Source organism: Alligator mississippiensis, chromosome 1 (genome assembly GCF_030867095.1).
Source record: "Alligator mississippiensis isolate rAllMis1 chromosome 1, rAllMis1, whole genome shotgun sequence".
Taxonomy (NCBI): domain Eukaryota; kingdom Metazoa; phylum Chordata; order Crocodylia; family Alligatoridae; genus Alligator; species Alligator mississippiensis.
This window is the reverse complement of record NC_081824.1, coordinates 479,413,178-479,483,150: the sequence shown is the minus strand read 5'-3', so window position 1 is coordinate 479,483,150 and position 69,973 is coordinate 479,413,178. Positions and strand designations below refer to the sequence as shown.

Below are 69,973 nucleotides of genomic sequence, written 5' to 3'. Positions count from 1 at the left end.
TAGTTGATATAGTTTTGCTATGGTGTCTTTTTTTAAAGTGCTTTAGGTAAAGTTTTAAAAGCAAAAGTAATCTTGTCACTGAAGCCTGTAAAACAGGGTGAGAAGAAACCAGGACAGTAGCAAGCAGCAATCCAGACTGGTGAAGGGAAGAGGTAAAAACTCCTTTCTACCATAAACTGGAAGTTTCCCCGTGACATCGATTCTGTCTAACTTGACGCTTTCCCAGACCACAGAAAGGAACATTTTCAGTCTAGTTTTTGAATCTCAGTGAAACAAAAAACTTGAGACTGGCGCGTGCAGTGAAATATGAGAGTTTGCATATGGTACGAAATTATTCCGGGTGGTCGGTTCCCAAGCGGACGGCGAGCTGATGTCTGTGGTGTCTCGGCTCCAGCTCTCGCTGGTCCGGTCCCGTGCCCCAGGGCTCACGCTGAAGTCCCCATGGGGCGCATCTACCCACGCCACTTACTGCACATTAGCCTAATGACACTGCGCAGTAGCACATCACAGCACAAGCCGTGCTAATCACCTACTGCACCTGCTGCTGCGTTGTTAGGCTAATGTGCAGTAAGCGTCACTAAATAACCGTGCGCTGGCACTGCTGCGCAGTAACACTAGGTACCACGCATTCAGTCAGTACTTTATTAAGCAAGTACTACAAGAAACACACGGGATCTAAGACGTGTGCATGACCATATAGACATGCCTGCTGAGGACCAGGCGCTTGTGAGGACTCGGGATGCTGAGGCAGTCGGGTTCGTGCTGATCGACTCATATCATGTCAGTGCTGAGTGGGGGTGCCGAGTGTCACCAGGTTCAGGATAGCCCCTGTGTTTGGCCCCAGAGATGGAGCAGGCAGCCAGCACCGCCTCAGCCATTTGCAGGATTTCCATCTGCAGCCCTGGGGAGAACAGGGCTGCCCCATCCCGGCTCTGGGAGGTGGCTGAAGTAGACCCTGTCCCCCGACTCCAGCTGCCCCTGGCTTCGGTTGTGGGGTCGTGTCCATTTTCTGCAGGAATAGTACAGAGTGCACCCCTGTCCAAATGGACCTGAGGAGGCCTGTCCTGCAGCCGTGGGTGCTGAGCGGTGGTGGTGAGGGTGCTCAGGGCTGAGGGTTGCTGCGAGACTCAGTGGGGGCCTCGGGAGGGGCAGTGCCCGTCGCAGGGCCTGCAGCAACGGCACTCTTCTTCTGCAGACGAGACGGTGTTGTGAAAGCGGTGGGCCTGCTGGAAATCCCTGGCCATCTGCCTCCTGGGCCCCTTGCCCTCCCTCACCACAGCCTTCCCGGCACAGGGATCTGGTGCTGATCCCCAGGGCGATCCCGGTGAGCTGCGCCTGGTTTTCAGCGGGCAGCGGGGTCTGCAGACTTGTTCAGGAAATGCCACTGTTTCATCCTGGATGCTGCCAGTTTGCTTCCTTTTCCTTTCTGTTTTCCCTCCTGTGCATGTATGGAGAATTCAAGTAAGCGTCCTGTCTTTAATAATGTGCATTTGCATTTCTAATCCGTCAAATGCTATCTTTGTTTTAGAGAGTTCATAGCCAAGGATTTACCAGTGTTTACTTACGACGAGAAGGGAGACCTGATTACTGATTATCCATATATTCAAGTAAGTTTTGGGCTGCGTACCTTGTAGGGCATGACACTGAATAGAATTAAGCCATCACTTTTCAAACAGGCAATGTCAAAACGCTGGATTTTTGTTGCAAATTTTTGCATTTTTTGTGGCACAGTTTTGAGCAAACCAAGTCCTGTGCTGAAGGCTGCACAGTCTAGCCCTAGGTACGGTAAGTAATCCCGGGAGAACAAGCCTGAGGTGTAAAATACTGAATCGTAATCATAGGAATAGTCAGATTATGAATGGAGAAGGCCAACGTGGTGCCTATCTTCAAGAAAGGGAGGAAAGTGGATCCGGCTAACTATAGGCCCATCAGCCTGACTTCTATCCCGGGGAAGATCTTAGAAAAGTTTATTAAAGAGGCCATCCTTAATGGACTGGCCGACGCCAACATCTTAAGGGATAGCCAGCACGGGTGTGTTGCGGGTAGGTCTTGCTTGACCAATCTCATTTCCTTCTACGACCAGGTGACCTATCACCTGGACAAGGGAGATGAGATTGATGTCATATATCTTGACTTCAAAAAAGCCTTCAATCTGGTGTCCCATGATCACCTCTTGGAGAAACTGGCCAATTGTCGCCTTGGGTCCCCCACGATCCACTGGCTGGAAAATTGGCTCCGGGGTCGGACCCAGAGGGTAGTAATTAATGGAAGTCACTCATCGCGGTGTCCTGTGACCAGTGGGGTCCCCCAAGGCTCTGTCCTTGGACCCATACTGTTCAACATCTTCATTAATGATGTGGACACTGGAGTCAGAAGCGGACTGGCCAAGTTCGCCGATGACACCAAACTTTGGGGCAAAGCATCCACACCAGAAGACAGGCGGGTGATCCAGGCTGACCTGGACAGGCTCAGCAGGTGGGCGGATGAGAATCTGATGGTGTTCAATGCCGATAAATGCAAGGTTCTCCACCTTGGGAAAAAAAACCCGCAGCATCCTTATAGGCTCGGCAGTGCTATGTTGGCTAGCACTATGGAAGAAAGAGACTTGGGGGTCATCATTGACCACAAGATGAACATGAGCCTGCAATGCAATGCTGTGGCTAGTAAAGCGACCAAAACGCTGGCTTGCATCCATAGATGCTTCTCAAGCAAATCCCGGGACGTCATTCTCCCCTTGTACTCGGCCTTGGTGAGGCCGCAGCTGGAGTACTGCGTCCAGTTTTGGGCTCCACAATTCAAAAAGGATGTGGAGAAGCTTGAGAGAGTCCAGAGAAGAGCCACGCGCATGATCAGAGGTCAGGGAAGCAGACCCTACGATGACAGGCTGAGAGCCCTGGGGCTCTTTAGCCTGGAAAAGCGCAGGCTCAGGGGTGATCTGATGGCCACCTACAAGTTTATCAGGGGTGACCACCAGTATCTGGGGGAATGTTTGTTCACCAGAGCGCCCCAAGGGCTGACGAGGACAAATGGTCACAAACTACTACAAGATTGTTTCAGGCTGGACATAAGGAAGAATTTCTTTACTGTCCGAGCCCCCAAGGTCTGGAACAGCCTGCCACCGGAGGTGGTTCAAGCGCCTTCATTGAACACCTTCAAGAGGAAACTGGATGCTTATCTTGCTGGGATCCTATGACCCCAGCTGACGTCCTGCCCTTTGGGCGGGGGGCTGGACTCGATGATCTTCCGAGGTCCCTTCCAGCCCTAATGCCTATGAAGCCTATGAAGCCTATGAACAAACGTGGCCCAGTGTTAAGGGTGCTAACCAGGGGTTGAGAGCCTGTGGGTCGTGTTTCATTTCCACCACAGGTTTCCCCCATTATCTTGGCAAAAGCATGTAATCCTTTTTCAGACCTGGACCGGAGATGCTGCTCTGCTGAGCTGCAGAGTGCCTCCCTGTGGGCGCCCGGCCCGTGGAGGGGAAACCAGAACAGCGATCCATCTAGGCACCTAGGGCCAGAGTTTGCTTCCCCTGCTAGGTATCTATGTCCGTAACACACGGTTGTCTTTGCCTTAGGGCTAGTCAGGAAAAACAGAAACAGTGGGAAATGCTCAGCGACAAGTGGTATAGGGTGTAGGACAAACCACCTTCCTCTCCTGCCCCCGCTCCAAACCCCCATCCCCATGTCCGAGCCAGCCATTCATTGGGGCGGGGGTGGGGGGTTACAAAAAAAGGCTGAGATGATGGGTAGGCACAAAGGTACTTTTCAGCTGTTTTGGAAAGGATAAAGGCAGCAGCTGCTGAGGAGTGGGCACAGCCTGCAGTGGTGCGCACTGGCTGAACTGCCCTGACTCACACTGAACAATGCTGGGTTAGGGCTGTAGTGGTTCTGGTGTATTTGTGCAGAGGATCAGGCAGATGTAACAGTTTAGTTATTAATACATAAAGTTGCACTGCAAAAGTTTATACTGGGACCCTATACAATTGGTGCAGTTGTGCGTGGAATTCCCTCCCCAAGTCAGTGCAGAATTAAATTATAGCGTGCTTACATACAATATACCTGCTTAGGTAGAAATGAAGCCTGGGTAATTTCAACCCAGAAGACTTAGATTTCAGTAAGTGATCCAAAAAAAAAAAAGAAAGAAAAATGCATAGGCAATCTAACCTGATTAGTTCCCCAACTAAGGCTATTGATATTGGAGCCACTTCTCTCTTCCTGTAGTTCTTGCCTATCCTCTTTTCCCTTTGCATCAGTTTTGCGTTCATGTTTTTCTAAACTTGTATAAAACTACCAATCCTCTCCTCTTTGCCATCATCCTTCCATACAGAAAATCACCCCTAGTCTCTTCCTGTATTATTGTTTTTTCCTTTTATCGTCAAACAAGAGCGTAGTTCAAAAGAGTCCCTCACGCTATCAAATGAGTACAAGGAAGCTCTGAAAGCTGGGAGTCGCTGTCTCTCTCTCCAGGCAATTTTTTGGCGTTGTGTTGGGGTGATGGCTCGTGTGGTGGAGCTTTTCTCCACATGTTATGTGAGAGTCCACTGTATGAGACGTAATAACAGAAAAGAAAATCATTTCTGGCTCTTGCAGGCGGATTGTTACTACGAAGGGTTTGTGGAAGACGTCCCAGGATCTGTAGTTTCTCTCAGCACCTGCTCTGGACTCAGGTAAAGCAGACTGCTCTGTGCAGTGGGTAGTGCGCAGTTTGAACCACTTAGCTCTGGCATGATAGAATAAATGGTGAGTGGCTCTTTTTTCTTTCTTCACGGAGATTTTATTCCAGTTATTTTATTAGGTGTCCTTCTGTGTTGTATCTCAGTGACATATCACAAATGTATGAATGTAATCCAACGCACAAAATAAGCCATGATATTATAACGTTATAGCTCTTATCGAGGGCTGTGATACACATGTGAGGGACATAACTCCCAGTAGATTAGATTACAGCCTTGGTCAACATTAAGCATTTATATGGTCAAATGCTGTTTCTGTTACTTTTTGTATTGTGCTAAGGGAAAGGCAAATCTTGCTGGACAACAGGAAAGAATATAAGTGCCGTTCCTTGGAGCAATGGCAGACGCTCATAAGGGCTGGAGCAAGAACAGTGTCACAGCGGTTTAGCAGAAATCACACTGTCCTGAGTCAAGATCCTGTGCCCAAAACCACGTTGATTTTAACTACTGCATAAGTACAAATGACCGGTTTTCGTGGTGTCCACATAGGCAACAAGAAGTACCGTTGTGACTGCAGAGTTTTCCTGATGTCAGATTTCTTCACAACACCAAAGTTCATAACGCTGCTTAAAAATGGTCATTGCCCACACTTCTGTCTTTATTTTGTCTCTTCCTCCTTCTACCTTCTGTCTATAGTCTTTGAAAGGTTGAGAGAGGCCATAGATTTGTCCTAATGGGCTTGTGGATACACACAATTTTACTGTGCTAGTGCAATGAAAAGATTGGTAAATTGTAGGAATTTTAACTGCTTTTTTTTCCCCAGTCACTCTTATTCTCCTCTTTAAAAAAAGACTGCAGTTTAATTTATGTGAACATTACGTTTTCACTTCTATTTGACCCTTTGTAGTGGACTCCTGAAAGTTGAAGATAGAAACTATGATATTCAACCTATTGAGGACTCGTCATCCTTTCAACACCTCATTTTTCAAGTCGCAGCTGATGAGGACTCACCCGATCGCTGTGGAGTAACTGGTGATTTCCTGGAAAATCAAGCAGCTGAAGAGAGAGAACTTCCTACAAACGAGAGCCGGAAAGTACATACTATATCAATAAGAGTTACCTGAATTCATGCGTGTGTTTAGTAGGGAACTTGTGTATGGAAAGGCCATGTTTAGGCTGAGAGTGTCCTCGCTGGTGCTGGGCGTTTGTTTTGTATTCTGGGGACAGAGATGGTGCTGTTTCCCTGACACCCCGTGGTTCCCCCATGGTCTGGAGGCTAAGGACATTGTTCTCTGTTCAGACACCCTTTGTCTGTACCACGGACTCTCTGCTCCACGTCCGCGCTGTGGCAGAGCACAGGCTGCGCCTCCCCTGTAAGGGCTTGAGCAGGCTGCACCCAGTCTGCAGACCCAACCAGGCGGTCATAGGGTGATCAGGAGGAGCCTGGGGATAAGGATAGGCCCTGAGAGCAGAGCGGGCAGCTGCTGCAGGGAGCTGAAGAAGCCACATTGCCCAGCAGGAGATCTGCTGGTCCCAGAGCAGCCGGGAGGTCCAGGGTAGGAGCTATGGGATGGAGACGAGTTCTGGCTCTGGGGCATGACCTGAAACTACTCCCTGCTGGGGAGGATGGTGTGAGGCTGCCTGTGGCGGGACAGTCCCCAGGACATGCCACACCAGTACCTCCCCAGTGCAAGGTGAGCATGGGGCACTGGAAAGCCTCAGCCCCTACTGCCTTGTGGATGACCCTGTGGAGAGGAAAGGATAGGGGAGCACACCCCGACAGAAAAGCACAGGTCCCAGGCCCACTGAGTGGGGCTGAGCCAGGGTCCAGGCTGACAGAAGAGGGCCTGAAGCTGGGCCAAGGCTCGTTAAGCGAGGCCTGAGGCCCAAAGGGCATAAGGCCCAAGAGCCAATGGAGGGGCAGGGAAGAAGCCCCAGCAAGGGACCTGGGTAGAGGTCCCAGTGAAGGGGGCATGTGGCCTAGGTACCTGAGGCCTCATTTGGGCCAGAGGTTGTGTGTGGGCCAACAATGGGGCCAGGGGAGTTGGAAGTAATTTTGGATGCCATCTGCGAGGCATGGGACATAAGGGGAGGTTTGAAGCTGTGTTCTCCACCCTTAGCATCAGGGCAATTAAATGGGCAGCCTCCTGCCTCAGGACAACTTCAGTTACAACAAAGGCATGGCAGGAGAGTCAGGTAGGCAGACTTCCCTAGACAGGTGGGTGAGCCAACGCTTGGACTGGCCTCAGGACAGTGCCCTGTTACACATGCCCAAACTCTCTCTGGTCTGCCTCTGCTGGAGACAGAATACCACCACTTTCCTTTTGGGCGCTGCTTTGGGTTGTTGTTCTTCTTCTTGATATGTTTCTAGAGGATGTCCAGCCCTTGCTTCCCTTTCATTTGGGGTCAGATAAAGAACCAACTTTCATTATCATGCCCAGATTTCTTTCCCACTCTCTTCCCCCCACATTCATAGGACATTTATTATTCTGGAGGAGTCTGCTAGGTAAGGTGTGCCCAGTGCACTCAGAAATACCTCACTGCTGAGCAGCTTTGACACCCAGTTGCTGCCTATGCAAAGAAAGCCTGTAACCGGGGTCTAGTAATGTACCTCCACTTATGATAAGCAGCTCTTCTTTCTCTGCATGTTACATCTGGAGAAGACTTGATAATCCTTCACGTGGTCTTTTCTACCTTTCTCTCTTCTCTTCCTGACAAGTCCTGGTCCATAGTCTTTGGAGGAGAAGTGAGTGGGCTAGGAGCAGGCAGGTTCAGGTAGGCCTTTTCTTTGCTCGTTTGACCTCAAGTTACTGCAGACCAGCATTGAACCTTGGGATTGTCCCCTTGTATCCACGTGCAGCTAGGATGAAGTTTGACACTCTCAGAAAGTGATGCCATTTTGCTGGAGATGGGGATGCCTAGACCCTTGAAAAGCTGAAAAGTATGACAGAGTTGTAGACCAGGACCTCAGATTCTCTTCTCCGGGCTTTTCCTTTGAGGTATCAGATGATGTCATCCCATCCCTGACATCTACCGTCATCGGTTTAGAGATGCCAGAGGATATGATATATCCCTGACTGCTTTGTTTAATATTTACTAATTAAAGATAGCACAAAAATATTATCACTTCTTGGACGTTTCCTAGACCATCGTGACTACAACAACACTGCAGCCTTATTGCTTTATCAGTCTATCATCCATTAATTCGTCTAGTCCCTTTTTGACCCTGATTATGCTAGCTGCCTCTACAGCCTCCTGTGGCAATGAGTTCCACAGGTTAACTAACTACCCGCTGCATAAAAAAGTACTTTCTCTCGGTGCTAAACCTGTCTCCTGTCAAGGTCAGTGGGTGCCCTGAGTTCTCCTGTCCTGAGATCTGATGCAGAACAGTCCCCTGTTACTGTCAGCAGCTCTCACATTCCCTTTCTTCGTGACATCCCTGCCCTTTCTCTTCTACATGGAATCTGTTCTTTCTGTCTTATCCATAGCATCTGGGGAAGCCGGTTGCTGCTTATGAAAGCTCATGCTTCTCTGAGCCAGTGAGACTCCAACGTGCCATCCTGCCCTACCTTCTGCCTGACGTCGGGGGCAGTTAGTCTCAACGCAGATACCGGTCTTTGTTATAATACAATGTCTCTGTCATTTGTCTTCGGTGGGTGGCAAATGAAGGGAGTGTCTACATCTTGAATCTTTTCCCCAAGTCTGCGTACTACTCCTTTATTTGTTCCAGTGGGATTCTTGCAGTGGTAATGTTTTCCAGGAAAACAGCACCCCTGTCTCCTCCTCCCAACTGAGTTTAACATATAGGCCCCCTCAATGACTTCCTCAGTATTTCTCTCTCTCTTGGACCCGCCTCTCCCCGCTCCCCAAAAAAAAGGTAGCTAGGGGGGCATGCACACAGTTTCAGCATAGGCAGGGAAGGGAAAAGCACACGAAATGGGGCCAGGTAGCAGGGGGTTGTGAATCCCTGGTGTCGATGCACACAGAAGGAGGGGAGCTGGCGCAGCAGTTAGGGGTGGAGGAGTCATTGTGCCACTGCCATGGTATGGATGATGTGGGGAGCCTTGAATGGGAGGAGGAGAAGAGGCAGCACACAGAGCCCTGACAGAGCAGTGACAGTGGGGGGAACCGGGGGGCCTTGAAATAATGTGGGATGGGAGTGTGATGCCGAGGGAGCTCTTGAGGAGGAATGGAGGAATGCATTCCCTGAAAGCACTAAGATGCCTTTTCAACTCTCTGCTATTCATGCTCTGTGCAATTACAGTCAGAATTTCCCTCTTCTGTGTAAAGGCACTAAACCAAGTCATTTGCAGGGAACCGCGCTGGAGTCGTGTAAAGGAGAACTCTGGGTGTAAACTGCCCGTTCAGTAACCCATGGTAGCGTCTATGTTAAAATTAACAGTTGATTCTCTCCTTTCACGTTGCATGACGCTCCAGATCGGTAACCATGGCATACATAGGACTGGCTGCACCGGAGTACACAGGATGGCAGCGTAGGACTGTACTATCGTGCTGCTGTCTTTGCATGCCATGTCATTTCCTGGATTTGCTGTACATAATGCTAGTATGCTCCTTAATTTCCAGTATGATCCTCGTTACCACACCTTGTATGGACACACCAGATACCTAGAGTTCTTTCTTACTTCAGACAAACTGGTGGTAAGTCTCAGCACATTTTACTTACAGTACTTTTTGTTCTGGCTGTATTCTGATGCACTGAACATATTTTAGTGATGCTGTGTTTAAAACACTTGTACAAATGGACTAAACACTGAAACCCGTTATAGATTAAAATGGAAATTATCCCCCTTAGTCATTCATTGGAGAAATTAGGGAAGTTAGTGTCCTTCCTTTCCTAAGAGCTCACCTTACATCTACCTCATCTGCCTCAACTCCTGTGTCAAGGCAATGTGTTACCCAGTTGTAAAAGGCTATAAGGTTTGCCAGGCAAGATCTACCTGTGATGAACCCTGTGGCGGGCCAGTAGGGGGCGCTCCTGCGTTGAGCCGCCCACCACCCTGCGCCCGCCCACCTTCCAGGCTCCGAGTGCCCCCCTGGGGTGCCTCCCGTCCGGCCGGCCCCTTCCCTGGAGCACACCCGCTAGCCTGGGGTCCCGCTGCCACCATCCAAGGCTCTGGACTCACTTCTGGCTCTGCGCACCTTGGAGAACACAGGCCTGATCGTCCAATGGGTCCTAGACCCAAGACAGGCACTTGGGGCACTTCCCCAAGTCAGGGGCTATTTAGGAAAGTCTCCCTTAGTCCACAGACCTAAGGGGCCTCCTCGGCATAATTTAGACCCACCCCTCAGTAAGTCTCCCACACCGGTCACAAGGAGAACTTTATTGATTACAGGGGTAGGGTGAAAACAGGGTAAAAGGTAGAGCAGTATCATAGAAATCTTACAGGAATATCAAAGGAATCCCACAGAGCAAACCAGGGTGGCTGAGGTAGCCGTTTAAACGCATCTGAGTTACTGAAACTAAATATCTAATCGGATCTCTAGTAGCTTACTCACTCGCATCACCCAGAGGTGGTTGGAGTTTCCTCTGGAGGCAGGGCACTCTTAGAGCATGCGGTGATGAGGAGAGAGCCAGGCTCAGATTCACCTGGATGACCGCATGGCTAATGGCTGCCTTCCTTCTGGACCAGGCCCTTAAATAACCTCTCTGACCTCAGCAGCCCGGTCCAATTGAAACTGCCAATACTGGCCAAAAGCCGACCAATCTCCCAAGCATCCCTGGCTACCTGGGCCCACGCGCAGGGCCCGGCCTTTCCCCCCCCTGCCCAGGTGACCAGAGCCTTGCCTCCCAGGCCCCAGGCTTTTGTCATGTAGACAAGGTGGGGGATCCCCGCCCTGAGGGATTCAACAGCAGCCTCCCAGGCTGGTGGAGACAGATCTCTGGAGAGGGGCACCCACGGTGGCATTTCTGCCACAAACCCATGCTGGTTTCCCTTCGTCATCATCTCCCCTGCTGGGCCTTCACAAATGCACTCTATAATGATTTTTTCCAGTGTTTTTCCAAGGATAGAGGTGAGACTGACTGACCTAATGTTACCCGGCTCATCCCTTGACCCCTTCCTAGAGATGAGCACCACGTTGGCCCTTTTCCAGTCCCCAGGGACCTGGCCGGAGCACCATGAGTGTTCAAAGAGCCATGCCAGCACCTCAGCTATGACACTGGCCAATTCCCTCAGCGCCCGTGGATGGAGGTCGTCCAGGCCTGCTGACTTGTACCCACCCAGCCCTTCCAAGTGCTCCTTAACTAAGTCAGCACTAGCCATTGGCGGTCTAGTGCCTTCCGGACATCTATGTATGTTCAAGCTGGGCAAATTGTCTTCATCAGTCCTGAGCAATACTGAAGCAAAGAACTCACTGAAGAGCTCTGCCTGTTCCCTGTGTCAGCCCCCAACTGTCCTGACTTGTCCTGCGGGGGCCCTGTGTTACTCTGCGCCTTCCTTTTGCTCGCCAGGTCTCTGTAGAAGGGCTTTTTTATTGTCCTTTATTGTCGTAGCCCTCCTAAGCCCCAGTCCTGCCTTGGTGGGCCTGATTCCCTGCAATAGTGCGCCAGAGGGGTATATTCCTCCTTGGGGGCTGCCCCCTGCTTCCACTGCCTATACATCTCTTTCTTTGCCCTGAGTCTTTTCTGGGGTTCCCTGTTCAACCAAGGGGGCTTTTTAGTCCCCTTTCCCCCTTTCCAGCATAGCGGAATAGTCTCCTTTTGTGCCCCAAGGATCACTCCCTCGAGAAACTGCCAAGTCTCCTGGATGCCCATATGCTCGATGCTCTTGAGTTCAGCCACCTCGCCAACTAGCCTGGGCCCTAATTGTCCCTTCTGAAGTCTAACACTTCAGCTTTGCTGCTGATTTTTCCCACCCTTGGTTGGATTGTAAATTCAACCAAATGATGGTCGCTGTCTCCCAGGCTACTGTGCACTCTCAGGTTACCCACAAGATCATCCCCTGTTGCAAAGACCAAGCGTAGCAAGGTGTTATCCCTGGTGGGACTGGACACCTCCGGGTTAGGTGGAGGTCCTGCATGCAGGTTAAGGACCTACGTGAGTGGTTTGTTTTGGTCATCTGCTCCTCCCAGCAGATGTCCGGGTCATTTCGGTCCCCCATGAGCACTGCCTCTCTCGCCTGAAGCTGCCATTTCGGTGTGGCGTCAACAGCGCTTAGTCTTTCTTACTTCAAGGGTCACATTCAACTAGTTCTTCCCCACGTAGGGCCCCACGTAGGGTTGACTAATGGCCACTGAAAAGAGGTGTGTTAGAGGAGGAAGTAGCAGATGACGCTCCCCTTCTGCCATTTCTCAGCATAACTGTGCAGATGTCACCTCCAAATGCAGACAGCCTATGAGAGCATGAAGACAGGGGCACTGAATCGGTCAGCATAGTCTCTGCAAGCCCAGATCAACCAGGGAGAGTTGCCGGGCATTAGCCTTCTTGAGCATCAGTAGGGGAACACAGGTGATATCTTTGGAAAAAAAGTAATTGCCATCTCCTTTTAAGAACATCTTTTTTTCAATATTTCTGGAAGTGCTGTGTGTGTTTTCTCTCCCTGGACAGGCGTGGTGTCCCCTAGGACCCACTGCATAGACACAAGTCCTCCTTCCCTATGTGGCTGTGACCCATGTATCCAGATAAGGGCCAGCGTGGGCCTGGGCTCTGCACATGTTTTGTGATGTGAAACACTGGATTTTCTGTGGAAAATCACAGAGGCAGGTTCTGAAGAGTTTTTTCCTGCATAATAGAGATACAGAATAGATGCATAATAACACTATTACAAGAGGTAGTACTAAGAAGAAAATTGGTTCTTTGGTCAGCACTGTGTTTCCAGAGGTGTTTTGTGGGTTTTTTTCTTCTTTTTGCAGTATAAAAGGCTTGAGGAAAACGAAACCAAGGTGTTAAACTCAATGCTCCTTTTGACCAGCATACTGAACACGGTAAGTTATTTCCTAAATATATGCTGTAAGTGAAAAATGTTCTACTATTCTTTTCAACTGAATTACTAGTTTGGCAAATATTAGCACCAGAAGAGTTGCTGTTCTGTGCTAATCCAGTGGTCTGTCTAATCTGGTATGCTGGCTACGACCGGTCACAGTTATTGGGGAATAATTGACTGAAGGGTAACGTTGAGACGGGCGTCCAGTCTAGATATGAAAAGAGAAAGGGATCGAGACCCTACCACTTCTCCTTGTAATTAGGTTTACTGGTTAATCTACCTTGGTTTTTGGGGTTGTTTTAAAGTCTAGTTTTAACCTGCAAAATATTAGTTCTTGTTTTACCTGTCTCCCCTATATTTAAAAAAATAAACAAAATACTTAGCAAAAACTAAAAATCCTTTAGTCCCCTTTTTTCCATTATTTTGTCTGAGATTGCTTTTATATTAAATGACCTATAATTTTCTTCCTTGTTCTGACTGCTCTTCGTAAAAAACGGACTAAGACAAGCTTTCTTTCCATCTTATTTTAGTCGCATGTAAAATATTACCAATTAACAGCAGCAACAGGATGCAAATCTTTGTAGTCAGCTCTAATACCACAGGGTTCAGGGTATCCAGCCCTGCGCCTTTCAAAAGGGGTTTCTCCAGTAAGAGCTGTTTTGTGCTTTACTAGCCAATCTCCCGTTGTGAGTGATGGAGCATGTCCAGGAGAGCTGACATGCCCCCACCCCCCGCCACACACTCTTTGGGGCCGGTCATGTAAACCAGGGGTAATTATTTTGAGCGGAGGATGATGTCCTGAGTTTTGGAAAGCTGTTGAAAGCCGCATGGGTAGCTCCACCCCTTGGCAGGTGCCTTCCCCCCCCCGGTCAACATCTTGTGACCAGAAGTCCAGCCCCCTGACCTTTGACACCAGAAGTCTGTTCCCTTGCCCCCAAAGTACTCCTTCCAGAAAGCGGTTGTGCCGTCTTGGAACCAGCACAATACCAAACTCTATTTGAAAAAGAAAACATCTACAGCATTCATGAATTTGATTTCCAACAGTTTTTGTCCCAATTTAAACAAGTTTGTGTCGTGCACACACAGGGGATTACACAATGGCTTAAAATACAGTTTTGTGCTTGTATATTGTATGGGGGGGTGGTATGTGGGGTGAGGGAGCATGTGGGTGTGTGCGTGTGGATATGTGGGGTGTGGGTGGGTATGCAGTCTGTGGGGGGCTGTGTGTGGGGGGAGTGTGCCTGGGCTGTGTGATGGGGTGTGGAAGTGGGGGTTAGCATGTATGGCAGTACGAGGGGAATGTGGGTGCATGCGTATGGTGGGGAGTGCACGTGGACCTCCTCCTATGAGCACACACACAACCCCACACACTCTGCCCTGGCTACACATGCACACGCATGCGCGCACACACACACACTCTGCTCTTGGCTGCACACTCACCTACCCACCCACTCTGCCCCTGGCTACACACACCCACCCACCCACCCACCCTGCCCCTGGCTGCACGCCCACACCCACCCACTCAGCCCCTGGCTGCGAGCCCACACCCACCCACTCAGCCCCTGGCTGCACGTGCACACCAACCCATACACTCTGTCCTTGGGTCCACAACCAAACCCACTCACCAACTCTGACCCTGCCTGCACACCTACACCCACCCATGCTGCCCCTAGCTACACACCCATACATACCCACCCACTCTGTCCCTGGTTGCACACCCACACCACCCATTCTGCCCATGGCTTCACAACCACACCCACCCTTGCCTTGGCTGTACAGCCACTTTCCCACTATGTCCCCAGCCGCACACCCACCCACCCACTCTGCCCATGGCTCCCTCCACTTCCAGCTACCTGCCTGAGGGGGCAGGGCCTGTGCAGACATTGCCGCCCGCCCTCTCCGGGGTGCATGCGGAGCTGGCCCCCAGCATTAGGAATAGACAGGCGGAAGTACTAAGCCTTTTATTATACTAGAATACTTGTGTGGTATGAACGCATCCAGTTGCTTTGGTCCATATACAAAACAGAAATATTCATGGTTACTATTTGTGTAAAATTATTAACATTCATATAACGGGACGTCATTGTTCCTCTCTTTCCTTTTCCTTTGCGCATTAAAATCTCCTTATTGTTCCTTTGCCCTGCCACCTGTATCATCCCTTTCTCCTCTTAACCAAACCGAACTTTTAAGGAAAGTAATGGGGAAATGAGATTTTAGGACTTTATAGTAACCCTTTTTGAAAAAATCCCACCATTTTCCCACTTTTTCCTAACATAATTTTACTTCTTTCAGCATTGGGAATTGTTTGGATGCATTTTCCATTTCTCCAAAATGATGGTGTTCAGGTCATGGTGTGTAGCCAGCATGTTTCCAACAACCTCTTTCCAGCCATCATCACAATGTGGTCTAAAACCATGTTACTCTGTAATGGATGAGCTATCTTTTGTTTTAGAAAGTTATCTCCAATTCTCAGAACTAGTTTCCTTACTTGTCTCTGTATAGCCCGAGGGTAATGCATAGTTATTCCTTTTCTTCACTTTGCAGATAGGCACTTCAGGAACCACTCCTTCGGTTCTCTCCTTTGATCTGGGGGATCGTAACAGGTTCCTGCCAGTGTCCCGTCCTGTGTGACACACGTTCAAGGTCCTGCTGTTGGGAGCCATCACTTCTTGTAAACCGAGGCACTGTGCTCAGTGCCTCCCTTCCGCTCTGGTACCCACTTTGTCCTTCAACCAACTGGTCATTTTAAAAGTTTGGTCCAATGACGTGCCCCATAAATTTCAATAATACCGGCCCTTAATCTCCTTTTCTACAACCTAACCACACTCAGTTTTTTAACCTTTTCCCAGTGGCTTGCATTTCAACTTTTACAGTAGGTTGGGGCAGATGGTTGTCTGGCTCCATTGTGTCTCATTGCTTGAGACCTCCAAGCAAACTTCAGGATCCCATCCCATCTGGAAGTTACTACTGATGAGCGTATGCGAGGAATCAGCCTCTTCCAGGGGAAGCTCTTCCTTGGCACTCCCTGGAAACTTTTGTTTGGTCTCTGTCCTGAAGGACCCCTACGGCCAACCCTGGTATGGGTTCCAAGGGGCGTTGAGACCCTGCCTCCCTGTTGGCCTTGTTGTGTTAGATGGCCTGTCTACTCCCACGGCTGTGACTGTGACCCAGACTCCTAGAGACCAGGTATCCCCTGCTACCCTTTCTGAACCATTCTCATGCATACACAGATACCTGTAAGCCAATTCCCAAAAAGCAAACCTTTAAATGCCATTTTCTAAGCCAACAGGGAAAAGGTAGGAGTGCCATGTCCCAGCCAGCACAGCAGACTGCTTCACTTCAGTTTTTCTTGTGCCATTGCCATTCCCCTGTCCTCCCTGGGACTCGTGCTTTCCTCCTCCAGCTCCCTCCATGCCTCTTCAGTGACCTTCAGGTGCAGTGTGCCACATTGGCAACAAAATTATTACAAGACTGTCGTATCAACCCTGGGGACTCCCCCTGCTCTCCTAGGACTCCCCCTGCTCTCCTAAGTATCCCACTTATGAACCTATCTATAGCAAAGGGTGCTCACACTAAGCCCCTCAAGATCTCCCCCCCAGGATGCTAGATCCTTTCGAGGGAGCCTGGGGGTACCACACCTATCAGCACTGTTAGGTGGGCAAATATGATTCACAAGATGCACCCAGAGATTTCCAACAGAAATCCAGAGCTGTGGTCTTTTTGAGTCCTTCGCAACAGAAAACTGCCGTGTTGTTTTTCAGTAGTTAAAAAAGAGTGAAAATGAAGAGCTGGTGTTTTCTGAGGGGTTCCTCCAATCGATCCAGGCTGAGAACCACTGCACTAGATATATCCGGTTTAATTTGCCACCTCTATAGTGACCATTTCTGCCACTGCTGGAGCAGGGTCTGGGCTAGGTGGACCATGGGTCTGACCCAGTATGGCACATCTTTTGTTCTTATGCCCCTTTCAAGTGCCTGATTTGGGAGCTACTTAATTGCTTCCAGCATGATGATTTCTTGGTTGCTGATGGCAAGCCCCTTCCCCATTTTACATGCACACCTCAGCTCCCTACCCTTGCCTCCCAAACTTCCTCCCCTCTCAAGTACCGCATGCGTGTGCTGTCAATGTGTTCATGCATGAGGGAGTGTAATCATGAACTACCAGGGCAGAGGAAGATCTTAGGTGAGCAGGAATGGTATTAAAAAAAAAAAAGTGAACAAATGAAAATACATATTCTGCAGTCAATATTGTTCTTATAACTAACAATATAAATGAACAAACTGCAGAAAAATATTGGGTCAAGCAGAAGGTCTCTGAAACATCAACATGAGCACATGGAAATCATGTACTGTAAAACCCGGCAAGTAGATGACACCTTGTTTTCAACGCTTGGTCTCTTTGCAGATGTACACGTCACTTAATCTGCGCATTGTTCTGGTTGGAACTGAGATATGGACAGACGTGGACCAAATCACAGTCACTCATTTACTGGACCACGCTTTTCACTTTTTCGCTCCATGGGCTAGACGGTTCCTTAAACCCCGCATATACTTTGACCATGCTCAATTACTCCTGTAAGATACTCTTTCATTTTTGTATGACTATGTAGATACTGTTTCTGACGTGTCAGTATTAAATGCACGTTCCTCAGCTTTTATGAAAGATTTAACATGCATTTTCGTTTATGTAACCAAATTTGCTATTTCCAATATTGGGATGTTGTGGGGTTTTTGCATCTGAAACAAGAGGAGAGTTCAGACCTTCTGTGCCCACAGAGCTGGCTTTGTTTCTAGGAAAGAATATAAGAACTGCCCCACCACACTGTACAAGTCGTCTCTCTAATCCCGGGGTGTCAAAAACACAGCAGCATGGGTCCAGCCTGCGGAGCCGGGTCATCTGGCCTGCGGGTCTGGGTCCTGGGTGGTGGGGTGAGCCGTGGCAGCATTAATATCCACAGCTTCGGGAGCTGTGGCAGTTCACACTGCTGCCGCTCGTCCCGCTGCCAGATTTCCAGCCTCGTGGGCTGGATCCAGAGCGCAGCGCTGTGTCGTCTGCCTGCAGGGCTGCTCGTGGGCCAAGAGTGTGACTTCAGGACAAGCAGCGGCCAACGTGGCTCTAGGAACCACAGCAGTTAGTGCTGCTTGACCCACCACCACACTTCTGCCCTGCGAGCAGCCCCACAGGGCAGATGAGGTGTCTCCACACTGGATCCAACCTACTCCGGCACCCCTGGGGCAAGGTGAATACGATACCCCTGCTCTAATCCAGCAGTGATGATCACTAGACATTTCAGAGGGAAGGGCAGGACCTGTGCAGTTATGAGTGGCTTCTTCCTAAGGAAATGGTTACTTTTTAATCCCCACTTAGATGAGCTTGGGTTATACCCTAAAGTTTGATGGTTTTAAGAGCCTTTCCAGGTGTTTTTTAAACATTTATATTGGCACTTGCGATATTCTGAATAGCTGTATCTTGTACACACTATCCATAGTTTAATGATGCAGGGTGTGTCTACAGGTTCATTAATGTGCCCGAATTACTGTGCATTTAGTTTAGTATGTGTTCAATGAAGTACTAACTAACTGCGCAGTAACTACAGTTCCTGTGCAGTAGTGCTGGCACACGGGTATTTTGCAATGCTTTCTGCGCATTAGCCTAATAACACTGCACAGCAGGCTGTTAGCATGGTTTTTAACAGCCACACTACTGCACAGTGTTTTAGGCTAATGCGCCGTAAGCATCTTATGTAGATGTGCCTGCATTGTGCTAAAGTAGTACTTACAATTGATGCCAGAACATATAATGTCTTTCCATATTGAGTATCCTCTTATTCTTTCTGTCCACACACTGTTAAAAGCACATTCATGTTCAGAGGATAAATGTTAAAACAATTCAGAAACGGAAGAATTACCAATGCGGCTGCAAACATGATTTGGTAGCCTTGTGCGCTGTATTTACAGATTCATTTCAATGGCTACTTGACCCTGCTTGCAGCTGGAGCCTGAACTAGACCCGCCAGTTAAATGGCAGAAGGGATATGGCTTATTAAAATGAAAGGCAGGCTGCTTCGCCTTCTCTGCTGAAGATCTTTGTTTGAGGAAATTGCCAAGCCCCTTTTTTCAAATAAGAAATTTAGAATAACATTTTGGAAGTCGGAGTCCCCACCATATCCTAGGGCTGTGTTGAGCTTTTTGATGAGACTGCCCTTTGGCTTTGCATCCTATGCAGGCTCAGGGCTAGTGCCAGGCCAAGAAAATCCTGATACAAAACGTCTCCTGCTTAACGTCCTTGTTGCATGGTCGCTGGAATACAGAGCTTCTCTTCGGGCAGCATGCAGTTCCCCCATCACGTCCAGTCTGCATGCGGTTTTTTCCTTCCTTCCCCTGCACTTCCAGTGTAGGCAAGGAGGAAGGCAAGTGTTGTAGAAGTTGGCTGCAAGACCCAGCGACTCCCCCAGCTCTGCGCCTGACTGCGCACGTTCTGCTTCCTGTGGGAGTGCAGATGGAGGACACTAAATTATATAGATACTGCTTATCCCAGATTGTGAGAAGAGGCTTCCTGGCGATCCTTACAGCCACGGAAAGCTTTGCAGGTTAACACTTGGGGCTCTCGGTCTGAGCCTCTCCAGTGTGCAATTATCATACCTTAAAGTTTCAGCCCTTCTAAGTATGCCACAGGCTACCTCAAACTCTCTGTCCTCCTGTTTGCCCTTTATGACTTCTTCCGTGCCAGCAGTCACGATGTCCACTGAGACCTCCTCTCAGTTCCCTAAAACCACCTGCAGTCTCCCATACCAAGGACTCTGCACGTGTTTCGTGAGCAAGCCACATGCCCAGTGCTCGGACCCTGGGGAAGGTTTGCTTCCTCAACTCTGGGCAAGCTCTGGGAGGTGAAACCTTTCAGATATTTCACTAAACATTTCACATTTTCTCAGGTCTTCCCTTTGAGTTATAAAGGATTACTAGATAAAATCCAGAGATTTGAGGACATTTCTTGAACACTGACACATCTTTTTTTTTACCCATGAATCTGTATTTTGTGACTTGAGCCACTCATGTGTAGCAAGCATTAAAAGGCATAGCCTTGCTTGTGCATAGACTCTTCTTGCCTGTGCTCATCAGTCATTATAATCATGTTCTCTGCCTCGTCTCATATGGTATGACATCCTATATTTCTATTTATTCTTCATTTTATTCCTTGTCTATAACCATTTAAATTTAAAACAAATCAGCCGTGCACGCAGAAGGGTTACTGGAAGTCTTTACCCTTCCACCTTGCATTAAATGGCTTTCAGATGATGGGAAATGTTCAGCAAGAACTAGAAGGCTGAGGCTAGAATAAATAAACTGGCAAAGAAAATGAAAGTTTTCTTGCTTTTTTAGTAAAATTCTTTTAGATTTCAATGTGATTCCACATTGAGGGCTTAAAGATGTCCGGGGTGATGTTGAAGTGTTGCTGAATTTCATCCCAGTGAATGTCAACGTTGCACCTTGATACATGGACTCATGAATTTCTCTACACTGTCAGATTTAATTAACACGGCTTCCTCCATTATTTGTACAGCTACAGGCCACTTCTCCTCAACGGTGGGCAGCTTGCATGAGAAAATGGAACAATTTCATTCTGACCTGTACAGCTTATCTTTACATAATGTAAATGCCTAATTTGAAGAACTTCTCACTTTTAAAATGGTTTCAAAGTAATTTTAAAATATGAGGACCAGTCAGAAAGTGATGTCTCCTATTTTTCTTTCTCAGCAAATATTATTGGAAAAAAAAACCTTGCCTGTTAGTGCTAAACATGCAGCTATGGACTGAGGATGGGGCAGCGCAGTCCATTCAAATGATGCCGTTGTCTCTGCGGTGTGCAAACTGTAGTGTGGGTGAGCACTGCCACGCAGAAGCAGCGCCTCGGGCCTGTCTCCCTTGGGACACATTACAACGGGCTCGCGTGCAGTTTTCAGCTTCAAGTGGAGGCTCCTGTGCTTGGACAGAATTTTTTCTCCCTGGCTGCTACTGGTTTGCTTTGAAGGGAAAAATTAGGAAGCAATACTTTCTAACTGAACCTCATTTTTACCTTTTAAAACGTCCTTTGTTGACTCCTGCGGCCTTGCAGCTTCCAGTACTGTTACTGCACCCCTGAAGAAGTATGATTGCCCCTGACGGGGGGATCTTTAACCAGTAGGGACTCTAGATTTGAAGACCTTGGGTATGAGAAGACAAATTTTCAGGGAAGAAGAACAAGAAAAAGTTCTTTTTGTAGGTAAAACAAGTATTTTTCTTTACTGAGTTATGCTGTGAAATCCATGCCAACTGCAGATTGTAGTAGCATTCAATATTTTGTAATGCGTTTTCTCGACAGAGGCAGACACTATCGAGGCACGCTAGGACTGGCGACACAGGGAACCGTATGCAACACAGACGCCTCAACATCTATTATTAGGGTAAGAAAAGAGTATCTTGCAATACATCGTGTAATACCAGATAGTTTCAAATCGTTTCTGCAGTAAGGCTGCACCGGTGTGGTGCAATGTGGTGGGGCACTTGGGTTTTACTAATTTTTTAGTTGTATCAAATGCATGGCCAGTTGAGATGCTTTAACCTTATTCCTGATCTTGGGAACTTAACAGTTTTGGTTCCTCAGCTTTTTATTTAATCCACTGTGACAAGCCATAGGAGGAAAGGAAGGAAAATGGCAATGAAACCCTGCTTGCTGATGACGTGGCGCTGGAGGGGACCAGGCCACGGGTCAGATGCCCAGCTGGAAACACTGAAAAGGGCTAGCTGAATGAGATCAGGGAGGCAGAGGGAACTTGATGAGGCTGGAGAGCCTTGGTAGCCTGGAGGAAGGCACCGTCTGTGTTACAGCCTGGAGGGAGAAAGGCGAGTACTGTTTATTAGCCTGGAGAGGGAAGAGGGACGTTTTTCTGTTTGACTTCCTTTGCTGAGAAGGCTTCAAATAAAGGACCTGGCTTGCAAGTGAAAAAGAAGTGTGGCTGCTCAAGTGAGATGAGCTGATAGAAAGGACTACAGCTCCCAGCGTTGAGTGTCTTCATAACAGACTCAGTTGTGCAGGGAAAAACCCGGTTCTGGTTTCGGAGGTCTTGTAGAGGAAGTAGTAACACGTGAGTACGTCTCGGCCGTGTGGGACAAGGACATGAACGGTGGATAATGCCTCCGATTCCTGGCCTGGCTGTGAGGAAGATGATGGTGTTGTTGGCTCTGACAAATTAAGTTGAGGAGAGACTGAGGGAAAAAAAAGAAGTTCAGTTTTGGCTTCATTAACTGAGTTAAATAAAGTAGTCAAACTTATTATAAGTTGGCCCAAGTTGGGAGACTAGATTTGAAGGGTTGTTGACTGTAACCATGCTGATCTAAGGCCACAGGCAGACAAAGTTGTTTGGGTGGATGTCATATCTTTTATTAGACCAACTCAATTGATAGCTTAAGATATCACATCTATCCAAAGAAACTTGTCTGTCTAGATTTGAAGGCCCGTTCTGTTATAGGGGTAAAAACCTATCCCAGATTGTATGCTTCGTGTGTCCACAGCTGGCACTTGTAAGGCTATTGTTTCGAGTCCACACCTTGCAGGTCTCATGCTGGTGAGTCTACCTGACACGTACACCTCCTCCCAAATTTTCCTACAGTATACTAGTGTTCTCCATTGCAGATGTCAGATGATTGGAAATTTTCTGAGCCAAGAGTGTTCTCAAAAATGGTTGTTCATTAAACCCAAAGTTTCATTTTAAAACGTCAAGGATTTCTGTGATATCTTTTGTTGGACCACTGCATAGTTGACAGACCTGTTGGACAAGCCTTTGGTCATCGAGGCTAGGGACAGAAGTTACACATAAACCAGTATAAGTGATTGGAAACCAGTTCAAATCTTTAACATAACAGAAGTTCAGTGCATATAAACTGCTTTCAAAATGGCCAAAACCAGTTTAAGATCAACCTGGATGGATGTAATATCAGACTTATTTACGTTAAATTGGTTTATTGAACTTCTCTCCCAGTTCCCCCCAAAATTCAAGTTAACTTACATCCCCACCCCTGCACCCCCTACCCCCCAGGGTGAGGGGGCTAGCCTTGTGCAGGCTGTCTGCTCCAGCCAGGCAGGGAAACATGCTCTAGCTTCCCCCAGTTTCTGGCCTGAGCCACTGCAGACATACGGCTGCATTTCCAGAATCAAAAGTGAACGTCTGTTCACTTGCTTATTGGTTCAGTCCAGTCTGCGAAGGTTGAATTGATTCTGTCTTGGGGTTTTTGACCGTCTTCTCTTAGCCCAAGTGCCCGTCCTCAGGTCGCATTTTAAACCTGTCCAGTTTGGCACAGTCTGGATGAATGCATAGCAACCCTGTCTGGATTTCGCAGATGAGGCCTGACCAGCTCTGAGGAGAGAGGCACGAGCACCTCCAGGGTCTTGTCCCTAATTCTTCTATTGATGCATCCCTAAAATGCAGGTGCCCTAAAATGCTTGTGCCTTTTGTGCAGCTACATCACACTGCAGACACATTTGAGTCTGGGATCTACCAAGACTCCCAGATCCTTCTCTGCAGTGCTGCCATCCAGCAGGTGTCACCCATTTTGCATTTGTGTTTTTGATTCTTGTTCCCAAGTTGCAGTATCTTGCACTTGTCTGCCCTGAATTTCATTCGGTTAGCTCCAGCACAGATTTCCAATCTTTCAAGAGCCTTCTGAATTGCATTCCCTCACATCCTCCAATGTGTCCACAGTCCTTCGCAGTGTAGTGTCACCTGCAAACTTGCTCAGGAAGCTTCCTGTGCCAGCGTCCCAACCATTAGCAAACATGTTGAACAGCACCAGGCCCAGGACAGACCCCGTTGGACTCCCCGTGAAACCTCCTGCCATTCTGACAGGGATCTGTTGATAATTTCCCTTTGCTTTTGGCTGCTGAGCTAGCTGTCTATTCACTTACTAGTAGCTCTGTGCAGCCCACGTTTCTCCAATTTATTTATGGTCCTGCAGGACCTTGTCGAAAACCTTGCTGAAGTCCAGGTGCACTATATCCACAGCATTTTCTTCATCTACCCAAGTTGGTACTTTGTCAGAGGAGTTCAAGTTTGTTTGCCTTGACACTAGGTCCCTGAGCAGGTGTGAAGTTCCCAACTCTGGAAAGATGCACTTGATGGCTTTTGCCTGGAAATGCAAGCTCTGGATACTGCCTGGTCCCAGGTCGAGAAGCAGATGCATTTGTTGGGTGTTCCTGAAAACGAAGCGCTCTGACCCCTTCCGTGCAGGGGCTGCCCATAGTAGTGAAGCTCACAGAGTGCTCAATATTACTGCGTGTCTGCTGCATGCAGGGAGTGTGTGTGGCGTATATGGAGGTGATGGCATAACAGCTCAAACAAGTCTTACTCTTGTATATTGTGGGTAGAGGGGCACGGGGTCTGGGGTTTGTGGGGATTGTGTGTGTGTGTGTGCGTGGATGTGGGTGGGTGGGTATGGGGGTTTTGTGGGGGGGGTGTGTTGCTGCTGAGTCTGGGCACGATGTGTCAGGACTGTGCAGTACAGGTCCCCGCTGGTACCATGGGGCTGGGGCCAGTGGCAGCGACAGCTGGAAGGAGCTGCCGCCACAAGCTGGGCTGCCTAGAAAGACAGTGCAGCTGCGGAGCTGCCCAGCCGTGCTGCATGCCCAGGGGTGGCAGGACGTGCCATAGCTGGACTGTGCCTGAGCCAGGCAGGACGGAGGGACCTGCCACAGGCCAGACAAAGACCTGCTGTGGGCCCCAACAGGCCGTATTTCACCCACCCCTGGTCTAATGTCTCTCCTGACTGTACAGTTGGTCCAATAAAAGATATCACCAGAAAAAGGCCCTCTTTTCACCAGCGACAGATACAGGACTGTGGAAAGAGGAGGTTTGGTGTTGTCTGCAAACTTGCTCAGGAGGCTACTCGTGCCAAGAGACGTCCTAGGACACCACTAAAGAATTAATCCTTCTCTGTGCAAGTTCTCCCGTGGGATTCTGTAATTACTCAAACTGGCCACTTGCACACGCAGCCCTCATGTTTGCTGTGGAAATCATACTTACATATTTTTAGAGCTGAGCTCTCCCAGAGACTTTCTGAGTCAATGTGCAATTATTTCCAAGTGCTTTTCATCTTTGTGTTTTGTCTCCCTGTGTACAGTTCAGCAATAATGAGAACGTATATAATGCAGCTGGTTCTGCTCATGAGCTTGGCCACGCTCTCATTTTTGGACATGATGATGAAGCCGGCAATGTAGCCAGATTCTGCCGATGCCCTGGCTGCAAAGAAAGATGCATTATGAGATCAAAACTCTCGTGAGTAACGCTAAGTTTGAATGTACCCCTTTTTTTCATTCTCTTTTGATACAATAATGCTGGAGAATCCTGGTTGAGAATCGCTGCCCTAATCATTTGGCAGGCTGTATTCCTTGCAGCACTCAGCCACTCACCCCCCTTCACACTGCCTCTCCTCTTTTGTCAGTAGCAGTGATCACCAATACCAGTACAGTTGGTGAAAGGACAGCGGAGTTGGCATTAATACAAATATTAATCAAGACCAGTTCCTCAACTGATGTTTGGGAACTCTAGCAGTAATCTGCTTCCAGCCCGACATTTCTCCTTTCAATGCTGCACCTTAACATTGCCTCTTTTTCTGTGCCCTGCTCCTGCCAAGGTTGTTCAGATATGCTACAGAGATCCCAGGCAGCGGGCCACAGTCCCTGCTACAAAGGGAGGCAAAACCCTGCAGTCCATACCAGCCTGACAAGGGGGAAATTCCTGACCCCAAATGTGGCAATGGGTCTGATCCTGAAAGGACGGGCAAAAGCCTCTAGTCAGAAACCTCCAGGTTTAAGACCCAGTCAAAATCCCCAGCTTGGGCTGCAGCCAACAGCCAGTGCTTCAGAGGAAGCTGAAGAAAATCCTCCTGACACATGTAGCAGCAGGAGGGGGGAAACTTCCTTCCTGGCCCTATGTGGCAGCCAGGAAAGCCCAGCAGCTTGGGAAATACCCATAGCAGAACATGGGAATAGCTATGCTTAGATCCTCCCTGACCAATACTTACCTGGCCTCCCCTCGAGCACCTCCAGGGATGGAGAGTCCTGAACTTGTCTCGGGGTCTGGTCCACTGCCTCATTGGAAAGAAGCTTTTCCTGAGATCCAGTCTAAACCTTTGCACCAATTCAAGCCACTGGTCCACGTCCCATCTTGACCCCTCTTGAAGTGCCTTTTCGGCAAGATGAAAATGCTTAGCTCCTTAATCCTCTTCTTGTATGATTTGCTTTCCAAGCCCTTTGATCTTCTTTGTCGCCTGCCTCCGGGCCCTCTCTAACTTCTCCACCTCCTTTTAAAACTGCGGAGCCCAGAACAGCACGTGCTATTCCAAGTAAGGCCTAACCAGTGCTGAGTAGAGAAGCCTAACTATCGCTATCAGTCCCCATGTCTTGCACCTACTGCTTCCCTTGATGTGTCCAAAAAACACATTGGTCTTTTGTGCAGCTGCATCCCACCGCAGACTCGTATTGAGTCTCTGATCTACCAGGACTCCCCAGTCCTTCTCCTGAGTGCTGCCATCCAGCTAGGTGTCAACTTCTGATTGGTATTTTGGATTCTTCTCCCCGAGGTGCAGCACCTTGCATTTGTCTGCACTGAACTTCATCCTGCCCGTTCCAGCTCCGCTTTCCAATCTGGTGAGATCCTCCTGAATCGGGCTTCCCTCCTCCAATACTTCATAGTCCTTCCCGGTGTTGCGTTGTCTGCAGGTTTGCTCAAGACGCTGTCTATGCCAGTATTCACATGATCACCGAACACATTGGACAGCACCAGAGCCAGCACAGATGCCAGTGGGACTTCACTCAAAACCCTCTGCCCCTCTGACATGGATCTGTTGATGATTGCCCGTTGGTTGTGGCTGTTGAGCCGGTTGTCTAGCAGTCCTGTCCAGCCTGCGGTTCTCCAGTGTGTTTGTGGGAAGGTCACGCGGGACTTGGTTAAAAGCCTTATTGAAGTCCAGCTTCACACTATCCACTACATCCCCTTCATCCACCCAAGTAGTTACTATATTTACCTGAGTCCAAGACAAATATGAATTTAAGACAAGTCCCAGTTCGATTCTAGACATGGGACATTTCTAAATTGGTTATAATTTTCCATGTACGGCACCTGACTATTGGAGCTTTATCTTAAATTTCTTCCTCCGCTCCCCATTGCTGGTGTGAGGAAAGTCAGGCATGCGGGGGGAGTGGGGCAGGCAGCAGGAGAGTCAAGTGGCTTGACCCTTGCTCCCTGCTACTTGTTCCCCCCAACTTGCCCCCACCCGCCACCTGCCACCCATGCCTGCATACCCTGCCCCTGCCCCTTCAGTGCCCGTCTTCCTTAGCACTTGCTCCCCGCATGCCTGCTCCCCGCATGCCCCCCACATCGTCTTTAATCCCTCCCCCCAGCGCCTGAGGCTCCAGCTTCAGGGCACATCATCACTTCAGCCCAGCTCCTCAGCGGCAGCTCTGGGGCCAGGGCCAGGGCCAGAGCCAGAGCTACCACTGCTGGGTGGCTGGGCTGGGGCTGAAGTGCCACCGTGCTCCTTCCCCCGGGGCCAGACCAGACGTGGAGCTGCAAAGTGGAGTGGTGGCAGGTGGGGGTGCAGCGGCTGCAAGGAGCAGGGAGGGGGCTGCTGTGGCTCCGACTCTGCCCCCCACCCCCAGCTAGTGCTCAACTCCAAGATGAGGGGCTTTCCCCCGTGTTAAATGAGGTAAAAAAGACCTGATCTTGGATTTGAGTAAGCACAGTACTTTGTCAAAGAAAGAACTCAAGTTTGTTTTTACTGAAGTCCAGATCGATGAGAGACCTGCTTCATTTCCTTTGTCTACAAGTGAGTGAAATCTTTGTCCCAGTTTTCATTTATCACCATGCTTTGAATTATTTCTTGCTTTCAAAATTTGTTCTGTAGTCATACTGTTAAACTGATGCAAACACGCCTGTTGTTGCTCCGAGAGCGTTTCCCCTATATTAAATACAGGGTGAACATGTGCTGTTCTCCAGTCATCTTGGGCCGCTCCGGACTAGGTCTGTGAATAGTCTTACTTCCAGACCTGTGATGCCACACTCCGCTTCTTTGAAAACTGTGGGATGGGAGTTATCTGGTTTCCCCCAAAAGAGACTGCTCCCTTCGTACCCATCCTGGCTGCACCGATTCCCACGTCCACAACCTCAGTCTCTTTAGTGCTAATTGCCATATCTTGATGACTGAAGCAAAGTACTCATTGAGCTTTTGGCTCAGCCCCAGAGATCTTTAATCTCGGCTCTATCCTCAGCACCCCCCAGTAGCCACAGTACTTCTTTCCTTTCTCTAGTGTTTACATGACTAGAGGACCTTTCGTTCTTTAGCTTCATTACCCGCTAAAAGGTCTAACTCAGCTTGACTTTTGGAAGTTTTCATTTGGTCTGTACATCCTCACTTGAAGACATAGCTTCCTTTTTGATCCCTTTTTCTCCATTCCTTTGAGGGTCTGCTTACATTCAGTACCCTTCCTGAGATGATCGTTCACCCAAGATTGGAGCAGCTTTTGCACCTTTAATTTAAGGAAATTCTAGCCCCTTGCACACTCAACTCTCTGAGGTACACAGTCCTCGTGTCTCTATTGACTTGTTCCCCTTAATCTATTTATATTTTCCCTTATGAAATGTAGACCCTCACTTATTTATTGACAAGCTGTGCTATCTTTAATATACAATCCTGTCACGCTGTCTTTACCTTCCTGCTTCTATCTTTCCTGAACAGGGTACGTCCTTCAAGCCCAGTTTCACAGTCAGGACCGCTATCGCATATTGTTTCCATATTCCCTGTGTGCCCAGTTTTATGTCCTCTACTAATACTTTGGTTTCCTTCTTTTTGTTTTCCAGGCTGTTTGCATGAGGATATTAAATAACCGAGAGGGCAGACACACAAAATAATTGAACCATTCAAAAATGCCACTGACACGGAAGAGAACTGCACGCAGTTTTTAAAATGTGGGCACAGTATGACTTTGTATAATGGCACGATGATGTTCTCTGTTTCATTTTCAATTTCCTCCTTAATGATGCCCAACATTTTATTGGCTTGTTTGGTCATCATTGCAAGCTGAACTATATACAATCTCACCGAGGTGTCTTTCTTGAGTCGTCATAAGCTAGTCTCTTTCCAAGGTCTCTCTCCTGAGTCATGAGCTAGTTCAGAATCCAGGTTTGTGCACGTAGGCTATGGACAGACGTTCAAAAAGCCTGAGCCTGAATTGATTCAATCTTTGCAGGTTAGTTCATCCTGGCTATGCCAAACCGGTTTGCACCGTACAGACACCCCCTCTAGACTGAAGAAAGGCAGACATATGCCTACAGTGGCTCAGGCTAGAAGCCAGGGGGCACTAAAGTAGCCCTCCCTTCCCTTCCAGAGTGTTGAACTGAGTGGGGTGTGGTCAGGAGTGTCTGAAAGCTCCAACGAGGGAGGGGCTCCCCCCCACAGGGTGGGGTTCCCTCCCTCCTCCAGCTGCTCCTGACCAGCGAGGGTGTCAGCAGGGAGTTGCACCGCATTTAGTTACACAGCTGGGAGTTACACAGGGAGCTGATAGCATTTAGCATCCCATCAAGAAAACAAAAGCCTCTCTTTAGTTCAAGCTCTTATTAGACAACTTTTTCCAAGCAAGGAATGGAGGGCTGTTACCAGCTACCTGTTGATTAGCTCCAAAAAGCCCTAAGGGGACACAGTCTTGTCTGCCTTTGTCCTGTCTTTCTAACACGGACACCTTTCAGCATTAGCTAGCATACCACATGCTGGCTACGGTCCGTGCTGTGGGAGAGGGGAGTGGGGAATCCCTGCTGGAGCAGGGAGCGGGGAGCAGGGGCACAGGGAAGCCAGGCAGACACTGCTAAGCCTGCAGTCCCTGTCAGAGCGAGCACCAGTGAGGTAGGGGGGCGGGGCCAGCCCTGCTTTCTGGAGCAGAGAGCCCTGCCCAAGACTGCAAAGCATCTGGGATGCTGGGGGACTCTGGTTTAACTTAAACCAGGACGGAGTCCAGAACAGACATTGTATAAACTGGTTTGAGCCAAATCAGCTAAGTCTGAGACTACATTCAACCAGGTTTATCACAAGCCAGTTTCAGCCATTTTCAAACTGGTTTATGTGCACTGAACATCTGTTCTGTTACAGGTTGAAACAGTTTTTGATCGCTTATACTGGTTTATGTGTAATGTCTGCCCCTAGCCCCTAGATGAAGTTATTTTGCCCCAGGTGCATTACCTTGCACATATCAACATTAAAGTTCATCTGCCATTTCTTTGCCCACTCCGTTAGCCTGGTGAGATTTTTCTGCAGCTCCTCTCCATCAGCTTGAGTCTCAATTACCCAGAATAATTTGGTATCCTCTGCAAACTTGGGGAGCTTTCACTGCACACCCTCATTTCCAGGTCATCAATTAAAATGTTGAACAAATTGGGCCCAGCACAGATCCCTGCAGGCCAGTGCAGCAACTGTTTTCCTTAACTCTAATTGACTTCTACCAGCTTGTCTTTTGCTCTGCCTCGTCCTTACTGTGACCTGCTTCCCTGGTTCTCCATCCCTGTTTAAGGAGGTCTGCCCTCCATATCCTTTTGTTCAGTAGGGATCTATATTTCTTGAGTTGTCTGATTACAGTCTTCATGGGAAGTAATGTGTTTGTTGCTTATTGCTCGCTGGCTCACTTGGTTGTTTTACGTACTTTATATCATTGTTCCTAATGAATATACTTTATTCCAGAGAGTGCACAGAGTTCAGTAACTGCTCTGCTGCTGACTTCTATGACAGGTTGATGATGGGAAAATTAAATTGTCTACTTAACATGCCACCTGTAGCTACACTCACATATAATCAGTGTGGGAATGGTCTCTTGGAAGAAGACGAAGAATGCGATTGTGGTAGAGATAAGGTTAGTACATTAGGACTTTGCTTTGCCAGCTTTGTTGCAGTAACATTATTAAGTCCTTGGTTTTCTTTCAAGTTCAGAAATATTGTCTAAGAGATAGAGCGTGCTCACTTAAGGAATACACACAGTCCTAAATCTGCCAGCTCCACAGCTCTCCTTTGAAATGAATAGAAGTCAGACACCTAAAATATCCCTTTCTTTTTATTTCCAATATATAAACTTGAATACACAGAGGATTATGGGGGCACAAAATCAATCCCGTCTTTCAGAGCTCTACAGGAACCTTTCATAGCAGAATCTGTTCAGTTATACCAGGAGCAGATTGCATTTGAGCTGGATGTAGTAAACTTATATCTTGTCTGCGTACTGTATGGAAATACCTGAGACCTCAGGGCCATTTTTAACTGCTGGGTGGCAGCTCCATATGTTTTAGACCGAGTTGTCCAGCAAACTGAAATGACTGTAGTTTGCATTAACAAAAGTGTGTGATTGGAACAAGGGGAATGGTCTCCTGTGAGGGGCACTACAAACCAGATGCGACGGCATCAGACTGAAAGAAATCACCTGCGTCTGGTCTTGACTCGGTTCCTGCCCTGCTGAGTCCCTGATCTCATCGCAAATGTGAGTTAGCAGTGTGATGCTATTCGCAAAGAAAGCACAGGCAGTTGGGCCAGCCTTCAAATAAGTATTATTGGCAAGATACAGGAGATGCTAGCAGCACCCTGCACAGCTCTGCTTAGGCATCAACCTCTGAGAGGGCTAAGAGAAAGGAAAGGGAAGCAGCAGAGATGACGAGGAGCTGGAACACAAGCTTTACAAGGAAAGGTTGAGACAGAGAGATGCATATGGGCAGGAGGAAAGAGGACACGACAGCAGTTTCACGTATTTGAATGGCTCCTTAAAGAAAAGTTTGAACTACTGTTCTTTGTTGGCAGGCAGGGTTTAGCCAGCAGCCAGGTTTAGATTACATCTCAGGAAAAAACCCACCCTTCCAAACTATAAGAAGCGTGGACAATGGACTGAGCTACCGAGAGAAGGCATGAGGTATAAAAATCTAAAAAGGTACCTCTCCAGGAAGGTTTAGCAGTAGTTTGTCTTGTGTCTGTGTTGGACTAGCTGACCCTTGCACTTTCCACGTGTAAAATTCATCCTTTGGCAGTTCCTTTCCACAGTAGCTTACGGTCTGTGAATGAGAGGGGCTCTTTAGCACTGCATATCTAGTGTAAGTAGCAAAATGGTGATATTTCTGAAGATTGTCTAATGCTTTCTATGAGAAATTTCTGTTTACAAGTGCTTTAAATTTTGGACAAACTAAGATCTGTGCCACGATTCCCCAAGTTATTTATCAGCCGTAACTTGAAATCTCACGTGATATCGACTGAGAGGATTCTTCTTCTGTTAAATTTTTGAAAAAGAAGTAGTTTTGCTAATGTAAGAGACTTTTCAGACTATCAGCTTTCCTGTATTGTGGGATTGAGGGGTTCGGGAAGTCAACAAGTGGGACAGCTCTGCAGAAAGAGGAGAGTCGTTCAGTGGCCAGTGAATATCCACGTAGATCTGATGAACTTCTACGTGGCAGAAAGTCAGCAGGTGTTGCTAATGTCCTTTCTGGTCTTGAACCGCTGAGCCCTTGCCGAGCTGTCCTGTGTGTGCGCTCAGCCCTGACTGAGTCTCACGTGGTTTCCAAGTGACTCCAGCCATCTTGCAGGGCTCGCAATTACAACCCAAGCTGTTCCTCAATGGACTGAAGAAATGATATTAGGACACGGCATTACTTCAGTGACTATTAAATGAAATAAAGCCTGGCAATGCCACCTTCTCTGAAGGACAGCCCACATGATGTAGTTAATGAGACGGTATCGTGTTGTGTGCTTACAGGTATGCCGTGACAATGGCTGTTGCCAGTCCAATTGTACGCTTGCGCCAGGAGTCACTTGTGTGTCAGGACATTGCTGCACAAAATGCCAGGTAATACATTGCATAAAATATTTCTAGTAGGCTGCATATTTTAAGCTCAATTAAATATTAAATCGTTTTTGTTTGGTTGGTTAGTTGGTTGCTTTAGCATAGTGCTATGAAATGTATTTTCTGTCTTGGGAAAATAAAGTTGTAGGCCTACTAATCCTGTGTAGAGATGTCTGGCACGTTTCTCATGGTTAGCTAAAAAAGCTGTAGCCCTGCAACAAACCACTGGTAAAATGTTACTGCTCCCAATGGAAGCAAAGAAAGGAGTGAAGAAATGTGGTGGAGCATACAGAGAATAAGCATACGATCATGAACCAGATGCCCAGACTCATGAATCTGGCGTTAAAATCATACTATTTTCAAAGATGACTTATCTGCCTTGTGATTGTGAGACACTGGGGAGAAAACAGTTGCCTGTTAGTGCCCAGGGCACAAATAGGCATGGGCACACATGACCATTCGACCTGAAATGCATGAATTCAAACATGAACTGTGCTAGTGGCTGCTCTGAGCCCCACTGTCCCCTTCTGAATGCTGGGCTGGCGAGATGCCGTCCATCACTTCGGTTCCCTCTGCAGTTAGTGGGCTGCCTGCTTGTGAATGCAGGCTGACTTTTTCCTTTACCTCGAGTGTTTCTGGGTACCCCCAAAATAAATCCATTTTACAACGATAGACTTCTTTGTGTGAGAAGCTTGCTGAAAGTAATCTTATTCATCCTTGTGCTTGGTTTGCCTGTTTCCCCCCCAGTTTGATCTTGCAGGAAAGTTGTGTAGAGATATCGGTGATGAGTGTGATCTGCCAGAATATTGCAGCGGCGCGTCACATCTGTGCCCAGAGGACGTGTTTAGACAAGACGGAAGTGCGTGTGGGAAAAGTGACATCTGCTTCCAAGGGAAATGCAATAACCATGACAGACAGTGCAAAGCTATATTTGGTGAAGGCAAGATATCTTAACCTTTTCCTTCAACCACTTTTTTTCACAATTCATATGCTTTCTTGTGTGGAATTAGTAACCTCCCATTGCCAGGGTGCATGGCGCTCATGCATGAGCCCACTCCTGCTGGAAGCCAGGTCCAGAAATAATGGGCAGAAGCTTTCTAATTTCCAGTCAAAGTATATTCCTGGTTCATTGATACCTGTGTGCTCTTCTGCCAACATGATATTTTGGCTTAAAAACCTCCGATTCCTTGCTGTTTATCCCCCTCCGTCTTTGTAGCATAAGCCAACGTGTTTTCCCGTTAAGACAGTTCCGGACGAACCTGTCACGCAGGTGATGTACGGGGCGGTTATCTTCCATCTTACAGTGAACTCTCTGCTCCGTCTTGACCTGTACAGGTGCCCGCCGCGCTCCAGAGAGTTGCTTCAGAGAAGTGAATCTGCGAGGTGACCGGTGCGGTAACTGTGGTTGGGATGGACTGGCGTACAAGAAATGTGCTGAAAAGTAGGTGGGACAGCTGTTACGAAAGTATCTGAGAGTGCAGCCCCGGTCATGACTGAGACCCCGTCATTTTGGGGGTTCTAGTGGCATAAAAATAGGAATCTAAATACAGATAGGATGGGCGAGGACGTGATAGAGGGGAAAGGAAAGAAAAGAGGTGGGTGACAGGAGAGGGAAGTCTGGGTTGTACACCAGCTGAGGGGGCAATCTGGAAGCTGCACATTGTGGTTTATTTTTCAGTAGACAATATTTCTGCAGCATGAACAGACAGCGCTCCTTTATGAGAAGCGTAGCCCTGCTGACTTCCCAGAAAGGCCTCCCAGTCCTCTCATCCATCACCTCTGAATGCCTTGCAATCTCTCTCTCCACAAACCTCATTCTGAAAAAAAGCTGGCGTGCCCCTTGAGCAGCTCTCTCCCTGCACGTCCAGACTTGTGGGTGCAGTTCACGTCCTGGGCCTTTGAGTGAAGACTTTTGCCATAGCAGCACCGAGAGCCGAGAGAGCGCGCCCCAGCTCTGCCTTCCCTCCTGGTCTGTCTTCTTCAGCCGTCCCTCGCAGTGGATGATGATTGTCTTCCGTGATCAAGCTGTTTTCATGGAAGATGCCCATGCAAGATTTCTGTTATCGTGGAGAAGCTGCTGCACACCAGCGTCAATACGGCTTTTCACGAAGTAGGACCTTGTTCCAATGGCAAGGAGACCAAGACAACCGGGGATCTCGTTCCATGGCAGTCTTCCTCCGCCTTCAAGCCATTGAGAGCCTTACGTCTTCTTCCGCCTGCTCCGCTGTTGAAGACTTGTAGACCCATGGCTCTGGGCTTGGCAGGATTATTACAGTGGCGACCTGTTCCTGCCTTGTCACAGCACCGTCAAAAGATACAGGTGGCTTTTCAGGAGGAAAAGCATTGTCATGTGGTATCCTCACCACATCCTGGCAGTGCTGCTGCTGCTCGGTCCATGACTGCTCGTTCCTCAGAGTTACCCTGCTTATTCCTCAGCGAACCTCCCTGGAGCTGAGTCCATTATCTGCCCCCTGGGGCCATGCTGGGCAGCAGCACAGCTCTGTGCCCTACTCCCAAGGAGTACAGTGCTTTTGACTGAGACCCCCTCTTCACTGGATCTCCAGTTCTACCCAACTGTGTTACAAGGATGGACACGCTACCTTTCATCCCATTGATGCAGGACCACAAGCGGAGGGGAGGCCAGGTTGCGCTGTACGAGTACTGCTATGGCAAAAAAAAGAAAATCCCTGGTGCCAAGCGCAGGGAGTGAGATGCACCCGTCAGTCAGCAATGTGAATGTGGGCAATACATCTTGTAGAGCTCCAGTTCCTAGTAATTCATTCCCTGTTCCCACAAGAATGGTTTGATCTCCCCAGGTTCGATACAGGATGACCATGAATAGAAGGAGTGAAAACTAATGCAAGAATGACCATTTGCTTGCTGTGGCTTACCAGTATCATGTCAGTTTACAGAGAAGGGGAATAGAATTGGCAATAGCAGAGCAAGTGTCTTGTGCTGAGTCCAAATTCAGGATTCTTGCACACTTGTTTTCTCCACAGCCTTGAGCATTGTGCAGTCCCCCCTGCCCCCATCCTGCAGCCAAGTCTCTACAGAACTGCAGCAATATTGAACAATTTCGGTAAAAAAACCTGCCCATAACGCTCCATGATAGAAAGATAAGAAGCTTCACGCTGGGCTGCTAAAGGGTTAGCAAGGCACACAGAAAACGGGCCTGGGAGAGGAGTTGTGGGAGTGACTTGGCAGCTGTTCATGATAGGATATACTATAGATCCCACACAGCTCTTCAGATGCTCTGTGAACTTTTTCTTTCAGGGATATTTTGTGTGGAAGAGTGCAGTGTGTTAATGTTAAAAGCATACCAGTAAAGGCAGATGAGGAGACTACAGTCCAGACTCCCATTAATAATACCATTTGTTGGGGTATAGACTTCCATGTCGGGCCAGATGTTCCTGATGTGGGATCAGTGAAAGACGGCACCCTGTGTGATAAAGACCAGGTAGTATCATACAACACCGATAGATACCTGGACAGCATGAAAATGAGATTCAGTCGAGAAGGCATGGAACTGGTGTTTCCAAGTCTAACTTGCCCCATCTCTGTTACATGATACACTCCCCAAAACAGCCTGCTCTGACCCATGTATGTAGGAAGAACCCCAAAAGCAGGCCCTCTTACCCCTTCTCCAGGACCGACTGCAGCTGGCAAGAGATGCCACGCTTCTTCTGTAGAGCGAGAGGAGATGGCATGAGGATGGGTCCTCTCCTCCTGAAACTGCTACCCTGCCTACATCAAAGTTCATTCCTGGGTATGGGACACTATGAATGACATGGCGCCGCGCATTGTTCTTCCAAGGACATGAAATAAGGCAAATCCCATCCCCACAATGGTACCGCGGCAAAAGCTCTACCATGCTGATACATGCAGTGGTAGGATCCTTAGACAAGTGCGTGGGGCTGGAACGCAGATGTGCACCAGGAAATAGCAGTGCACTTCCAGGCACTTTTTCCCCTTACAGGAAGCAAGTGTGCTGGGCAGGATGTATTGTGATTACAACTGCCCAGTCCCAGGGAGATGGAGACAATTAGGGTTGTTAATCTTTATGCTCCCCAGAGGATGTGCTCCTGTTTTATGGTTCTTGTCACTTAATTGGGGAATGGTTTCAAAGAGTGCAATCCCCAACTCTCCATGTTGAAAAAGCATCCTGCTAGCATACCTTCCCCTTCTGACTAGTAGCTGTTTGTTGCCTTTCTTCTGGGAAGATTTAAAAAAAAATAGTGATTCTTACAACATATTCTGAAAATGCTTAGTTTTGGAGGCTTTTGAGCTTTTGAGCTCAGTCAAATACTTCATTTCCGTAGCTTCCCAGCTGCCAATGCCTGACGGCTCTGCTTCTGTCCGCTGCAGCAAGAGGTTTCCAGCAGGGACTCTGTGTACCATTTTTCTTGAAAACAGGATGTTTTCAGACAAGCTTAGATACATTCTCTGTTCATCACTACCCATTGCTCCCCAACACACAGTGGTATTCCCAAATGTCTCTGTCTACTCTGGAGTCAGAATACAGGCTTCATTCCTGTCTTCTTATCTAATATACACCTCTGTATTTTTCTAGATGTGTATAAACAGAACCTGTGTCAGCACAAATATTCTGGAGTATTACTGCCGTGATGAGAAATGCAACGGCCAAGGGGTAAGTAGCAAAGATCCCGTGAATGCTAGAGTACATTCAGTTCAACTTTGGATAAAATGCAAAGGTGACGTTCCAACTTGCAGATGCTCATTTATTTCACAGTATCTAGGTTATTTGGGACTGAAAAGTTTCTCTTTAACAGTTGTCATTCAAGTGATTGTCCACAGATTTCACTCTTGGTGCTTGGATTTTTTTTAAAAAACATTATTCAGTGTGGCCAGGCCTTCTCAGAAGGAAAACGAGGGCAACAAAAATGGTCTGGGGACTGTGGGACAGGACTGGTGAAGAGAGACTGAGGGAACTGGGTTTATGTAGTCTAGAGAAATGAAGACTTGGGGTGGGGGTGGGGTGTTAAATCAGAGCCTTCAGCTCCCTGCAGGGGGTTGCAAAGAGGATGGGGCTGGACTGTCCTCAGTGGGGACAGATGACCGAACAAGGAGCAATGGGCTCCAGTTGCAGCAAGGGAAGTTGAGGTTGGATATGAGGAAGAATTGTCTCTCTAGGAGGGCAGTAAAACACTGGAAAAGGTTGCCCAGACAGGTGGGAACATCTCTATCCTTGGAGGTTTTGAAGACCCAGGTAGACAAAGCTCCGGCTGAGATGATGCAGTTGTGGCTGGTCCTGCTTGGAGCAGGGGTTGGACTAGATGTGACTCCTGAGGTCCCGTCCAACCCCCATTTCTATGATTCTATGTTTCTAATGGGCCTGATATGCAGGCAGCCATAATTTGTGCTTAATTCTTTCTTCCTGCCTGGGACTAAAAGATAGCAACGTGGAGTGTGTGTCTCTTGCTTTTTTCTGTGTCCTTTTTGGCTTTTCCACAACTACATCCCTCTTGAAGTGAAAATATGCTTTACTGTATGACTGTTGCGAGGGCATTGCCTCTTGGTTTGGTCTCTGACTAGGGTGACACCTTTTCAAAAGGGGGAGGGGGACACACGCCTGCCCTTTCCCTCCCCCATTCCCACTGCTGCTGCTGCCATGGCCGGATGAGAGCCAAGTGCAGCTTGGGGCTCTCTGCCCTGCTGCCCTTCCCTTGGGATCCCCTCACCAGCCGTGCACCCCCTGCTTTCCCCGTGGCAACAGGGGGCACAGCTCCAAGCTGTTGCAGCCCTTGCTGCTACCAGGCGGGCAGGGTTTGCCTTGCTATGCCAGTGTGGCCAGTGTGGGGCCCTCAGGAGCAGGGTGGGGAACCCCAAGCCCACAGTGGGCAGCCCATACGCACCCCTGCCCCATGCAGAAATCTGGAAGAGGACATGGCCCTCCCATGCCCCTCCCTCCCCCTCCTTTCCCACCCCCATGAACAGGGGAGAGGAGGGAAAGTAGAATGAAGAGTATGGACCTGTGGCTCCATCCTGCTCCCTTCTCTGGACCCGTGCACTGCCTGTCTGGGCAGCACCCCCAGCCCCTGCCCCACTCCCTCACCTTGAGGGGCCTCAATCTGCCCCCACTCCCACTTTCCCCCTCCTGCCAATAGACTTACCTGCCGGGAGCTGCTCTCCGTGCTTCTTGACTGTATTTCCTGGCCAAGGGCATGTATGTGGGCGTGCATGTGCACGTAGGACCCCCTGAGCCCCTCTCCCGGCAGCCCCTTGCACGCTGGAATGCTGCCAGCCTGCAAGGGGAAACCCACTGTTTCCCGATCCCAGCAGGCACTGCAAACCAAGGAGAAACACTGCCCCAGAATCCTGCACCCTGAGACAAGGACTTGAGGTTCCCACTGTGGGACCATCCTGCCTTAGGGACAGGTGGTCTCCTAACCTCTGGCACTTCGTGCCATTTTTGAAAAAGCATAATGAATGCCAGCCTACAAGCTAAGTGGGTCTCACGCTGCGTTGAAACTATATGACTGGTGGGGAAAAACAATCAAGAAATATGATTTTGTTGAAATTAACTAGAGTTAATGAAACACAGGTCTTCAAATTTTGTAACAGAGGTAAGAGAGAAAGAAGAAAACTGCTCTGATGTGTATTCAGCTTTTGGGCTCTCACTTCATGTTTTTCCCCCTGGGTCTTTACGTGACTTCAGTTCTGGGTTTAGAGGCTGTGGTAGTGATGCCTTGACATCTTATCATTCAGACTCTCCAATTTCAACTGAGATGAGTACTCCTAAATCAAAACTAGTGCGTTAACTTTCTAGCCCAGAGATGCAGAGGCTGTTATCATTATTCCGCCCTGTTACGTAGAGGGATTTAGAGGGACCAAATTAGCAGGCCAGTTTGCTCCCCCACTGCGCTTTAAGGGATACCAAGCGTGCAGGCCAAAGAGGAGGCACTCATCACACACCAAAATAGAAGATGGATTAGATTATTTGTTTCCTGCAGTTTACGCACTTGCTGTATTTCAGATTTGCAACAGCAATGGAAACTGCCACTGCGACTTTGGATGGGCCCCCCCATACTGTACAGAGAAAGGATCTGGAGGAAGCCTTGACAGTGGCCCTCCTCCATCTACCTCTACTAGTAAGTGCTGTGACAACCTTACCACTCTGCATATTGCCCTGCCTTTTTTGGTTGATGTGTCTCTTGGGTTTGTCCCTTGGTTCAAATAAGCTTGTGTACCTGGTCATTTATTTGCTGAGAGTCTTTTCTGCCTAATCTGCCTTCCTTTTTAAATCCTTCAAGAGATTTATGTAATGCATGATCCTGGATGAGGGTATGTTTATGGGACATACCCAGATTATGGAATATATTAGACCTCCAATTTTCTTACATTTAGTAGCCAAAAATGAAGCACACAGACTGCACAAGCCCTAGTGCTGCTGAGTGCTCTTCGACCGCTTCTCACTCTAGATATAAAGTGGATTTCAACCTGTTTTCCTTTGTGGACCCCAAAAAGTTTCCAGCGGAGGTGTGTGGATCCCTTTGACTTGTAAGTGTGGGTATTCTCATACTTTTGATTGATCAGAGTCATCTCTTGCAGACCCCTAGACATAGTCTGCAGACCCCCAGAGGTCCACCGACCGCAGGTTGCAAACCACTGCTCTCGATCTCTGACCCCAGTGACTTCTGCAGTAGAGTTTCCATCCTAGAAAGGGACACAGCACACGTGGACACAGCTTTTATAACAGCTCTCCTCTCCTCTGAGAAATGTAATGTCATCCAGCCCCTCAATTAAGACAAATACCACATTCATTGCTTCTGTTTGACTCATTGATTTCCAAACATTTTGGCCCTGCTCCGTAGATATTATTTTCATTTATAGCAGGGCCTGGCTACCTTTGCAGACAATTTGCCAGTTAGCAAATATTCCCGCCAGTGGCTCTGCAACGAGGTCGACCAGTGCCTTCAGCACCCTCGGATGGAGCTCATCCGGGCCTGCCCACTTAAAAGCATCCAGTTTTTCCAAGTGACTCTGCACCATCTCAGGGTCTACGCATGGCAGTCTGGCGCCTTGCTGCTGCCTCTCTACAACCCCAGTGAGAGGCCTTTACTTGGGATGCCATCGTCAGCTCCATGGCAGCTTTGGCCCGTCTAACTGCCTCCCTACAAGCACGAGCAGAGGAGGTATACTCCTCTTTGGTGATCTCTCCCTGTTTCCACTTTTTATGTGCTCCCCTTTGGCCCGTAGGCTGCCCTGGATTTCTCTGGTCAGCCAGGGAAGCCTCCTGGCCCCTTTCCCTCTTTTTCCTCACATCGGGACTGTCTCTCTTTGTGCCCGAAGGATCATTTCCTTAAGGCACAGCCACCCTTCTTGGGCTCCCATCACTTCAAAACTCCTACTCTGCAGTGCGTCCTTGACTAGTCGCCTGAGTTCACTGAAATCAGCTTTCCTAATGTCTAGTACTTTCACCCTACTAGTTACAGGCACAAACATTTTGGCCCTGCTCCGTAGCTACTATTTTCATTTATAGCAGTGCCTGGCTACCTTTGCAGACAATTTGCCAGTTGGCTCCAGGAAAGCCTTCCTGGCCCTTAGCTCAGAGGTGCAAGCAATAGCCAAAACACCTCTGCTTTAGATGTGGCAGCGCTGCCTCACAAGCCGTGGGCATGGCACGGTCACGAAACATTGCTCCTGGCTCCAGGGGTCCTGATTCCTGAGGGATGTGATTAGCACTGAGGAGAGCCGTCCTTTCAAGAGATTGCAAAAGAGATTTTGTGCTATATACCTGGAAGCAGTTGAATGCATCCTTCCTTTGTTCGGTGTCTGCACACCTGCTCCTAAGTGAAAGCATAGGCACCAGGTCTTTTCCAGTGAGAGAGACCTGCACCGATTCTCTACTCCTACTCTATTTATTGGCAGTCCGCAAAGCTAATATGAATCCTGGCACATGATGTACAGAGAAAACCAGTTACAGGGTTTGTACTGTTAGTTAACTGGTGGGAGAGGGAAGGGGAGAAGGAGAGCCGGAGAGAGCGAGCACGTGCACAGGCATGCAGTCCTAAAAGTACCTGGGTCAAATCACACTAAAACATGTGTTACAGTTGTACCAGGAACGGCTGAATTAAAGAAAGTATAACCTTGTGTCTCTTTGTCTTTCCAAGCATCCTCCAATACCTTTTTAATAGGGATAATCATAGGAAGCGTGATTCTCCTTCTGCTTATCACCATTGCAGTGTGTAGTATTGCCTGTCGCTTTCGAAGGTACGTCAGATCTGCTAATATCTAAACCTGATTCCTTATCCCAGTTCCCCATGGCACATGCTGGGTGGGACGATAAAAGAGGGCGCTGTGTTGTCACCATCCGTTGCCTCCACCGTTGTGCTGGGTCTAACCTGAAGGTCGGACTCATCTGCAGAAGGGCAGGTGGGCAGGGCATGGCTGGGTGAGTAAGTGAGGTTACTGCCTCCTACTGTGACTCTGCTTCCTGCCAGGTGAAGCAGGGCTTCAGCCGCAGGGCTTGCAGGATCTGGATGGCTCCCCGGTGGGGGCAGCCCTGCTTCTCTCCCCATGAAAGGAAACCGTGCCTTTCCCTGTCTGGAGGAGGCAAGGGCCCAGATGCCATTTGAAGAGAATTAGGGCCTAGAGCCATAGTTGACCCCAGTTACCACTCTGGTAGCAGGGAGGGGACACAGGGCTTGGCCCTGCCAGAGACTTCAGGATGGCTTTGACCAGCCTGAGCGGGTAGTGAGAGGGCGGCAGGTCAAGATGCGCAGCCGTGGTCTTAGGCCAAGGCCCTCGGTTTGAAGTTGCAGCCTGACAGCCTCGTCCACGATGAAAGTGTCAGAGCACCTGCGGGAAAGCGAGCGGGAGAGCCATCATGTCGTGCTGTGTGCGGAGCAGCAGCAGCTTCCCCTGCCCTGTGCCTGGCGGTCTCTTCCCCAGCACTGTCTCTGCTCTGCCTTGGCTGCTGTGTGCATTCGCAAAGGCCTGCCGTGCACCCGCATGGCTGCTTTTACTTTCCATCCCTGGCAGGATGGAGCAGCGTGTCCGGTGCTGGGGTCTGTGCACATCCCCTGTCTGCCGTGTGCTATGCGGAGAGGGCTGAGGTCCCCCGCATGGGGAGGGTCCTTGAACGACCTACTAGGCAGTGCTGCAAGTGAGTTATTCGTGGGGATCCGGATTTCCTCTCATTTAAAAAAACTCCCCAAATCCACATTTTAATTGGGGCTTGTTAAATCAGAGAAAACCAGGATCCCTGGTTCTTAGTTATAGTATCAAATGAAAGGCAGTAGTGTAGCTGGCGGGGGGGGGGCAGGGGGAATAAGCCCCAGGGCTCAAGGCGAGGTAGATAGAGGCTCTTAACACTCTTTCCTGCCTGCCTGCTATTGGGTGCTGAATTAAGGTACACGTGTGTACAGCTATCAGTGAGCCTGCGTGGAGCTCTGGCGTTGCAGCTGGATTACTTCCCAGCACCTCGCAGACTCTTCCAGCAGTACAGGGGGAGAAGCAAACAGGGCACGTTTGATCTTCAATATAGGGCCATGAACTGTGGGGCCTTCATGGCTTTCACATCCTGCCATTTGACAATCCAGTTACACAGAAGGGTTTTATTAAGCATGACCTCAGGACAGATAGTTGTGATGCCCTGTTAAACGGTTTGTTCAGGAAATGCAGCATTCAAAATGCATGGGGACTAAACATTTTTTACTTTTCATCAAAGGTCTGGTCAGAAATCACGGACAAGCAAGAAAAAACCTGATTCTTCTGCTAGTGTAGGCAAGGTAAGTGTCTGTTTTCCAGGCTACTTCCCTCCATTACTCCTAGTTAAGAGCGGAGCACGGGTGCCTGTTCTAGCCTGGGAGATTCAACTTTACTTGCTTTTTTTCACTTTTTCAATTTCAAAAAGTTGAGCTGTAAAGACAATCCAGAAAATCATGACTGGACCCCTTTGTCTAAAAATGCTGCATGCGGTAATACTCACTAAAAAACCAAAGACAAGGTTAGAACCAGTTCTGACCAGAGAAAGAAATGGTTAATTTTTCTGGAAATTTAGAATTGTTGTTGCACATTGGGAAGAAGTGAGACTTTCCAAGTTTTCTATGAATCGCCTCAGAGCGGGATGCTCCGACAGTCACGGCAGGAACGAGCCATATTGCGGCCTCAAGTTCAAGTTCCTGGTTGTGGCCTTGGGGCGCTCTGTGGTCTTTCTGTCATTGATTAGAAATTATTGATCAAGAGAGGTATTGCTGAGAAACTTGCTGTGATGGAAGTTGTCATAGATTGTAAGAAAATTAGGCAGGGCAGGATATGACTTGGAATGTAGATAGCAAGGGCCATAGAAAGCAGTTAAAAAGGGACTTCAGTAGTATGTCAAGAGGAAAAGGAAGATCAAAGAAACTATCAGACCTTTCTGGATTGCAGGAGGCAATCTAGTTACAAACTAAGCAGAGAAAGCCGAAGTATTCAGTGCCTTTCTTCCAGTAGTCTTCCCAAGTCAAGGCAGCCTGCCGGGTGATGAGCACAGCTGGCAGCAGAGAGAGAGGAGACAAAAGGCCTAGAACATGGATGCTCAGCCCCTGCCCCCTGGGTCAGATCTGCCCTGCAGCAGTGTCATCCAGCCCACAATATTCCCCCCGGGTCTGGAAATGTGGAGGTGGGGGAGCGGTGCCAATTTTGGAGTTTTGGAGCCGGGCTTGCAGGGAAACAGAAACTAAGAAGGAGGGGCGGGGGAAGAGGAGGGGAAGGGCTGCTCTCATATTGACATCTGGAGCTGGGCGGTGTCTGCGATCTGTCCCTGAGGTCCCTTCCAGTCCCAGTGCTCTGGGGGAGGGACGGCAGCCTGCTGTCCTCCCGTGCACAGATCCAGGGGCCCACACCCCGCCCAAGGAGTCTGGCACGGCCCCGCTGCCCTCCCGTGGGGTGTGGGCCTCTGGATCTGCATGCGGGATGGCAGCAGGCTGCCGGCGCCAGCAAGTGATACCAGTTTTTCTTTGAAGAGTTTGAGGTGTTGTTTCACAGAACCCCTGCACCTATGTCCTTGAAACCTGGCTGGGTTCATGCCCTCAGAAGGGGATACCATCTCTGCAAGTTTCTTCAAAATCAGGCCAGAAATGACAAAGTTATAGGTATTTTAGTATTTCCCCATTATAGCCTACGGCCGAATAACCAAAACAGTGTCGAAACTCCCAGACAGATTCGGCTGAATCAAAACGGAACAGTAATCCGAAACACCCACATGAATCACTGTCCCTCCGAAATGGCTGAATCCGAATCCGAATCGAGACAGCCGCTTCGCACAGCCCTAGTGAGGACCTGAGTATCAGGGAGCTCAACTGCTGAGCCTGGTCCCCGTTTCAGTGGTGGCCTGAGGGTTGTCGGAGCCCTCGGCAAGAGTCATTTGGGGCGATTAGAAGCTTATTATTGATGACCTATCAGCAAGTTGGACATTTTCAATTTCAATTTCGTGTTGCCCTATCATGAAACTGCAATGAAAGTATCTTAATACAACGCTGACAATACAGATAGTCAGGGTAACTCATTTTTAAGGAACCGGAGTGGAGAATATTACATAATACATTTAAGTAATACAGCACTCTGAACATGAGTGTTAACAAACCTATTTGATTGAGAGACATATTATCAATATAGAATAGCAGATTTTCGCAACAAATTAAATTTAGAGTCAGTGGTCAATCCGTTGCTCCGACACCTATTTTGATAATCAGTATTCATAAGTTGAAGAAAGAACAATGTTTTTAATAAGTTACAGAAAGAAAGAGTTTTTTTACCACTGAGCTACATTCTAGATTTGTTTTAGGTTCAAAATTTTGGGGACCCTGAAAGTGTGGGACCCCGGGTGGTCTCCTGGTTTACCTCCCCTAAGGCCGCTACTGCTCATCCTGCTCCCAGCGGGTCACATGCAGAGATGCTTTTGCTGGAGCCGGGCAGAAGCGTAAGCAGCAGAAACTGCTGTTACCGCGTTTCTTGTCTATAATGCACCTGTAGCCTGTTCTAGCAGTTCCAGCGACGGACAAGTGCCATTTTGTCATGGAAAATGAAATAGGCTGCTGCTCTCCAGATGAATGCTAGGGAGGTGCCCAAGTCTCCAGTCCTTTAACCATACTCCAACTCACACCAGCTGCAGTGAGTCCTGTTCCAAACGGTGGCTGGAGGAGGGGGCGGCCACCTTTTGAACAGCTTTGTAGTGGTCGGTGCACGCTATTGGGAAGGGGGAGCCCTCGGTTCTGGGCCCTCGTCTCCTGGAAGACCATTCAAAGCATCCGAAAGGGTACGAGCCACGGGAACTGATCTTATTCTGCTATCTTTTTAGGGCAGTCAAAAGTAATCAGGAGCAATTACGTCTTTGTGCACCAAAAAGGCCAGACCAGCATTTTGCCAACTGCTGAGGTAGCGTTTCATAAGTTCCAGCTCGTGGGATTCATCAAAAGCCTTCTTATATCCTCAACCCTATCAGCATCTGTCTATTTTTGTTCACCGGTTAAAATCTTGATTTTGCTTAAATAAATGTGTTTTCTCCTTGTTTCTGTGTTTCTTTTTGTATTCCCCAAAGTACCTCTTCAGCACATTCCAAAAAGCAAATTTTAAATAATCTATATCTACTGAAAACTTCAACAGAAAATTAGGGAAAAGGACTGTAACTTCCACATTTTGAATGAGTTGGGATGAGTATGAGGGTCTCGGATCCTAAATTTGTGTGTAAAAACCACTTCTCTGGGAAGCCTGTTGCAGTGCTTCACCCCCTTCCTAGTGACAAAGTTCTTCCTCATATCTAACCTCAACTTCCCCTGCTGCAGCTTGAGCCCATTGCTCCTTGTCCTGAGAACAGCCCAGCTCCATCCTCCTCGCACCCCCTGCAGGGAGTCGAAGGCTGCTATTCAATCCTCCCCGCACAGTTTTCTCTTCTCCAGACTCAATTAGCCCAGTGCCCCCAGCCTCTGCTCACAAGCCAGGTGCCCCGGCCCCCAACCATCTTTGTTGCCCTCGGCTGGACTCTTCTTGCCCTTCCCTCCCTAGAGCTGCAAATTCTCACTGGCATTTGTAGGCTTGGATTCAAGTTATATTTCGACCAGTTTTACTTAACTATTGATTTTCTTCTGCAGCTTCAGTATATCAGACGCAGCTGATACGAGAGCTCCTTTTTGGGAGGAAAATGTGTTGCATACACTGCAGCAGATGGTAACAGTTGTGGCTATAGTAGGTTAGTCTGCACTAGGGATCTCGGCTGGTAATACTAGAGGTGCACCAACATATCGGTTGCGTGTCGGATCAGCACTGATAAAAGGAAAATTAACGCTATTAGCTCTTGGCTTGTTCTACCCTGTGTAGCAGATACTTTTCATCACTAAACATATATGCCTTCTAGCCGTGCCCCGAGACACTGCGTCTATGTGCTCCCCGCCAGTGCGCCCACCCCCAGAAGAGGCGTGGAGGCACCAAGTTAAAAATGTCCCTGCACTTAAAAATGGTGGCGGCAGCACTCGAACTCACGTTCATTCAACAACCTTTATGTCAAGCGCCCCCACTGCAATTATTAAGCACCGGGACACTGATCCCCTGGACAAACCACCTGCAGCTGTATCCTGCTCCCTGCACTGGCCCTGGGTCCCATTCACCACCCTGGCTGGGCAGAGACCCCAACCCCTGCCCCTGCTCCTGCCCCACTCCCTCCTGACTGTGGGGGCCTCAGTCTGCCCCCACCCCCCCATGCCTCTTCTCTCCCCCATGCCCCTTCCCCTCCACAGGCTTACCTGCAGGGAGCTGCTCCCCACGCTGCCCACCTGTGCTCCTGTAAATCGGTTATCGAATCGATATCAGCCGATATGGCGGGTTAATAGTGGGCTATGTGTATCGAACAAGAAGATCTTCACTGGTGCGCCCCTCGCTAACACTGATCCCGTGGTGGCAGTGTTAGGAAAACCTGCCTTGAAAACTTCCTTATTGGGATCTGATGAATGGAGTGAATTTAAACCTGCTCTATGTGCAGCTGTAGAGATGGGTCCAATCGACTCCTTGTAAGAGTGAATGTAGGACGTGGTTGATTAAAATATTCTTGACTACTGTTAAATATGTCCTAATGTCCAGGCTAAATCTGCTCTCTGCTAGCTTGTGGCCATTGTTTCTTGTAACCTGGAGAGGGTCCAGAGAAGGGCCACTCGTATGGTTAAGGGCTTGCAGGCCAAGCCTTATGAGCAGAGACTAGAAAATCTGGACCTTTTCAGCCTCCGCAGGAGAAGGTTGAGAGGCGACCTTGTGGCTGCCTATAAGTTCATCATGGGGGCACAGAAGGGAATTGGTGAGGTTTTATTCACCAAGGCGCCCCCGGGGGTTACAAGAAACAATGGCCACAAGCTAGCAGAGAGCAGATTTAGCCTGGACATTAGGAAGAACTTCTTCACAGTTCGAGTGGCCACCGTCTGGAACGGGCTCCCAAGGGAGGTGGTGCTCTCCCCTACCCTGGGGGTCTTCAAGAGGAGGTTAGATGAGTATCTGGCTGGGGTCATCTAGACCCAGCACTCTTTCCTGCTTATGCAGGGGGTCGGACTCGATGATCTATTGAGGTCCCTTGCGACCCGAACATCTATGAATCTATGAATAGTTTACTGTTTTCTGCCCCACTCGGAGGCTTGGGGGGCATGTCTTTACCCTGTGATCTGTTTTCTGGACTGCTGTAAAGGCCCAGAGAAACAAACACCTGAGCATAAAATAGCAGATCCTCTCGGCTCTGAGCCTTTATAACAACAGGCAGTAGGCGCGCGTCCCTTGGACTAGGTCTCTTGTTAGCAGGAGGCTCCTGTGCGAGGACCGAGTGGATCTCCGGCTGGTTGGAAACGTTTACCCAAGCAGCAGGTTTTGGTGGCGATGGTAGGTGGAGGACTGCCCACCTCTGCAGCTAGTCTGGCATGACAGACCAGTCCAGTGCCAAGCACGTCACGTCTGCCTGTTGAAAGGCAGAAAGTAGCCCGTGCAGGTGGAGGGGTGCCTTCAGCGCTGGAGCCTGGGCCGCAAGTAAGATACGTCTTACCAGTGTCACATATCCCTCACACCCAGGAGTTTCAGCCACACGCCACCCTCCTCTCTTCCTGCGTCTCCGGCCCTGGCAGATGTGCAGGTGAAGGCACGAGGGGATCGGGCGCATGATCCCCACCACTGCGCTTCCTGGCAGGACGTGTGATCCTGGGACTGAACAGCAGACCCCGCCATACTATACTGCCAGCGCGAGGGGAGCCCACGCACGATCTGATCCCAGGCTCCTCCTGCTCCGGCCAGCAGCAAGCTCCCAGGACGGGGAGCCTCAGCAGCCGACGGGGCTCCCAGCTGCCGGGCACAGCGGGGCCCTTGACTCCAGCGGGCCCGGCACAGGGAGCAGCAGGCAGCTGATCGGGCTCTCTGCCTGGGGGGACGGGAGTGTTCTGGACTCCCAAGGGCTCTGGAAGCTGGGAGCCCCGGTCAGCCTGGCCACACATTCAGTTAATGGTGTGCTGGAGACAGCTCTAGAACTACTACACATCCCTTGTGTAATGACTTTGTGGCCTATTCCTGCTTTCATCACGCCATTCGCTGCATGAACGGATCGGGCAAGTCTTTACAAGACATCATTAACTGGTTATTCATGTCTGAAGTGTAAAGCATGCCCGGCACCTCTTAGGGGAAGTTGCGTACAACTGTAACCGCTGCTGATGGATTTGAGCAGGGCTCAGGATCCCTGCAGAAGCAGAGTGGGCAAGTTTGCAGAAAGTTGTTGCTTGCAAGAGCACACGCATGTTTTTGCTCGGGTCCTGAGGCAGGACAGGGCAGGGAGCTCTGGCACGGGGACTCAGCCAGGCTCCAAGAAGGGAAGGCACCAGGACCACGGCACGTGGGCAGGATCCACCCTGCAGCCTGCCTGTGAGATCTCACCCATGTGGAGCAGGGAAGAGCTGCTCTCGCCCAGGAGGCGCTGGCAGAGAGCAGGACTTTCTGCAGCAGCACCAGCCATGGCTCCTGTGTTGGCAGTGTGACGGAGAGCGGATGTCTTGTTCCCCCGCGTGCTCCTGCTGAACGTCACTGCAGTGCAAGGTTGACGCTGGGGAGTTGTACTGAGGGTGCCTGTGATTCAACTGGGACGCCGTGTTTCAGTGCATTGATACCTGCCTTCGACAATTCGATTGCCGATATCCAGTAGTGGGGCAGAGGAAAACCAAGGCTGTGGCTGCCCCAGTCCCGCTGTGTGCCCAGGGCTGGTGGGACTGGCTGCATGTCCCACAGCTCGGACTGCCCCCGTCCGCGAGCTGGAAGAATCGTGCTGTGGGCCAGATCCAGGCCAGAGGCTGCGTTTTGCCCAGCCGTGAAAACACAGGGAAGAGCAAGGGAGAGGGAAGTGCAAGGACACAGCAGAGCCAAGCCACGCCGGGACTGGCAAAAGAGCTGGCGCTGCAAGAAGCACGAGCCGGAGCTTCTGCCAAGACTCAGGCCAGGATTGCTGGATTCAGAGTCCACAGTGCTGGGCATTGCACCACGCTCCCTGCATCGGGGGCTCCCCCAGCCTCTGTGCAGGACCTTGCCAGCCAGATGCCACCTGCCCAGGGCAGCCTGGCCCCAAGATCCCCTGAGTGTCTGTGGGGAAGAGCTCCCGAGGCTGGCGGGGCAGTCTGACTCCCACCACTGCTCCAGCGGGGCACGGCTTCAGGAAGAGGTCCTCTGGCCATCCACCGACGGGGAGGAAAGGGGCAAGCAAGGAGCTGCTTCCCCTCCCCTCGAGCGGGTGGCTGGAGCAGCAGCAGCCATCTCCACAAGCCCCGGCTTTCCTTGGTGGTTCAGGGAGGAGCAAACCCGTGTTTCAAGCACTTGTCCTGGGTCTGGTCCCTGCCCCATGCTGGTCCTCTCCCTCTGCCTGGTCTCTGGTGCCATTGCTTCCCTTCCCTAGCCACGAAGGTCATGAATGCCCAGGAAAGCACCCGGAAAGAATGAGATCTACAAGCCGGCGCCCAGGACGAGTGAGGAGCCCTCCAAGGATTTGCAGACTGCTCTCATAGTCTCTAGCTCCCACAGCCTCTCCTCCGAGGACTTGCTCTCCAAGGCCTTCCCTCCCCACCTCTGGCCCGTCTCGAACTCCCCCGTGTCTGTTTAAAACAGGGAGCCCAGACTGCTCCCAGGAGTCCAGACCAGGCCAAGCTGGGGCTGAGCAGCGGTGCAGGATCTCCTCCGGCACGGCGGCCCTCTTGCTTGATGTCTTGTTCCTTTTGCTCCCACGTCCCACACGGAAGACCTCTCGTCCCTGTAGTGATCTACCAAGACAGCCCATCGTTTTCCCTCGTGCAGGCACACCACCCACTCGACCACTTCATACCTGTGTGCTCCATTGCTTTTCTCTGAGTGAAGCCCCTTGCTGACCCGCTTTTCTATTGCCCTAGCGCAGCGGTGGGGGACGTCCGGCCCACGGGCTGGGTCCGGTCAGCCGGGGACTCCCTTTCCCAGCCCCTGTGCCTGCACGGCTTGTGCCGCTCTCCAAGGAGACCCCGCCTCAGCCACGCCGCCAGCACGCGGCAGAGCAGCGCAGGGGCTGCTCCAGAGGTGCTGGGCATGGGGGGAGGGCGGCTTGCTCCGGAGCCAGCGCAGAGCCATGGTCTGTAGCCTGCACGCTCCGGGCAGGGCACGTGATTAGTTGTGAGTTCAGCAACGACACTGTTCACTCCGGTGTTGAACTAACAGTTATTTATTATGTCCAGTCCTGGTGCGTGAGAGGAACCAAATGCCCACCGGCTCCTCGTGGCAGCGAAAATGGAGTCACCAGTGCCACAAAACTGCCACAAGCAACTAAACCCTGCAATGCTGACCACGGGGGCCTTGGCCTGGAAGGGGCAGTGCAAGCAAACACAATAAGACACAACAGCACGCAGGCAGGGGATCGTGGCTCTGCCCCGGCTCCAGCAGGCTGCCCCTGCTAGGGATGCTGCCCCCACACCCTGCCACCCAAGCACCCCTGTCCCCGGGGCACTGAGCCATCATGTACGTGCACGGGATCCGGGTCCGCCTGTGCAGTCCAACCGCACGTGTGGCCCTAGATGTGGTGCGGGGCCCTGGACTCACGCACCAGAAAGCTTGAGCACCGCTGGGCTCACGGACTCGGAGACGCATCAGCTTTCACGAGCACGTGCTCACCTCCTCACACGCTATGGCAGGAGGCGCAGAGAGAAAAGGACAGGGCGTGGAGGGAGGGGAGGAGAGGAGAGGCGGGAGGACAGTGCTGAGAGAGGAAAGCAAAGTCCCAAGTGACAAACCACGGGGACAGCAGGGATCTGTACATGAAGGACGCGAGCTTGGAGCCGGTCCCTCCCAGGCTGTGTGCGTGGGGACTGGGACATGAAGCAGGTGCTGTGATGGAGACCCCAGCCCTGCCCCCACCCCGGGGGCACCGAGGGGTGGCAGTCGGGGCGCGGGGAGGGGACAGTCTGTGCCCCCCGCGGGTCATGGCAGGGACAGGGATACCCTCAGGGCTGGGCTGGGACCGGGCACAGGGTCAGGGGAGCCGCGTTGGTGCCCCCAGCATTGACACCAGGACTGAAGTAAGGGTGCAGGGTCCCGGAGAAGGTGTCAGTGAAAGTGAAGAGATGGGACCTGTCGGTCACGTTGTAAAATGAGACCTCGCCCCCCTCGTAGTCTAGGAAAACCCCCACCCGCCTGGGCAGTACGCGCACGGGGAGGGGGGTCATGGGGGAGGTGAGAGCCTTGTATCCCCCGTCCTGTAGCCACACGACCCAGTATCCATCGCCAGGCGATCGTTTGACCTTCCCCTTCCTGTGCACAGACTCCCTGCACACGCCCAGGGTCCAGCGCGTCTTGTCTCCCACCTCCACCTCCCAGTAGCGCCTCCCGCCCGTGATCCCCTCCGAGCCCAGGACACAGACACAAGGGTCAAATCTCTCGGGGGTGTCGGGCAGATCCTGTCGGGTGTCTCTGTGTCTCACACATTTCCGATCCTCAGACAGGACGAGTTTGGGATGAGCCGTCCCTGGGTCCAGAGTCATGTCCACTGGGGAGAGAGTCACGGGTCAGGGCCGGGGCAGGCGGTCCCCGCGATCACGGGGAATTCCCTGCGTCCCAGGACTCGCGGGTTGGTCCCTGCTGGGAAAGCACCGTCGCCCCACGGGGAAATGGGGGAACAGGAAATGGGGGGACACGAAATGGGGGAACAGGAAAGCGGGACTTCCCAGAGGGATTTTTCCACTGTTGTGAGCTGCACAACTCCCCTACAGCCATGCCCAGGCCCCCCAGCATATAAAGTGCTGGCAGGGACTGGCTCACATCCCCAGGGAGCGTGTGTGCTTTCCACCCCACCCCCCACCCCGCAGCCCCTGCTCACTCTCAACAACCAGGCAGGATCAGGGCAGGGCTGGGGGATCCCTGCAGGGTGAGAGATCTCACACCCTGATCTGGGTGCAGACTGGCCCAGTGCGGGCCCTCCCCATGGTCAGTCTGGTCCAGGCTCATCTGACCCACAAGGGATGGGGACAGGCTGGGATTGTTCATGCAAGTCACCCGTTGGGAGGACAAGGTCCAATGGGGACAAGGTAGTTGAGAAAAAATTAGGGTAGACATCAGGAAAAACTTTGATTCCGTAAAAGTAAGTACAATGTGGAGCACACTTCCAGCAGAGGCAGTACACTTGCCATCCCTGGAGGCGTTCAAGAGGAGGCTGGACAAGGACATCTTGGAGCTCATTTGAGCCCAGTTGCCTCCTGCCCATGGCAGGGGACTGGACTTGGTGATCTTATTGGTCCCTTCCGGTCCTTCTTTCTATGACTGTGACTGTGTGCCTGTAAGGAGTGGGACATGCTGGGTTTCATTGCAGAGCCTCTTCCATTCATGAAGGGCAGCCCAGCTGAGCTCAGCTGCACCTGGGGCCAGTCCCAGCTCCCCTCTAAGCAGCGCCTGCTCTAGGGTCTGGACAGCTCCAGCCTGACCTCCCCTCCCCAGTGTCCCCCAGGGGCTGTGATCTGTGCACACCTGCTCCTACCGCACAGGGCCCCCAGAGCTTGGCCCACGCCCCAAGGACTGCCTCCACTGTCCCCTGTCCTCACTCTTGGTAATCATTCATCCAGGGGCAGGTCCAGGCAGGGTGTCCCCGCAGGGCTGGAGATCTTACACCCCACTCTGGATGCAGACTGGCCAAGGCCAGGCTCTCCCCACACTCAGCCTGACTCCAGCCTCATCTGACCCACGTGGGGAAGGTGATAGCTCTGGGCAAGATAAGTGGGATACCTCAGATGTCCCTGCCAAGCCCGCACCATTCAGGAAAGCCTCAGGGCTGATCCACACCACAGACTGAGCTGGGGCATCAAAGCCCCTTTAAGAACGGATGCCTTGACTCTCCCAAACCCAGTCCCGGGTGGAACCAGCTGCTGGGCTGCAGCTCTGTGTGGGCAGGACTGCACTGGCTGCTGCTTTGCACCATCACGGGCAGGAAACAGCTGCAGAGACCAGGCTGGGACCTGCCAGTTGGGTCCCTGTTCGTTGCTGCCTGGAGGGGGCTGGGGGCTGTGGGCACCTGTCTGCACTCTCAGGGCAAGGCCAGGCCTGGCTGAGGCTGACGTCTGGGCCACCTGCCCTTCCTGCTGCCTCAGGGAAGGGACCGTTCTGCCCCGTTCTGCCCCTCAAATGATCAACCAGGTGGATCCCTGTTCCTGCTGTGGGAGGGAGCAGGTAGTGACAGGATCAGGGCTGGACAGCAAAGTGCTGGTGGTCTGAGATTATCCTCTTGCATGTGCCCCAGGCCCAGTTCCTGCCACTCGATCTCCTCTTTCCAACTTCCCCTGTCCCCACTGGAGTGACCCAGCCGTGCCCTGCATGGAAACTACAACGGGACTTTTCCCCTTGCCGATCCAGGGACTCTCAGACCTGGGCTGAGCAGACCGCTGCAGGACTGCAGAGGCTCTCTGCCGACACATCAGTCGCATCCCCCTGTGCTGTGTGTGCTACACCCCCCAGTGCACTCAGCACCGCTCTTGCCAATGACCCTGCCATGTGCTGCCACGTACCTGTGAATTTCCTTAGCATTTCCACCATCCCTGGGATGCTGCACGGGGTCTTCAGCTCTGTTGAAACAGCTTTTGTTTCCTGAAGCTTCACATCCTTGCTCCTAAGAGGAACATATCCCCCAGCATCGCTCAGCCCAGCTCTTCCACATGGATATGCCTGCCACAGCCCAAGCAGGAATGTACTGGGTGGGGGAAGGGGAAGATACAGCACCTGTCCAAGGTCCTTTTCACATCCTAGAAAGGGAAAAAGGTGGGTAAAAGTGAATATTCCCTTGCTGGGTGAAACCATCTGTGCCAACATTTAGGGAGTTTATGACTTGTCTGTTCTATGGGCATCATTTTTTTCAGTGTGAAAATCCTTATGTTTGCCTCTGCCTGGTGCACTTGAATGCAGCCAAGGGGGATGAGCCATTTCTCTGCTATCACCTCTGTCTCAGCATTACTTTGCTCTGAACATTTTCTCAGCTACCTCCAGATTTCCTGATTTCCTTTGCAGCTGCTGACAGACATGAGAAAACCAAATAAACTGTGCTTTCCTGGAAGAGGCCGAACTTTAGTTGGACCCGGCTCCACAGCATCTCTCTAGATCACACGGTTCATTAAGGCTTTTTGTGGCTTTAATCTAAAGTTGATTCAACCAGCTATCAGATAAAAGCTCCAAAAAATCCCTGTGGAAGTGCCCAATCTATACAGATATTGGGCAAGCCATGTCGAACTATTGTGCTACCATTTCTGGACATGTGCTGGGCTTGGCGGAGGGGCACACTGACCTTAAAGTCAATCCCTTTGTTTTCATTTCTGTAGGCAGCTTTTATGTTCAATAACTTGGGGCTTCTCCCAAATCAGGATTTCCTCCCAGTACAACCTGGTAGACCTCTAGGATGATGGAAACTCTTGTCTGAGTCTTGGCTCAGTTTCCCCCAGTTCTGGGGTCCAGGCCGAGGGCTGCTTTGTGCCAGAAGGCAGCATCATTGAGGGGCCGGATCAGCAGCACACGCTCACCTTCAGCAGCTCAGCAGGTGTCTGCCGGCTCTTTTCCTTTATCTCCGAGATCAGCGTGCGCAGAGAGGAGCTTTGCCGGGAGAGTTGGGCTACGTTCGCCTTCAGGCTCCGCAGAGTCTCGCTCTCCTCCTCCTTCAGTCTCTGCAGAAGCCGCTGCTCCTCCTCGCTCACAAAGCGACGCAGCTTCTTGCACTCAGACTTGATTCTCTCTCTCCGTCGCTTTACCTTGTTCTTCCAGAACAAGCAGCAAAAACAAGTGTGAGCTGTGATCTCCACTTTCAACTTTGCATTGGCAGAGGGAAGGCATGAATTCAGTGTGTGCAGCCCTTTGTCACTAGCTATACTCTCACCAGATATATAATACACACATTAGATATAGTGATGCACTATCTAGAGAAAGGATCACACAATGTCACTCGATGTCAAAGAGCACCTCACATCATGAAGTATTCGCTTTGGGTTAGAGGAGGGGCAGAGACACTATGGGTCAAACTACAATGGGGCATGGTGAAAGGGACCTTATGGTAGGTGTCTACTACAGACCACCCGACCAGGGGGAAGAGCTGGACCAAGACTTCTCCAGTCAGCTTATGGAGGCAGTTAGGACAACGGATGTTATTGTCATTGGTGACCTAAACTACCCAGACATTTGCTGGGAGGAGCAGACAGCCAGGTCTGACCGCTCGCGTAGGTCCCTGGCTGTATTACAGGACCTTCACCTTATCCAGGAAGTGCACAGCCCCACTAGGGTAACGCCTTGCTGGACCTGGTCCTGGCCACGGGGGATGACCTGGTGAGGGGACTGCAGGTCCTTGACCACCTGGGCAATAGCGATCATCACCTGCTGCATTGCACTATCCAACGCAGGGTGTCAAGGGCTCACACCAAGGCTAAAGCCCTTGACTTCAGATGAGTTTAGGGGACTTCAATGAGCTTAGGAGACTAGCGGGGGAGGCACTGAGGGCCCAGAAGGTAGAGGAGATGGGAGCCCCCGAGGGATGGTCATACCTTAAGGGGCGATCCTCCAGGCCCAAAGGGTAACAGTCCCTGAGAAAAGCCAGGGGGTAAGAGTGCTCAGAAACCCCCTTGGCCCAGCAAGGGCATCCAGCAATGCCTGAGGACTAAAAGGGGGGCGCACAACCAGTGGAAGGGAGGAGCTATCACCAAGGAGGAGTACTCCTCCGCGGCCCGGGAGTGTAGGAGGGCTATGAGGAAGGCCAAGGCAGAGATGGAGCTCAGGCTAGTGTTCAGGATTAAAGACAACAAAAAGTCCTTTTTCAAGTACGTTGTGAGCAAGAAGAGGGCACCAGGCAATGTAGGGCCCCTGCGAGATGCAAATGGTAATCTTGTGGCCATGTCAGACAAGAAAGCTGATATTTTTAACACTTTCTTTGCCTCTGTTTTCTTGAACAGGGACCGGGACATCCCACCTACTAGAGGTAGGGACAATCTCAGGGATAGCTCTATCAAGCCTTCAGTCAGCAGAGATGTAGTCAGGGATCTTCTGGAAGGGCTGGGCATCTTTAAATCTGCAGGTCCAGATGCCCTCCACCCAAGGGTGTTGAGGGAGCTGGCAGGGGTCATCACAGAGCGCTTGGCCCAGCTGTATGAGCATTCGTGGTCATCTAGCCAGGTGCCGGGGGATTGGAAACTAGCTAATGTGGTCCCAATTTTCAAGAAGGGGAGGAAGGAGGACCCAAGTAACTAGAGGCCCGTAAGCCTCACCTCGGTGCTCGGGAAGCTCTTGGAGAGCATCATCAAGGAGCACATCTGTGGGGGGCTGCACGGGAGATCATGCTCAGGGGCAATCAGCATGGGTTCGGCAAAGGCAGGTCCTGCCAGACCAACCTGATTGCCTTTTACGACCAAGTAACTAAATCCTTGGGTGATGGTGTCACTGTGGATGTAGTCTTTCTAGACTTTAAGAAGGCCTTTGACACTGTTTCTCACCCCATCCTCATCAATAAATTAAGCAACTTTGGCATTGATGCCTACACAGTTGAATGGGTAAAAAAATGGCTGATGCGGTGCACCCAGAGAGCAGTGGTGGACAGGTTGTACTCAACCTGACGAGATGTGAGTAGCGGGGTGCCCCAGGGCTCGGTCCTCAGGCCAGCACTGTTTAATATCTTCATCAGCGACTTGGATGAGGGGGTGGAAAGCACGCTGTCCAAGTTTGCTGATGACACTAAGATGTGGGGCAAGGTGGACACATTTGAAGGGAGAGAGAGGCTGCAACTAGATTTAGACAGACTACAAAAGTGGGCAGACGAGAGTAGGATGGGGTTCAACGTAGACTAATGCAGGGTGCAGCACCTTGGGAGAAGGCATCCACAGCACACATACAGGCTGGGGAGTTCCCTGCTTGAAAGCACAGGAGCAGAAAGGGATCTCAGAGTCATTATTGACTCCAAGATGAACATGAGCTGCCAATGCCAGACCGCAGCCAGCAAGGCCAGCCAGACCTTGTCATGCATCCAAAGGTGCATCTCAAGCCGGTCCAGAGAGGTGATCCTCCCCCTCTATGCGACTGTGGTCAGGCCGCACTTGGAGTACTGTGTCCAGTACTGGGCGCCGCACTTCAAAAGGGATGTGGCCAGCCTGGAGAGGGTTCAGAGGAGGCCACCCGCTTGGTGAGAGGGCAGCAGGACGGGCCCTACGAGGAGAGATGGAGGGACCTGAACCTGTTCAGCATCAGCAAGCGGAGGCTGAGGGGGGACCTGGTGGCTGCCTACAAGCTCATCAGGGGGGATCAACAGCAAATAGGCAGAGCCCTTTTCTCCCCAGCACCACCTGGGGTGACGAGGAACAATGGTAATAAGCTGATGGAGAACAGGTTTAGGTTAGAGATCAGAAGGCAATATTTTATAGTTAGGGTGGCCAAAATCTGGAACCAACTTGCCAGGGAAGTGGTCCTCGCCCCTACCTTGGGCAAATTCAAGAGAGGTTGGACACTCACCTATCTGGGGTCTTGTGAACCCAGCATTCATTCCTGCCTGTGGCAGGGGCTGAGGCTAGGTGATCTGTTCAGGTCCCTCCTGACCCTAGCTACTATGAAACTATGAAACAATACTTTCACTCCACACCGAAAGGGCTGAAACCCAAACTGGGCATTCAGGATCTGGTGCTTCTGCAAAGACCCTGGGGCTTGGAGCAAAACCCAGTGGGCCACGGATCATCTCTGATAGATCTGTTGATGTTGGTGCTTTTGTGCCAGGCCTGGGGCTGTCCCTGGGTCGAGGATGCAGGAGGTGCTCCATGCAAAGAACTTCAAGCTTGTGTTGGCCAAGGGAGATGGATGGGAAGGACCCCAAGAGAGCCCCCTTCACCAACAGGAACTCTCTCCGTAGGAGACAGGCTCCTCTGCCAGTGGCTTGTTCCCTTCCAGGGTGGGGAAAGTGCAATATCCTAAAGTGACAGCCCAAGAACCAGGAAAAGCACAGGACATAACAAGAGACACGTGAGGAAGGGACTGCAGGGATGAAGAATGAGCCCGCACCAGTCCCACAAACCATTACCTCTGCCCCTGTGAGAGCTGCCCCAGGCTGGGGAGCCTTGAAGCCCCTGTCCATGGGCCCAGGGCGGGGCAACAAGAACCGCCTCCCCCTTGGCCCTGGGATGGGGAACAGCAAACTCCAGAGCCCCTTTCCCTTCATGCGGGGGCACCGCGGGTGAAAGAGCACAGGGCTCCCGTTCCCTGCAGGGCAGGGTAATGCAGAGTGCCCAGCCTGCCCTGCCCCAGGGCACCGCAGGAAGGGCTCTGCACCAGTCCTCTTCTGGCTCAGTGATGCCCATCGTGATAGGAGGCATTTAGGTTTCAGAGAACTGCTAGAAAAACCTCACAGAAACCAAAACACTGATGTGATGGAAATCCTGCTGCGGTGCCCAGAGCCCCTGGGACAGCTGGGAAAGACAGAGACATGGGCTTCAGGGTGTGCAGAAAGTGAAGCAGCTCTGGGAGCAAACATGGCTCCAGCTTGCAGAGTGTGGCCCATTTTATGGGAGGTAAAGTATGTCATCCAGGCCAGCAGTAGTGACTCTGTACTCCCCTGGAAGAGTGGCAAGGAAGGGGCTAGGCGGCTAGCACCTCAGCCCAGTGTGGTCCCAGCTCTCCCCCAGACCGCAGCATCCCCCTGATGTCTAGGAAGAGCTCCCTCCATGGCACACCGCCCCTGAGGGGGCAGATCTTACAGCTGCCCCCACCCCGCACTGCCAGCTCTGCATGGGGATGAGCTCTTGAGGACACAAAGTGGCACCTGCCTTCCACGCCGCGGTGCTGTCCTTCTCCTTGGACTCCATCGCCAGGGCTCTCTTCATCTTCCTCAGAGGATCCAGGACTCGCTGGAGCTTCACCTGGCAGGAGAACCGTCAGATCCTTATTCCTGACCCTGACACACGCTGGGACAAGGAGGGCTTCATACGAGATCAGTAAATGTGCAGGGAAAGCAAGCAGCAGAAGCAGCTGTGTGTGAGGCTCTGGGCCCCCGGGACCAAAAACCCAGCAGAGTCACTGGCCAGGACCGTGCCCAGGGCAGCGCCCATCCCCGCTGCTCTCGAACCCTCTTTGCAGGCTCTGGCTCAGGGGCTCTGGCACCGGGTACAAGACGCAGCTGAAACTCTGCTGTGAGGGAGAAGTCACCTCCGTGCTGCTCTGCAGACACACGTAATGAGCAGGCAAAAAGCTTCTGTTATTTAGCAGCAAAAAAAAATGGTGCAACATTGCCCTGCAGCACCAGCAAATTCCAGCTGCTGCCCCTCGACAGAAGTGCATGTCCCAGAATGACCTGCACCCGCGTGCCCTGCTCCCCCACTCATCTTGACACTAATCCATTCAACAGGCTGGGCCAAGAAGCTCATTCAGAAACGTCCCCGAGGTGTCTGACCCTGGGGGTTCGTGCCCGTCCCTGGGATGCACAGCTTCTCACTTAGCTTGGGCCAGTTTGGAAAACAGGCTTGGTTACCGCTGGGGCAGGAGGGGTGGGTGGCTGGAAGGGGGCAGGTCTGCAGCACACAGGCTTTGCCCTGGACCAAGGCCCTGTTGCATTTCCTACACCTGGTCCATCTCCACATCCCCTCTGGTCTCCTCCAGACACTTGTTCCACACCAGGGCCCGGCCCCTGTGACAGAGCCAGCTCCCATCCCTGTGCCAGGCAAGAAACATTGGCAGGGCAGGGTCCGAGGGCAGACCTACTCGGAAAAGCCCAGTGGGGCTGCGTGGCCACGGGAGCACCCAGCAAAAGGGTCCATGTGCTGGGACTGTGGGAATTCATCTAGAATTAAATGACGAATTCATAGATAATTAATTTATTGTTGGGGGGAATCAAGGGAGGCTGGTGACTAATCATGAAGTAACCTCCTGTGGATTAAATAAAGCAGGGGGATTCAGTGAGAACCACTTGATCTTGTTATAGGAAAGGGGGAGTGTTGAATTCACTGATAAGGAAGTGCGATGCCGTGCACCATGGGAGACAGGGAACTCCACTGATGTTTGACTGAACTTCCATGGCTTTGGGGAATAAAGCAGCCAGTGAGCAGACAATGAATAGACTGAGGACTGACTGAGGTACCCTACGAAAGGCTTGGGGCAGCAGAGCGAGTGGCAATTGCTGACTGAGGGGTTCAGGATCCCAGGGGTAAGGTAAGGCTACACATTTCAACACCAGGTTGGGCGTAGAAAGGAACAGGCTGCAGGAGTGGAAAGAGCCTGTGAAGAGGCCGGTTCTCATCCAGGCAGATCTTAGCCCTCCTCTTATCACCTGACCTCTCTTCAATCTTCTTAACAACAAGGCGTGGGAGGTGAGACCGAAGGGAACTGGAGGCGGAGACCTGGACAAGAGAGGCGGTGGCTGCCGCATGCTCCTACCAGAGGGTGCTCTGTGCCCCCTTACCCCACAGCCCTTCACGTGCTCTGACCTCCAGCACCCCGCACCAGCTTCCACCTCTGCTCGGAGCCTAGGGGCGGAGCTGCCGCACGCACTTCCGGGGAGACCGGGGCGCCTGATTGGCTGCCCGAGCGGGGCGGGTAATTTCATTCCGCGGGCTTTAAAGCCGCAGGTGACGTAGTTCCCAGCACTCGGGAACCGGGAGCGGGAAGGAGAGGAGTCAGCGCACGTGTGTCCCTTTTCCCACTGACGGACCGGCGGCGGCGGCGGCGGCAGAGGAGGAGTCGGCGGCGGGGGAGCAGCAGCTGCCCCCCGAAGGTAAGTGTGGCGGAGGGACCCGGCGCAGCTGAGCCGGATCCGGAGGGGAAGCCCCCGGGTCCCATGTAGCTGAGCCGGTAGGAGCCCGCGGCGCAAACAGACGCGCTCTGTAAGAGCGTGCAGGCGTTCGCGCCGGCGGGCGGGCGGGCGGGAAGGGCCAGGAGAGAGACTGGTGTAGGGTAGGGCGTAGACACCGCGCAGGTCTACAACCAGCAGCTCGGAGCGGTGTCTGCGAGGAGTGCTGCTAGGGCCTCTGCCCAGGGGGACAAGGCTACCCGGGGCTGGTCTGAGGCCTCCACCCAGACCGAGCCCATGGGGGAGCGGATGTCCCCCTACCTCCTGGCCTGTGGGGGATCCCCGGCAGGGCCGGGGGGGCAGAGATTGGGGGCCCCCACACCTGTCCGGCAGGAGCCCGTCTTAGGGGTCTGGAGGCGCAGGCGAGGGAGCTCCGGGAGGAGGTTCGCAGGCTGAGGGGGAGCAGGGAGGCGGAGGATGAGATTGAAAGCTATTTCCTTTCCCTGCAGGCCCAGGCACCGAAGGAAGAAGCAGCCCGGGGAGTGCCCTCCACAGCAGAGTGGCAGACGGTCACGGCCAGGACCGGAGCAGCTCGCAGCGAACCGGTACCAGCTTCTCCAGTCCGACTGGTGAACAGGTACGAGGCCCTGGCGACCCTGCAGGAGATGGAAGGGGAGGAGGAAACCCTTGGGCAAGAAGAAACACCACGTTCTTCACACGCCGAACAGATCAAGAGATCCACGAGGACCCAGAGGAGGAGGCGACGAGTGCTCGTCATAGGCGACTCCATCCTGAGAGGTACGGAAGGACCCATCTGTCGCCAGGACCCCTCAGCACGAGAGGTATGCTGCCTCCCCGGAGCAAGGATTCGGGATGTGACGGAGGTAATTCAGGGCAGGATCAAGCCCACCGATTACTACCCCATGGTCCTAGTCCATGTGGGTGCTAATGATGCGACCATGGGCAAGCCGGGGGCAAACCAGGGTCGTACCAGTCCCGTCTCCCATACACGCGGTCTGTGGCTGGCAGCCTGGGCACGCGGGGTGGAAGAGAACCGCGGGGCAGTTATGCACACGCGAGTTAGAATTAGTTACGGAGGCGTAATGGTTGATTGAAAAGATGGTTTATTTACACCCAAAGATGGTATTGGTGTAGGCTGGACACGTTTCCAGGCACAGTTCCCGCTTGAACCCTCGTTGGAAGACTCTGACAAATCGATTACTCCCACGGAGTTTGCTAGGCTCCGCGGGTCCTGTTAAGTTGGGTTCGAAAAGTTTCCCCAGAGTTATTCAGGCTCCGCGGGTCCGATAGGTTTTCCCCAGAATTTGCTAGGCTCCGCGGGGTCCGAAGTTACAGGAAAGGGATACGTCTAGGATTGCGCTCGGCGACGGGGAGAGGCGAGTGTCATATTGAATGAAATAGTGTGAATGTTTGTGAAGGTTGCCCATTAGCCAGTTTCAGGAAGAAGATAAGATTTATCTCCTTATCTAGTTCATTGTTTTGGGGACTACGTGCAAAAGGTCCTGACTTCGCTTAAAGTCTTAATTTAAATTTCATCTTTTAGAAATCTTTTACAAAGAGAGCAAATATCCTGAATTCCAAGAGATCAAACCCTGGGGCCTTTTGACCAGGTTGGTAAGAAAAGGGCATTTGCAGTGATATGGAAGTTTCCCAAAGGTAATTTAAAATGCTCAACAAAGGCAAAAGAATCTGTTGAGGAAGATCCGAGCCCAAATTTGGGAACAGTGACATATATTGAGTAGGAGGAGCCCGCTGACGGCAGCTCACTCAATAAAAACTGTAACTTGCTGTCCCAATTTGGAGGTGACTATACTTGTAGACCAACGAAGGAAGAATCGCAAGTATAGCCCGGGTCAGACTGATCACCTGAACCACCCTCTCCATGACACGAATCTCTTAATTCACGCTGAAGCCGCGGAGCGTCTGAAAGGGACTGAAGGAAGGGGACTTAGTCCTATCACTGCTGAAACCAGCCTATCGAATCGTATTGCTGAGGCAAGCCCATTTCATTGAACCGTACTACTGAGGCCAACCCATTAAATCGTATTACTGAGGAATGAAACTGTGGCAGAAATGCCACCGTGGGTGCCCCTCTCCAGAGACCTGTCTCAGCCAGCCTGGGAGGCTGGTGTTTCATTCCTCAGGGTGGGGATCTCCCACCTTGTCTACATGACAAAAGCCTGGCGCCTGGGAGGCGGATGCTCTAGTCACCTGGGCAGGGGTGAAAGACCCGGCCCTGCGCGGGCCCAGGTAGCCAGGGATGCGGGGGAGATTGGTCGGTTTGTAGCCAGTATTGGCAGCTTCGATTGGACCGGGCTGCTGAGGTCAGAGAGGTTATTTAAGGGCTCGGTCCAAGAAGAAGGGGAGTCAGCCATCAGCCATTAGCCATGCGGTCATCCAGGTGAATCTGAGCCTGGCTCTCTCCTCATCACCACATGCTCCAAGAGTGCCCTGCCTCCAGAGGATACAACAACTACCTCTGGACGATGAGAGTGAGTAAGCTACTAAAGATCCGATTAGATATTTAGTTTCAGTAACTCAGATGCGTTTAAACGGCTACCTCAGCCACCCTGGTTTGCTCTATGGGATTCCTCTGATATTCCTGTAAGATTTCTATGATACTGCTCTACCTTTTACCCTGTTTCCGCCCTACCCCCTGTCATCAATAAAGTTCTCCTTTGTGACCGGTGTGGGAGACGTATTGAGGGGTGGGACTAAATTATGCCTAGGAGGCCCCTTAGGTCTGTGGACTAAGGGAGGCTTCCTAATAAGCCCCTGACTTGGGGAAGTGCCCCAAGTGCTGGTATTGGGTCTAGGACCCATTGGACGATCAGGCCTGTGTTCTCCAAGGTGCGCAGAGCCAGGAGTGAGTCCAGAGCCTTGGATGGTGGCAGCGGGACCCCAGGCTAGCGGGTGTGCTCCAGGGAAGGGGTCGGCCGGACGGGAGGCACCCCAGGGAGGCACTCGGAGCCTGGAAGGTGGTCGGGCGCAGGGAGGTGGGCAGCTCAACGCAGGAGCGCCGCCTACCGGCCCGCCACACGTGGTGGTAGGGATGGGATCCGAATACCCTGCTGTATTTGAGGCATAATTTGGGAAAGGAGTAGAGTCACTGAAATCCCTTGAGCAAACAATTTCTAATTTAACATCGGGTCGACTGGAAAGGGTAGAGAGTCAGGATGGCGGACGAGTATGTCCGGATGACTGTGCCCGAACTGAAGGAACTGGCAAAAGAGAGAGGCCTTCATGCAACAGGAAGGCTAAAGAAGGATGAGCTGGTTAAACTCTTGTGCACCAGCGAGTCAGAACCAGCGTCAGCTTCATGCTTGTCAACTCCTGGGCCTGACCCAGGACCACACTCCCGCTCACCAAGCCCAGAGGCTGCCGGGAGATCACTCTCTGAGAGCGAGCAACAGAGACTCCATGAGAGAGAGATGAGAAGGATGGAGCTGGAGGCCCAGCGTGAAAGGGAACAGCAGGAAGAAAAGAAGGAACAACGACGGCTGGAGGAGAAAAGGATGGAGCTGGAGGCCCAGCACAAGAAGGAGCAGCTAGAATTGAAAAGGCTGGAGCTCGAGGCCCAGCGTGAGAGGGAACAGCGGGAAGAGAGGAGGATGGAGAGGGAAGCCCAGTTGGAGGCACAAAAGATAGAGCACGAGCAGAAAAAGCTCGATGCTCAGCTCCGTCTGCAGACCATTGGGGGAAACGCGAACCCTCCGCAAGCGTCCGGGGAACAGCCCAAACTGGACGTCTCCGCCTTCGCTCGCTACCGAGAGGGAGACGATCCTGCGGTGTTCCTAAGCAACTTCGAAAGACAAGCCCAGCGGTGCAAGGTGCCGGAGGAAAAGATCATGATGTACCTGTCTGCTCTGGTAGAAGGTGACATGGCGGTGGTCCTGAACAGCCTGCCCTCAGACGCAGCTGATGACTATAATGCCTTCAAAGCTGCTGTGTCCAAACGGTTCAAGTTAGGACCGGATTATTTTCGGAAAAAATTCCGGAATGCGCGCCCACAACCCGAAAAGTCATTGAATGATTATGTGGTCATGTTGTACGACACATGCAGTAAATGGTTAGCTGAAGCCAAGGTTGACAATTTAGATAAGGCAAGCCATCTCCTGGTGCTGGAACAATTCTATTTTTGGTGTCCGAGAGAGATTAAGACCCTGGTCAGGGATAGCGACCCCAAAAATGGTCACGAGGCCGCAGACATTGCAGACCGACTGTTGCTAAACCGTGAGAGGCCTCCCTACTCTGGGAAGGAGCAAAAAGGGTTCCAAAGAGGGGGGAAGGGAGGCCCAGGTCAAAAAGGGGAAAGAGGGCCACCTCCTGCCGAGCGCAAGGCGGCCCCAGATTCGGACAAACCACCCAATTCGGAAAAGAGGGGGTGCTATAACTGCGGGGAGCAGGGCCACATCAAGCCCAACTGCCCAAAGCTAAGCACTAGACCCAGGCCCGTCAGGCGTGCAACAGCCGTGAGCAGCGAGGGGGAGGGCCGGAGCCCCTCTGAGGAGAGTGTCTGTTGCTACAGGATCACAAACTCGGAGGAGGTGATGGCCCCCCACCGGACCATGATCACAGTGAAGGAGAGGAGGACCCTTGTGGGGGAACTGGACACGGGGGCCAGTGTGACACTGATTAGTTCCAACCTGGTGTCACCTGCAGACATAATCCCGGGGAAGACCCTCACTATTCACGGAGTGGGGTCCGCACCCCAGAAGGTACCGGTATTCTGTGCCCCCGTCGTGTGGAACGACTGTGCAACGTACCTGGAAATGGGGGTACTGGAAGGGGCTCCGGCCCCCATCCTGGTGGGACGGGATCTTATAGAGCAGGAAGCCCAGCTCCGGAGGTGGGAACAGATCCAAGAGCCAAAGCCCCACACCGTTCATGCGGTGACTCGCCTGCAGAGCAGGAAGGCTAAAGAAGGAGGGTTAGGAAATCCCCGGGAGAAAGTCACACCATTGGCCGCAGGGGAAGGGACCCCTGCAGACGGCGATTGCACCCTGGTCCCAGAGGGAACCGGTAACCCCGAGGGTGGGTTAAGTGACAGTCCCGGGGAGGGGTGTAATCTGTCAGTGGCAGAGGGAGGTGACACTAGCAGGGAGGAGACCCAGGAAGTCCCTGTGGGTGAGTGTGCACTCCCTGCTGATTGCCTAGCTGGGCAAGAGGAGTTCAAGCAGGAGGTTCGGGAGGACCCCAGCTTGGAGGGACTCCGGCAGATGGCTCAGGAGCAAGAGACTGAGTTCACTCCGGACAAGAGGGACCAGGTGGTCTGGGATAAGGGGCTTCTCTATCGGTTGTGGGTGCCGAAGAACCATGCCGAGACCAGGGAGCCCCAGCGCCAGCTCATAGTACCCCAGAAATACAGACAGCAATTGCTTGCCCTGGCTCATGATCTACCGTGTGCTGGTCACATGGGCAGGGAACGGACACGCCAGCGGTTGCAGGTGAACTTTTTTTGGCCCAGAATTGCCCAGAATGTGACGGACTACTGCAAATCTTGCGAGACATGCCAGCGGACGGGCAAAAGCGGGGACAAGAGAAGAGCTCCCCTGCAGCCCCTCCCGATCATAGACCAACCCTTCCACAGGGTGGCCGTGGACATTGTGGGACCGCTGAAGCATAGGACTCGTAGGGGAAAGAAATACATACTGACTCTGGTGGATTACGCAACGCGGTACCCGGAGGCAGTTGCCTTGACCTCCATCGAGGCCCCCGTGGTGGCTGATGCCCTCATCAAGGTCTTCTGCCAGCTGGGTTTTCCCTCCGAGATCCTGACGGACCGGGGTGGGAACTTCATGGCGGAGGTGATGGAGTGCCTGTGGGACTGCTGTGGGGTGCAACACCTTAAGACCACAGCCTACCACCCTCAGACAAATGGGCTGGTGGAAAGGTTCAACGGGACATTGAAGGGGATGCTTAAGGCCTATGTGGACTCCAACCCCAATGACTGGGATGAGAAGCTGCCGCATCTGCTCTTTGCCTACCGGGAGGTGCCCCAGGAGTCCACTGGGTTCTCGCCCTTCGAGCTGATGTTCGGGAGGCGAGTGCGAGGTCCTCTCGATTTGGTGAGAGAGGAGTGGGAAGGGAAGATTGCTTCCACAAAGACCTCCATGGTGGAGTATGTGCTTGACTTTCGTCAAAAACTGACTGACATGATGAAGGTGGCACAGGACTCCCTGGGACAAGCCCAGGAGAAGCAAAGGTCCTGGTATGATGAGAAGGCCCGCTTACGTACCTTTGAGCGGGGTGAGAATGTGATGGTTTTCCTGCCACTAAAAATGGACAAGCTGCAAGCTGCTTGGGAAGGTCCCCATGCTGTCCTGGACAGACTGGATGATGTGACCTATGTAGTGGGTATTAAGGGTAGGAAACCTAAGACAATTCACGTGAACATGCTTAAACCCTACTACGACAGAAAGGAGATGGTATTCTGGGTCCCCTCCGTTGAGGGAACTCCGGAGGATCCCGAGGAGCCGGTCATGTATGGAGACTGGGATGGCGAGGCAGGGATCGAGGAACTCCGCCTGCCGGACCATCTGCCCTCCCAGGACAAGGACCAGCTGCTCGCAGCGCTCAAGGACTTTGAGACTGTGTTCTCTAACAAACCAGGTAGAACGGACCTGGCGGTACACTCGATAGAGACGGGCAGCCATCGCCCTATATACTCCCGACATTACCCAGTCAATGAGAAGGTGAGGCAAGAAATAGAACGGGAGATCGCAGAGATGGAGGAGTTGGGGGTAATCCGGCCTTCGACGAGTCCCTGGGCCAGTCCGGTGGTGCTCGTCCGGAAGCAGGACGGGACCATCCGGTTCTGTGTGGACTACAGGAAGCTGAATGCCATTACCACTCCTGATGCGTACCCTATGCCCAGGATGGACACGTTGCTGGATCGCCTGGGCCCAGCCAAGGTGATCTCTACTCTCGATCTGTCCAAAGGATTTTGGCAGATGGCCCTGGACCCGGATGCCATAGCCAAGTCTGCCTTTACCACACCTACGGGGCTATACGAGTTCACAGTTTTACCTTTCGGTTTGCGCAACTCGCCCGCCTCTTTCCAGAGACTGATCAATAATCTGCTGCAAGGATGTGAGCAGTTTGCCATGGCTTACATCGATGACATCGCCATCTTCAGTCCGGATTTCGAGTCGCACCTGACTCACCTGACCACCGTGCTAGGTAAGATCAAGCAAGCTGGTCTTACGGTGAAAGCCAAGAAGTGCCAGTGGGCACTATCGGAGGTAGTGTACTTGGGTCATCGTGTGGGTGGAGGTCAGATTGCTCCCTTTTGAGACAAGATCGAGGCCATCAAAGACTGGCCGCCTCCACAGACCAAGAAGCAAGTCAGAGCCTTCCTCGGCCTGGCGGGTTACTACCGAAGATTTGTCCCGGGGTTTGGAGCAACCGCAGCCCCGCTGCACGAGCTGACCAAGAAGGGCAGCCCGGACCCGGTGGTCTGGAAGCAGGGGTGCCAGGAAGCATTTGACGCCCTCAAGGCAGCCCTGGTCAAACAACCGATCCTGAAGGCACCGCTCCAGGATAAACCCTTCTACGTGGCAACGGATGCCTCCGACATAGGACTGGGAGCCGTGCTCTTACAGGAGCATCAGGAGACACGGCACCCCGTGGCGTACCTCAGCCGGAAGCTAATCCCTCGGGAGCGAAACCTGTCCTCCATCAAGAAGGGGTGCTTGGCCATCGTCTGGGCCCTGAACAAGCTGAAGCCCTACTTGTGGGGACAACAGGTCACCGTCCTGTCGGACCATGCCCCACTGCAGTGGCTGCAGACCATGCACAACACCAATGCCAAGCTGCAACGTTGGTCTTGGCAGCTGCAGGAATTTAATTTTACGGTCCAACACAAAAAAGGAAGCCAGAACGTGATAGCGGATGCCTTGTCACGAAAGGACTCTGGGTAGTGGGTCCTTGGGACTCGGGACTAGTGAGGAGATCACTAGTGTAAGACTGCTATCAAGTTCTATGGTTTCTGTATGTTATTGTCTTAACTTGTTCCATGTTCCAGGTTTTTCCCTTTTCCTTCTTCTGGCATCCTGTGGGAACTCCCTGACCCGACACACCCGGACCCACGGCCCTGTGAGGCCCCGTGTCCGAGCTTGTAAAGGAGGGGGGGGAAGTGTGGCAGAAATGCCACCGTCGGTGCCCCTCTCCAGAGACCTGTCTCAGCCCGCCACAGAAACCATATTTTGGTATTTGGCTTCTCGGAATTCT

The 69,973-nt window shown here is 51.3% G+C and overlaps 2 protein-coding genes and 1 long non-coding RNA gene across 3 annotated transcripts; 2 read left to right on the top strand and 1 right to left on the bottom strand.

The window, feature by feature from the left end:
• Positions 1 to 20,979: 20,979 nt before the first annotated feature.
• On the top strand, positions 20,980 to 33,435 carry LOC132248825 (uncharacterized). Its single transcript, XR_009460260.1, has 5 exons — positions 20,980 to 21,055; positions 24,765 to 24,919; positions 30,369 to 30,537; positions 32,413 to 32,502; positions 33,247 to 33,435. It is a non-coding gene; the product is annotated as an uncharacterized LOC132248825 (long non-coding RNA).
• A 403-nt stretch (positions 33,436 to 33,838) lies between these two features.
• On the top strand, positions 33,839 to 46,009 carry LOC132248820 (disintegrin and metalloproteinase domain-containing protein 30-like). Its single transcript, XM_059723190.1, has 7 exons — positions 33,839 to 33,940; positions 35,773 to 35,956; positions 37,070 to 37,147; positions 39,494 to 39,608; positions 41,631 to 41,730; positions 43,190 to 43,250; positions 45,800 to 46,009. The coding sequence occupies exons 3-7, from the start codon at positions 37,070 to 37,072 to the stop codon at positions 45,812 to 45,814; spliced, it is 369 nt and encodes a 122-aa protein (XP_059579173.1). The 5' UTR covers positions 33,839 to 33,940; positions 35,773 to 35,956; the 3' UTR covers positions 45,815 to 46,009.
• A 5,185-nt stretch (positions 46,010 to 51,194) lies between these two features.
• On the bottom strand, positions 51,195 to 61,710 carry LOC132248819 (E3 ubiquitin-protein ligase TRIM39-like). The gene is made up of 6 exons (XM_059723187.1): positions 61,419 to 61,710; positions 59,766 to 59,858; positions 55,506 to 55,736; positions 54,715 to 54,737; positions 54,504 to 54,604; positions 51,195 to 52,498 (listed from the first exon to the last, which is right to left on the bottom strand). Exons 2-6 carry the CDS (start codon positions 59,820 to 59,822, stop codon positions 51,957 to 51,959), a joined length of 954 nt encoding a protein of 317 aa, XP_059579170.1. The 5' UTR covers positions 59,823 to 59,858; positions 61,419 to 61,710; the 3' UTR covers positions 51,195 to 51,956.
• Positions 61,711 to 69,973: the final 8,263 nt, after the last annotated feature.

Excerpts from the sequence above, each read along its gene's own strand:
- LOC132248820 (XM_059723190.1), top strand. The coding sequence starts at position 37,070 with ATGTGTATAAACAGAACCTGTGTCAGCACAAATATTCTGGAGTATTAC. Across the intron at positions 39,609-41,630 it reads TCCTCCATCTACCTCTACTA|CATCCTCCAATACCTTTTTA; the intron begins GTAAGTGCTGTG and ends TGTCTTTCCAAG. Across the intron at positions 41,731-43,189 it reads ATTGCCTGTCGCTTTCGAAG|GTCTGGTCAGAAATCACGGA; the intron begins GTACGTCAGATC and ends TTTTCATCAAAG.
- LOC132248819 (XM_059723187.1), bottom strand. The coding sequence starts at position 59,822 with ATGAAGAGAGCCCTGGCGATGGAGTCCAAGGAGAAGGACAGCACCGCG. Across the intron at positions 55,737-59,765 it reads ACAGCACCGCGGCGTGGAAG|AACAAGGTAAAGCGACGGAG; the intron begins GCAGGTGCCACT and ends TTGTTCTGGAAG. Across the intron at positions 54,605-54,714 it reads GTGAAAAGGACCTTGGACAG|GAGCAAGGATGTGAAGCTTC; the intron begins GTGCTGTATCTT and ends TGTTCCTCTTAG.